The following is a 72089-nucleotide window of genomic DNA, read 5'->3' on the forward strand; positions in this document are numbered from 1 at the left end:
AGGTAGAAATCGGTCGTCCCTTCTTTAAAGCTAAATCTAGATTTCGGCTAGTTCCGAGACACGATACTGGATAGGCCACAGCCGAAATCTAGATTAGCTCTAATAAAGCCTGAAAGAAAGGGAGACTGACTGCAGTGCTCTGTCATTTTTAAAGTCCTATCACTGTCGTTGAACACACTTCACATTCCTAAAATAAGGAAACTTGACAGATTATTTTCGTCAGCTGTTAACACTTTAAAACAGCGCAGAAAAGTAAACAACACTAATAGGTAAAACGGGAGTTGCATTTCCGGCCATCAGTGATTTAACTATACCAGGATTCAAAATTATTATTTGGAAAAGAGCTAAAACATTGTTTTTAATTTTTTATACTTCGATTTACGATAGGACATGATCACAAAACATATTACAGACAGTACTTCCGGATTATCGTCATACGTTGCAAAATACAATTACATAGTATTCACGTGTAAAGGGTCACCATATTCTATTCAATTCAATTTATTAGCGTCCTTGTAGTACGCCATCAAAATGACATAGGACTTGTCAATAAACATAACAATTTAAAATACATGTACATGAAAATTTATAATTGGATTTACTTGTCACTTAGACTTTAAAATTTTAATAGAACTATAAGAACATTGACATAAAAATGTACAAGTAGGATAACAAAATACAAAAAAAACCTAGTTATTCTCACATCAAAGATTATTTCCATTCTTACATTAACACTGTTTCACACTTTCATAGAAATAGCATGTATGTAAATGTGAGCAATTACACATATTTATTATGTCAGGGAAATATTAATTGCACTTTCACTGTCAATGATTCATAAACGCTTTAATAATGTAAAAGCTATTGCTCAATAACATGTGCAGTTTTGGTATTATTTTTAGTTCTTTGGGGAGAGCACTGTATAGGATTTTGGGTTGGTATGGTACACTTTTGTGATACATAGCTGTTTTATGAATTTCTCCGTGGAAATCATTCCTATTCCTCATTTCGTAGTTGTGAAATTCTCTGTTTAATGTAGAAAATTTGCCATGTTCTTTTAAGAAACATATGCTTTCATATTTGTATAGGGATGGCAGTGTCATGATTTTTAATTCTTTGAAAGCATGCCTACAAGAGTCTCTACATCCTATACCTTTTATTATTCTGACTGCCTTCTTCTGTAGTCTAAATGAATGTTTTGTTAGACTGTTTTCCCCCAAAACTGCACACTGTATCTTAATAAACTGTGCATGAATGAGAAATACACACATAACACTGTTTTAATATTACATGAGCTTTTAAGCATTCTAAGTATACAACATGCTTGACTTAATTTTTTGCTCAATGATATTACATGCTTTTCCCATCTTAAATGTTCATCAAACCATATTCCCAAGAATTTAGTGTATGATGCTTGTTCAGTCTTACACCTACCCAGTTCTACTGTAAGGTTAGTTTTTATTTTATTTGTAATATGTCTGAAATTGATCCACATTGTTTTTTTGGCATTCACAATGAGTCTGTTTTCATTAAACCATCTGTCTGCTTCGTCTGTTGCTAATGTGACTTTTTTCTGTAAGTCAGCTTCACCATTTGCTTTAACAAACAAACATGTATCGTCAGCAAACAGTACTGCCTCTGCTGCAGATAGTTGACTTGGTAGGTCATTGATAAATATTAACAGTAATGGCCCTAATACAGATCCCTGGGGTACACCGTACAAAACTCTCTCAAATCTTGATGAATATGTCCTATCTGCATGGCTTGTCTCCACCTTCTGATACCTGTCCAACAGATATGATTCAAACCATTTGTGGGCAACTCCACGTATCCCATAGGCATATAACTTCCTAAGCAGTAACTTATGGCCGATGACATCAAAGTCCTTTGATAAGTCTAAAAACAATCCAAAATTTAATTCCTTTCTATTTATGGAATTTAGAACAAGTTGCAAAAAATTGAAGATAGCTGTTTCAGTTGATTTACTTTTACAGAAACCATTTTGCGCATTAACCAATATTCTATTCTTAATAAGAAATTCGTATAGTCTATGATACATTATCCTTTCTATTATTTTTGAGAAACCTGACAACATTGATAAAGGCCTAAAATTACTAACATCATATTTCTCACCATTCTTGTAAAGTGGCTTTATAGTTGACATTTTAAGTTTTGATAGAAACACCCCTGTCTTAAAAGATTCATTTATAATTTCAGTGAGATGTGAGGCTATGTTTCTTGCACTTTACTTAACGACTTTGTCAGGAATCCCATCACACCCACATGACATTTTATTTTTTAACTTATTTATAGCATTTAATACCTCTGATTCAGTTACTGGATAAAGGAACATTGTCATGTCATTCATGGGGATTTTTACCTTGCTATTGGAATTGCATTTAGTTTTAATTAAATTTATAGCTATATTTGTGAAATGTTTGTTAAATATGTTGGCAATCTGAAGTGGGTCCTTAACAGTTTTACCCCCACTTTTAATGACAAAGCTGCTATCTTTTCTTTTGTGTCTACCTATATTTTTATTTATTACCTCCCACGTTAACTTCATTTTGTTGTTACCTTTCTCAATATATGAATCATTATCAGTAAGGATGTAGAAGCTTATCTCACTAGGGGTAAGATAGATACTGCCTACAGGAAAATTAAAGAGACCTTTGGAGAGAAGAGAACCACGTGTATGAATATCAAGAGCTCAGATGGAAGCCCAGTTCTAAGCAAAGAAGGGAAGGCAGAAAGGTGGAAGGAGTATATAGAAGGTTTATACAAGGGCGATGTACTTGAGGACAATATTATGGAAATGGAAGAGGATGTAGATGAAGATGAAATGGGAGATACGATACTGCGTGAAGAGTTTGACAGAGCACTGAAAGACCTGAGTCGAAACAAGGCCCCCGGAGTAGACAACATTCCATTAGAACTACTGACGGCCTTGGGACAACCAGTCCTGACAAAACTCTACCAGCTGGTGAGCAAGATGTATGAGACAGGCGAAATACCCTCAGACTTCAAGAAGAATATAATAATTCCAATCCCAAAGAAAGCAGGTGCTGACAGATGTGAAAATTACCGAACTATCAGTTTAATAAGCCACGGCTGCAAAATACTAACGCGAATTCTTTACAGACGAATGGAAAAACTGGTAGATGCAGACCTCGGGGAGGATCAGTTTGGATTCCGTCAAAATGTTGGAACACGTGAGGCAATACTGACCTTACGACTTATCTTAGAAGAAAGATTAAGAAAAGGCAAACCTACGTTTCTAGCATTTGTAGACTTAGAGAAAGCTTTTGACAATGTTGACTGGAATACTCTTTTTCAAATTCTAAAGGTGGCAGGGGTAAAATACAGGGAGCGAAAGGCTATTTATAATTTGTACAGAAACCAGATGGCAGTCATAAGAGTCGAGGGGCATGAAAGGGAAGCAGTGGTTGGGAAAGGAGTGAGACAGGGTTGTAGCCTCTCCCCGATGTTATTCAATCTGTATATTGAGCAAGCAGTAAAGGAAACAAAAGAAAAATTTGGAGTAGGTATTAAAATTCATGGAGACTAAGAAAAAACTTTGAGGTTCGCCGATGACGTAATTCTGTCAGAGACGGCAAAGGACTTGGAAGAGCAGTTGAACGGAATGGACAGTGTCTTGAAAGGAGGATATAAGATGAACATTAACAAAAGCAAAATGAGGATAATGGAATGTAGTCAAATTAAATCGGGTGATGTTGAGGGAATTAGATTAGGAAATGAGACACTTAAAGTAGTAAAGGAGTTTTGCTATTTAGGAAGTAAAATAACTGATGATGGTCGAAGTAGAGAGGATATAAAATGTAGACTGGCAATGGCAAGGAAAGCGTTTCTGAAGAAGAGAAATTTGTTAACATCGAATATAGATTTATGTATCAGGAAGTCGTTTCTGAAAGTATTTGTTTGGGGTGTAGCCATGTATGGAAGTGAAACATGGACGATAACTAGTTTGGACAAGAAGAGAATAGAAGCTTTCGAAATGTGGTGCTACAGAAGAATACTGAAGATAAGGTGGATAGAGCACGTAACTAATGAGGAGGTATTGAATAGGATTGGGGAGAAGAGAAGTTTGTGGCACAACTTGATTAGAAGAAGAGATCGGTTGGTAGGACATGTTTTGAGGTATCAAGGGATCACAAATTTAGCATTGGAGGGTAAAAATCGTAGAGGGAGACCGAGAGATGAGTACACTAAGCAGATTCAGAAGGATGTAGGTTGCAGTAGGTACTGGGAGATGAAGCAGCTTGCACAGGATAGAGTAGCATGGAGAGCTGCATCAAACCAGTCTCAGGACTGAAGACAACAACAACATCAAGCTTCACATTGGTAATTTACTTTTATACATCGTGCAGAGTTTGCTATTAATCAAGGAAGATTTAAAATTTGTGAAGTCCTACATGATACTCTTAGACTATAGTCCTCCATAACATACTTTATAATTTACAGAACTGAAGTTCTTGTATGGTAAGCTGATTTTCAATTCCTTCAGGCAAAACTTTAGTTCTGTGATTTAAAAAGGAAAGCAATTTCTAGTGTACATTACCCTCTCTGCTAAGAGAAGCACATTCATAGTTCCTGTAAATGTTACTAATTTTGGCCGGAAAAGGTGATGCGTCATTTCAAATTCTGCTGACCTGAACTGTTGTTCCATCAGCTGGCAAAAAAGGGTTTTCTCTAGTTCCTGCTAGAGTACACCTATTTTCTTCTTCTGACACTTCTGTTTGTACAATTTCTCCTTTGCTGATGAAAGCAAATTTAACGTCATTAATGAACTTAGAGCAGAATTGAAACAGATCTGTAGGCATAATAATCTACCTATTAATCGGCTGTCACTAGCTTGTTCTTTCTGTTAATTGCTAGATCAAATTAAATATCCTTGAGATGCAAACTTTTATATTTAGCTATGTAATGATGGCAAAACTGACTCCAAACTTTTGTTTCTACTTCATTATTGATTCCCTGCTTTTAGCCTTGTGTCCCATTAGTTCGAGTCCATTGCCTTGTGGTATGAAACAGCAAGCAACTGCAGAATTTACAGCTTCTGGTCCATAGTGATTCTTTAAATTCCTGATTTCCGACTGTCATGCATAGAAGCTAAAGTGGTTATCTAAAATTACTAGACATATAAGAAATGAGAACACTATGATTATTAGATTCTTTATGTTCTTTCAGAACTTCTGAATCTACATGGGGCCATTAATCAGTTTTTGGCCCCAATTTGTAAACTACTGGAAATTTGTAAGAGAACTCAAATTTATATTCTATGACCTTGTGTTAGTAAGTTATTACAACCACAGTTTCTGATTTATCCCACAATTACTTCAAGAGATACAAAAAGCTCAATTTCACATTCTTTTTCATGTAGCTATTTCTTTGCCCACATTCACTTCAAGTTATCTAAATTCATATTATTCATGATAACTTTTTGTATTATTCCTTGTAAGAGAGTGCAAAAAAAGTTGTACAAAATGGAACAGCTCTGTTTCTTTCAAAAAATATTGCAGAGTCCAACAAATAACTATTATCTCTGTTAAGTATTTCATTGGCGAAAGTAAAAATTTGGCAATATTCACTGGGAACATGTGCGAGTGCTCACACAAAATTTCATCAATATCTGTGATAGTCACTTAAGAACTTTTTACAAAATTAGACCACTTGGCATGGAATGACCATTTTATGGGATAAAATTATTCCAGAAAAGGCAAAATTAGTGAGGTTTAATAGCTACTTCATAACAATACTGACTTATGGTATCAAAGCATGTACCTTTGCAAATAAAGTCATCAAGACTCCAGGCATCAGAAATAAAATTCCTTAGATTCACCATCTTGAAATTCAGAAATGAGGAAGGAAGCCGGAATCAAGACAAGACATCCCTTTTACAGTGATGTAGCTATGAACTAAGGTTGAAGCCAACAAGAGCAGCCCAACTAAATTTGGGAAGATAGATGACTGGAAAACATCCTGCAAGAAGACACCAAACCCATGGAATGGATACCATCAAGACGATCTTACTGCCATATGAAGGACAATGGATTACGTTTTTGGTGACGGGTTATATATGGACAGAAGCAAGTGGAAGAGGCTCAATGACAGTGCCCAGGAAACTAGACTTACACAATGATAATGATGGCACTGACTGGTTTGCTATCAAGGGCTCTGCTTGAATGTGATCAGCATGCAGAGTGATCATGTTGATTTCGTGCTCCAAGGTTCAGTACACCTCGGACCTCTGGCGGAACTACTGAGAGCATAGCTCTGCGAGGTTTTGCAATAATTACATGCTCTACCAAAGTGTCCAGACACATTACATATACAGACTGTGTGAAAATGGTTCGTTACTTATGTGGCTGGGTACATCATCTGTATTAAATTAAGCTTTAAAGATTTATTTTTTCTTGTAACAGTATTTACTCTTTAAAGTTACTTTTCAGAAGGAGAATTATATCCTCAAAACATGCTGGTTTAATAGTGAAATAAGTTTTAGAGGCAGCTGTCTACATTTACATCAGCAATAATTTCATTCTACTACATAGTTAACAAGTGCCAATATTGAGACTTCCTGCCAAACTAAAACTGTGCTCATATATGGTCAAAATTTGACCAAATTTCATATAATCAAAATGTCCTATATACAAATACCAAACAGCAATGTTGTGCATCACTGTTAGGCGCAGAAACAAAATTTAAAAGCAAGACTAAACAACTGAGCAGAAATAACTCAGGGCAGGTGTAATTTTCCCTTGGAGAATCAGTGTACAAAATGAGAAAGCAGTTTACAAAATAGTAATATCCATGGGAATGTCATACATTTAGTTATCAACCAAAAGATCACTTTCTGAAGTAGAAAACACACACCCGCGCACAAGCACAACTTGCACACACGACTGCTATCCCATACGCCCTTCCACTGCCATCAAACTTGGTCATAGGCACCCTGTACCCCATCAATGACAGGGCTATCTGTGAAAGCAGTCATGTAATTTACAAACTAAACTCCAACCACTGTACTGCTTTCTACAAGGGCATGATGGTTAGCAAGCTGTCTGTCCACACGAATGGTCACAGGCAAATTGTGGTCAAGAGAGAGCTGGACCACTCAGTTACAGAACATACTGCCCAACAGAATGTACTTCACTTCAATCACTGGTTCACAGTGTGTCATCTAGATTCTTCCTACGAACACCAGATTTTCTTAAATGCACAGGTGGGAACTCTCCCTGCTATACATCCTACATTCCTGTAATCCCTCTTGTCTCAATCTTTGCTAGTCCCTGTCTTTCATCCATCTATCCCCTTCCCTGCTGTCACCCAAACAAAACACAGCTTTATATTCAACCAACACGTCCATTAGTCCTTTTCTCCTGCTCCACTCCCCTCGCCCCTCCCCATCCTCCTGCTCCTGACTGCACTCTGAAGCACCACCCTAACCCACCACATGCTCCCCAGAAGTGGCATTACACCTTCCCCCAGCCCCGGTTACCCCCACCCCCTCCCTGGCCCATGCTTACTTCACACTCTCACCACTGGGCTGCTGCTGCAATCACACGCAGCTGCAACTCAGTCTGGTCACAGACAGTGGTCATGTGTGAGAGTTGTGCTAGTATAAGAGTGTGTGTGTTTTACTCAATGCCTCCTATATATGGTGAGTACCAATCTATCATCACTGACCAACACCTCCAACCAGTTGTTCGTAATCTAGCCTCCCACGCCAAAGATACCAACCACTTTCTTTGCCGACTCTCTACAACCTCCACCCCTTTATCTCCTGGATCCCCACTCCTCACAGCTGACGCCACCAGTCTATACATCAACATACCTCTTGCTCACGGTCTTACCGCTATGGAATACCTTTCCCAACGTCCTCTAGAATCCAAATCCACTACCCCATTCCTCATACACATTACCAACTTCTCCTAACCCACAACTACTTCTCCTTTGAAGCAAAGGAATACAAACAAATCTGCAGCACAGCCGTGGGCACCTGAATGGCGCCTTCCTATGCCAAATACTTCATGGGCCATGTAGAGAAGACTTCCCTAGCCTCCCGAAACACGACACCCCTAGTTCGGTTCGCCCCCTCCCCACCCCACAGCCTCCCTGTGCTGCATATGTTGGCAGTCTAGTCCTGCACACTCCACAAGACAGAGCTCATTTCAAACATACACTGCCGTTCCTTTTCTTCCCCTTCCCTGCCCCCTCCAGATTGCTGCTTCTATTCCACGACAGTTGCATTCTGGTCCAATCTGCCGGAGATGGTATATGTCTGTGTGTGTGTGTGTGTGTGTGTGAATGAATGCATGTACATCTGTTTCCCTGACAAAGGGTGTGGACATAAGATAATGTGTGTCTTAATCATGCCTGTCTGTGACTTAATGAGTCACATTTACAGTAAGTAGCAAGCTATATTTTCCTTACTTTGTCAATCTATCCTTTTCATAATATTAGTGTTCTAGCTTGTGTACACAGTGTCACAATGAGCCCATGGTCGGATAAAAAAATAAATGGATTCTTACAGCATGTAAAAATATGTCTTTTAAGCTAGTTTAACAGCAGATGGTTGCTCTTTCTACTTTCTGTGGGAATTCACATGCATTTCATGTAGTTACCTTTTCTTACAACATATTTGTCTTGGTTTCATTAATGCTACATTGGTGCCATGTTCTCCAGTTTTCCACTAGGAATTGTGTACTAAAAGATGGTTGGAAATTTATTTAAAAATACATTGCATTTAGGACTGAAGTCTAACCCATCAAAACTGGGCAATTCAGATTTTTAGAACTTTTACGAAGCTCAGAGTCCATAATGTGAATGTGGACCAGTGTATCTAGAGTTTCTTCTTCATTACATCAAACAGAAAGAGCTACATCCATCACTTGTATTATGAAAAACCCATATTAGGTATCTACTAATGTTACAGTATAATGGTGCACCATCATATTTAAATCCACGTTTTTGTGGATTAAACATTTCAGTGGAAATGATTAGATGATTAGTCTGGCATCAATTAACTGTTCTAAGACTTTCCTCCATTATGTTTTTTTCGTAGGACAACAAAGTAGTTAACAATACTCTAACACACCTGTCACATCAAATTTATAAATAAAAGAGCCGACAAGAGAATATTGTTAATTAAGATACAAGAAAAGGAAGAAAAAAAGTGTGGGAAAACTTGTCAGGGAGCAAGAGGTTTACATAGTAAATAACCAAAAACAGAATGAGGCTTCCAGCATTTTATTCCAGAAACTATTAAAATAATGAATGAGCACATTAAAGTTGGACAGGCACAAAATGAGTCTTCGCAGAAGACAATCACGTGTCTATCGTGTCTGAGTCAGAGTCGTCCTCCATCGCAGCTTTGGCTGCCTTCTCTGCTTCTGCGAACACAGGTGCGGGCACACGCTCGTGCAGACCTTTGGTTACATTTCCTACCCAGCTCAATTCAAGTTCAAACTGCTTGTCCTTCAGCTCATCATGGACAAGGTAGATTCTGTAAGAAAATAAAGGTACTGTAGCACTGTGGTTAAACTCCAACATTAATCCAGATTTGGATAGTGTATTACACTTTCATATACCCAATATGGCATATTAATCTCAAAAAGATAATGTTAATTTTACAATTGCAATAATTCCAAGCCTTTTGTAATTTCACTTTAATGACTTCCAGTATTTATCCATTTGATAATTACTGAATATAAATTAAGTGTGTGTTGACCGAGTTGTAGGTAACTGTCCTTAGGTAGGGTGGTCAAAGTGGTCTGTGCCTTTCACTAATTCTTAACTCATCAGAAAAGATTCCCTATCAATTATTTTTTTGGTTGGTGAAGTGGTAAATGCATAAGTGTCACAGATATACAAAATAAGTTAGAGAGAATGTATGGGCCTACATTTGCAAATAATTTGAGCAGAAAAACACAGGTCCGAAACTGACAGCTGGCCATAGTTAAGTGCTTATACCTGAAATGTCTTATGAATATAGCTCTGAATTTGTAACAATGGTGTGTTTGGCAAACAGTGTCTGTAGGAGTGTGCTAAATGCCAACATAACATGCTTTTAATATGTAAAACATTTTCTTTATGGAAGTGGGTCTGGACTGGAGTGCAAAATTTAGGACCATATACATGAGTTCAAGTTATGATGGTACACTATTTGTCATTAGAATAATTATGTGGATGTTTCTAAATCACAAAATCTGACATGTATGCAAAACATTCTGTAGTATGCCATCCATTGTTATTGAGTGTGACAGTTCCACTGTCTACGTGCCACACTGACTTGTGAACTGTTTTTTTGCAATAAAACTTACATGTCATGTATTTTAATTTTCATATAGCCTACACAAATTAATTTTTCTTATTACATGAGGCCACTTATTTCTGCTGTATCACGGCTTTACATCAGTTTCAACTCCACCAGGAATTATGAAAAGGGCTGGAAAGTTGTAGTCCTGAATTCTGAAATCACTCTCAGTTCATTACAACTGTACAGGCAATGGCTCTCAGTTCAATGGAACTGTTCAGGCAATGGCTAAAAAGACAGTGCCCAGTACGCAACCTAGCTAAAATGATCTCATGGCCAGAGGGCCAGATGGCGGTCGTCCAAGCTGTTGGAAGAGGCTTAATAATGCAGAGCTTGTTCCCTTGAAGGGAGGACAAGGGATGATGCCAAAGTGACAACACCTGCTGACAGACAGCAACACAGATATCATCAAAGAGAACGTAAGAACCAGTGAGCTGAGGTACGAGGACTGCAGTATTGGCAACAGCGTCAGAGACCTCGTTTCCTGTCAGACTGACATGACCAGGAGCCCACATAAACATCACGTGGCTCCATCAGCAATGAGCAAGTTACAGTTTTCCTGGACCTGTTGCACTAAGGGATGGACGATGTGTAGCACACAGAGGCTTTGAAGGGCACAGAGTCAGAACAGATGACACAATTGAGAAGCCTCTGTTGCCAGATGTACTGTTTCGTCTGATAAGAGGGTGAAGAGCTCTGCTGTAAATACTGAGCAGTGTTCCGGAAGCCGATACTGAAAAACGCTGGTGTCAATGACAAAGGCACACCCAACACCACGGTCAGCCAAGAGCCATCAGTGTACACAAAGGTACTATCGCGAAGTTCTGTGGGAAGGTCGTGAAACAAAGTGATACAGTGATGGTGGAGTAGTGTTCTTAGAAAGCGAATGAAGGCCAAGGTGAACATGGGTTGCCGCAAGAAGCCAAGGTGGTAAAGGCTTCACACCCACTGGGAAAGTAGCACTTAGTGTGAAGTTAAGCTGCTGGAGAAGGAGCTGAAAGTGAACTCCAGAAGGAACACAGCCCATACTGGTAATCAAAGGAGTCATTGAAGAAGGAAGCATAGGATGGGTGGCCACGCATGGCAGACAAACGGCATACATATCTGCTGAGGAGAAAGTCACGGCAGTATGACAGCGGTAGTTTGGCATCTCATGGATACAGACTCTCACCCGGGCTAGTGTAAAAGGCGCCTGTGGTCAAATGGATGTCACGATGGTGGGTAGTAATGAGACAACATAAGTGAGACAGACGTGCAGATGCATCTACAAAACACTCATAGTCTAGTTTCGAATAGACAAGGGACCGGTACAAATGGAGGAGGGGATTCCACCTGCTCCCCAGGAAGTACCACTGAGGACACATACAATAGGCTGCCAGGTAAGACACATGGGAAGACTAAGAAAGTTTCCTATCAAGCACGAACCCCAGGAATTTTGTAGTTTCAATGAACGGAAGAGCAACAGGCCCAAGTTGTAAAGATGGTGGAAGAAACCAATTGTGCCACCAGAAATTCATACAAACAGTTTTATCAGTGGACAAATGAAAGCCACTGTTGATGCTCCACAAGTGAAGACGGATGAGACATCGCTGGAGACGCCGCCGCTCAGTGAGACAAGTCTGTGGAGAACTGCAACAGATGGCAAAATCGTCAACAGAACGGTAGCCCGAGATGCCCGGCAGGAGAAAGGCCATTATAGGGTTAATGGCGATAGCAAAGAAAACTTAGTCTTTTACAAATTCCTGAAGGAAACTAGGCATGTGGCCGTGGAAGCTCCCACATGTAGCAAGTGCGGAGGATATCAGTATTCCATCAGGTGTCTTAGTCTTCCTCCATATCGAAAAACACGGCCGTAGTCTGGGATTTCCGCAGAAAACCATTCATGACATGGGTGAACAAAGTGACAAGATTGTCAACTGCAGAAAGGCGTGCTCGAAATCCACACCGTGCAGTGGTTAGAAAAGTGCGAGACTCGAGTTACCATACCATCCATGCATGAATCATATGTTCCATCAACTTGCAAACACAGCTGGTGAGAGAAATGGGTTGGTAACTAGAAGGAAGATGTTTGTCCTTACCAGGCTTAGGTATGGGTGTAACAGTGGCTTCACACCAGAGACTGGGAAACATGCACTCCCCCCATATGCGGTTGTATGTATGAAGCAGGAAGTGCTCATCCACAAGAGAAAGATGCTGCAACATTTGAATGTTAACACTGTCTGGCCCAGGGGCAGAGGATAGGGATGAAGTGAGAGCACGATCTAGCTCCCTCATAGTAAAGCAGGCATTGTAGCACTCTTGATTCTCAGACAAGAAGGTTATCACTCAAAACTCCTCTGCTTGTTTGCAATGGAGAAAGACAGGGTGATAGTGAGGCGAGCTCCAAATCTCCGCAAAATGGGGGCCCAAAGTGTTGGAGATAGCAATAGGGTCCAGATGACACTATCTGCCACTGCCAGGGTGGAAATTTGGAAACAGGTCTTGGTCCCAGAGGGCAGTCGGAGGTTGGCCCACGTAATGGAAGGAGCAGTGCTGTTAAAGTAACTAGTGAATGAAATCCAGCTAGCTTTTTGCTATCCTGAAGAACACAACGACACTGTGCATGCAACTGTTTATAATGAATGCAGTTTGCCGTAGCAGGATGACAGCCAAAAGTGCAGAGAGCACAACTCCGCGTGCGAATTACGTTGCAGCACACCTAAGTCCACCAAGGGATTGAGACACAGCGTGGAAAAGAGGAAGTGCAATGAATGGATCATTCTGTAGTGGTAAGGATAACATTTGTAAGGTATTGTACTTAGTAATCACAACTTGGGAAATGTTGTCTGTCAAAGGTCACAAGGGAAGAGCAGAGCCTCCAGTCGGCCTTAGTAAGCTGCCATTTGGGAGTGCACGAACTCAGGGTAGGAGTCAGCAAACAGATAGTATGCGGGAAATGGTCGCTCGAGTACGTGTCAGAGAGAATGGACCACTCGAGATGACGGGCAAGTGGGACAGCGCAAAAGAGTAGATGCAAATGGGAATAGATGCGAGGCGTCTGAACGGGACATAGGTGCCCCTGTGTTAAGGCTGAGGTGGTTAAGTTGATTGAGGTCAGCCAAGAGGACACTTTTCGGACAGGTTCTGGGAGAACCGCAAAGGGGATGATGCACATTAAAGTCACCAAGCAACAAGAAAGGAGTGATGTAGCTGTCCAATAAGCTGGAGGATGTCTGTCCTGGTGGCAGTGAATGATGGAGGGATATAAACAGTACAAATGGAAAAGGTCATGTGAGGAAGGAAAAGGCAAGCAGCAACAGCCTGAAGGTGGGTAGCTGGAGAGATGTGTTGAATATGAACGTCATCCGGTATGAGCAGCATGACTCCAACAGATGGAATGCCATCCTCAAAAGGGAAGGTCAAAATGGGCCAGGAAGAAATGCAAGAGCTCAAAGCAGTTGTGAGTGTGCAATTTTGTTTGCTGGAGGCACAGAACAAGTGGACGCTATGATTCTAACTTCAATCCTAAATCATCTTCATTTGACCAAAGGTCACGAATGTTCCATTGAAAGAGTGTCATAATGAGGAAAGGGGAGGAGGGAAAAAATGAAAGGATGTCATCTCGGTGGCCATTGAGTACAAGCCTTCAAAGACACTCTTCTACAGGTACAGAGGCCGAAGGATCCTGCTGCATGAGATCTACAGAGGCGTTGGCAACCTCTCTCTCTCTCTCTCTCTCTCTCTCTCTCTCTCTCTCTCTCTGCAGAGTGCAGGGCACAAAACCAGTTGGCAGTGTGCACCAGAGACACAGAGGTCGGCCAGGTGAGGGTATCACGTGGCGACACCGTCAAAGAGGATCCCCGAAACGGCAAAGGAGAAGACCGTTTGCCTTTGTTTGACTTCTTTGAGCCTTTCCTGTTGGCAGAGGAAGATTCAGATGTTTGTTGGCTGGAGGGAGGTAGGAAGTCTTCATGGGAATATTCCTGCTACCCTTTTTGGCCTGCCGGTTGTGTAGCAGGTGACTTTACCCCAGGAGGCAAATGTCTGGCGGCCTGTTGTACACTGGACGAGGAGACAGCGATGCTATCATGACATTGGGTGATTTCACAACCACAGTCTTGAATCTGGGGCCACATGTCCCCGTGGCCATGTTCCTTCACGGAGCGAGATGCTGCGAGAACAGTACTATAAATTCCCGATGCTAGAACGCAGCGTTTGGGGGCTAGCAAATAACTTGCGAGTGACAGGGTAAGGCGCTTTTTCCTTTACCTGGATCTCCTGAACAGCCCACTCATTGGGATACATGTTACAATTTCAAGAAGCGGCGGCACAGTCACCGTTGCAGTCAATACAGTGGGGAGGAGGTGGCAGACAATCGCCCTCATACGCATCCCTATCAAAGGTTACACATTTGGCTGGGTGTCGACAAGACATTCGAGAGTGGTCGAAATGATGACAACAGTAGCAGCGCATTGGTCAGACTGTGGGAACTCCACAGCCTGCTTTGATCTTGGACAAAAGCACCACTCTACCAAAAGTGAGAAAAAGGAGTGTGTGTGTGTGTGTGGAGCACTAACGACACATCTACCTTTTTCATCACCCAATGGATGGCAGTGACACATTGATCAGAGAAGTATGTTTAGATTTCTGCCTCAGTCAGACCATTGAGAAGCCTCGTGTAAACAGCACCATGGAAAAATTCAGAGTTCTATGGGCCTCAACATGAGTAGGATAGTCGTGAAGAAGTGAAGTGGTAAGTAGTTGCTGTGCTTGAGAATCAGAAGTAGTCTCCAAAAGCCACTGCATAGTTGAGAGCAGGATTGGCCCAGGCCCGGCAATTGCATCAACTCCTTTCTGAATAAGAACTGTATTTACTGTTGCAAAGAACAGACTGGCTTCAGTACGTGAAACGACAAGGAACTGTGGTGCAGCTGGGAGGGTCTTTGAATTGGGAGCTTCATTCCATTTACACGTCAGACATGGACTGCGAAGATGATGACTGGTTCATTGCAAGAAAATCACCCACGATTGCCAGTGTCTCCGATGGTGCAATCCTTCCAACTGCCCCCCCCCCCCCTCCTCAGAGTGGGGGGGGGGGGGCTCACCTGCCTTAGGTGATTGTTCACACCTAAGGTCACACCTCCCAAATACCTGACAGAGAGACCAATCAGCAATTTGGGAACATAGGAGCTCTGGCAATCACCCCTCCCTGGGCCAGCCTGTATCAGGAAGTACGTGTGAACTCTACCTGTCTACCTGTGTCTAGGAAGTATGCGATAACCAGTCACTGGTTATGCGTTGGATGTGTGGGCTGGCCTTCAGAAGTGCACAGGGAGGAAGAACAAAAAAGAGGAACCTCAAACGCTGAAGTGGAGGAAGTATAAGAGAAGGTGAGCGAAGAAAGAAAAAAGGAATGGTAAAAAATGGTGAGACTGTTCTGGTGTCAGCCTCTGAAAATCCCACATGTTCTGCAAGAGAGGGAAAAAGAATAGCAAGAAGACAGACATGCAGCACGGAAGGGAAAAGATGCTGCAAAGGTTGGGGCCTCAAGGTAGCCAAGCACGAACCCACCAAAGAGCGGCGAGCTCCCTGGTGGTACATGCAAATGGTAAAACCAATGTTTTCGTACAAACTTTAAAGCATCCAAGAGAACAAATGCATTGCCATACTGAACAACAGGCAACTCCAAAAATAACAGCAAGTGTAAACTCTAACATGGGAAAGTTGCAATTAGTTCCATACAACAGAGGGAAAATTCTATTAGAAAGTCATCTATATTTAAAAATGTGAAAGAGCTCCAGGGCAGACTCACTTATTCGGTTCATGTATTGTCACAAGTGAGTAGAGAACTCCACCACTTACATTTTTGCAGCATCCTTCACCAGATCCTTGATACTGATGGAACTCAGCTTCAGCTTCTCAATCTCTGTTTTTGCAGCCTGTTTTGCTTTACCAACAGCACAGCCATAGTAGCCCTGAAATACGTTACATTGTTTTAATACGGAGTAAATAGACACCTTTCAAACTGGAGCAAGTTGGAGAAAAGAGCAGTTAAAAACAGCAGCTGCTATACAAAATACTTCAGTCTCTAAAAAATTACTTCCAAGCCTCAAACATACCATATTTACCCAAGTTTAACAATAAACAATAAGACAAGCCTGAATATAAGATGTGCCTTTTATTAAGACCCTACTTTGGAAAATTTTATTTTTAACATATTCATATTAATCAAAACTGCAAGCTATTCTAATGATACAAAGTATCTGCATTAAAAAATTGGCATTATAACTATTCTAAACTTGTGTCATTTACTGATTGTCTACATTCTGATAATACAAGGAGAAACATAATAAACAAAAATAAATGGTTTACATTATTTGTTAGCTTCATGTCTTTATTTGCTTATTACCTAAATCAATCGTGTGGTATCGCTATTTTTTAACCACACCACCAGCAATACCAAAATCTGGGACGATAGCTTTGCCTAACAAATGAGAGGTGCATAAAGGGGCAATTTGTTTCTACATACAAGCAGCCATGAAACTTTTCATTTCGGTTGATACAAATATTTGGTTGCTTCTTTAAAAAATGTCACGATTTCTGAGGTGGAAGTTAAGGTAGGACCTGAGAACTCAGCTGTTCTTTTTTTTTCGCAAATATATAGCAGATTTTCCATCTATACTGACGTGAGAACGTGACACCATTCCTTTGTCTCTTGCTTTCAAACATGTCTGGCCACTGCATAGAAACAGCACCTGACACTCCTTTTCATTTCCATCATACACCACAGCAAGCATTGACAACTGCATAAAACACATAAGTATTCCACTGGCTTCTGTCTAGACTTTTAGCATCTCCTACAGAAATGTATACTACATTTGAGTATTTGTCCAATTTTAAAATCAATTCATTTCCAACTACACATGGTTTCTGGTAAACTGCAATTTAAAAGTGGTAAATGTTCTTAAAAGGAGCAGGTATCCAGCATATTTTCCCACAGTTGCAACCACAATGAAACTAACAGCTCACCACTCTCTTCCCCACATTGTCCTAGTTCTCAGCAAATTTGGAGTCACTGCTCCTCCTCCAGCCCTTGAGTATTCTTCAGAATAAATCTGCAAGTGACCTCAACTGCCAAAGTTTCATCTGAAAATTTAAGACAACCACTATACTAGTCTATTACACAACACAAAAAACACTGACCTCCGCGGTACTGGATTAATCTGGGAATGAGAGACAACTTTGTATTTTTTGAATGAAGAATTTCAGGAGAAACATCTTATAGTTGGGTAAATACAGTATTCCTATCTAAGGTCTAAATAAGCACTTTGTTAGAGTAGTTTCATATTAAATACATATTGCAGATAATAATTTTAATGTTTACTTAGAGTAGGTTCAATGTATTTTATTACACTAATTGTGTACAGCAACTGTTCCGCTAAATTTAAACCTCAAGCAGGCACGCAGTGTACTTTGTATACATGTAAAGTAGCTCTCTGTTACCCAGGTAAAAACATGTCTGAGCAAAATCATAGTACAATCTTAGTTTATGTGACCTAAATCACTGTTTAATTAAGCAATAATAAAATAAACTTTCATTGCATCACTCTGCTGCTGCATATGAGTGTTACCCCACAGTAATCACCCTGTTGGAGCATTAACCAGCGCAGTTGCATCAGATCCCTGCCAAATGCTTATTTGATTCCTAATTATCTTGTAGACAACTGCCTCATTGTGGGATTGTCCTGCCAGCTTTGAATCAGGTCATTTTCTTGCAGGTACTGTAGAGTTTCTCACTTATCTCGCTGCTTCCTTTATATTACTGCTGCCCAGGCTGACATATAACACAACTTATTACTGTGTTAGCTGAAGCAATGATGAAGGAACAGGTATAGGCTCACAATTGTAAAACAATGGAATGGTGCAAGACAATGTTATCTGCAGTTGGTGCACTTTATACATAGGTGGATCAGATAGCGCTTAATGAATAAAAATGTGCAAGATTTATTAGATTATCACTGATGCTGTTACACTAACCTCACCTCTGGTTATGACATCCAGATGTAGAGAAGATCACAACACTACGAGTGGTTGGAAGAAATGAGGAAAGTATGTATTTCATGTGATATATTCCACAGATCCTAGTTTTAGAACTTCAAATTTATATTTACATTTACAGTTTATGTTTAAAAATGTCTGTTAACACCCTATATGCAAACTATTTATCATGTAGAATATTTTTGTAAAGAGAAATAGTAAGTATAAAAATTATGCCAGTAACTTCTGGCCAGAGAAGTTGATGTGTAGTACTTGTTAACGGAACAAAGCTGTGTATGATGAAGTGAAGAATATTTTCCGTATGCTCATTTTCTATAATTGATATTGTCACCTTAATTTTCTTCCTGCTTTACAACTGTCTGTGACCTTTATGAACACAGTTAAGTTGAAATTACCGTTGTATTGTCTCTATGAACTAATTACGAACCTCAAGCTCTCCGACCCATGTTTTACAGCTGCTATTTGCATCTATTATCACTTGCTACAGTTTATTGTTCTTACAGCACTGACAACATGAGCAAAGTCAATGACAACACCATGTTGTCCTCTCAGCTACTTACAGTTCAACCAGCAGAAATCGTGCCACTTTGGATTCGCACTGTAGCCAACCTTGAAAATCAACAGTTCTGTAGAGCAGTAACAACGTTAATGATGATGTTGAAGCTCAAGTTGCATTTGTTGTGCAGTGTTTCAAGTGCTCTCTAGTGTTAAGTCTCCTGAAGAAACGTATGATATTGTTGAGTATTTATCCAATTTTGAAGTCATTTCAGTTCCTACTACAACTGGATTCATGTGAACTGCATCTAGGCAGAGAGCCAGGATATACAGTGAAGGGACCACAAACTCTGAACACTGTATAGAGGAAAACACTATAAAGATGAAGGCTTCCAAATAATAATTATAAGGCATTACTGAAGATTGGGATACCACTAATCAGCTTTGACAAATGGTGCCATAGGTGACATTTTAAATTTTCACAACACTGTAATATGATATTCATTGCAAATGATCAATGTATCAAATGATTATTTTTTTGTCATTAAAACACGGGGACCGGTAGGTGGATGGGTGAAAGTAAATGGTGCCAAAAACATCACAAGCAGAATGTGCGTCACATGTCACGTGACCAGGTTCTGCCACTGACATATGAAATACGCTGAGCGTGGGCTTTCCGAGCCGGTGCAAACTGTGAATCCACAGAATGAAAAACGATGCATCTACATCCAGTTATTTAAATGTTATAAAGAGGTAAATAATTGACCAGTGTTCCAAAAATATGAGCGTTATGTAGAGGAATTTGTAATATAGAGGAAACACAGTAAAGAGGAAAATTTAACATTGTGTATATGGGCTTTTAGTTGGGACCGAAACAAACAGATGTAACAAAGACGAAAACATTATATGGAGGAATGTTATAAAGAGGTTTCACTGTATGATATACATTCCCATGGTAGCAACACAACAAAATTTGCTGCCTGCTAGCCACTTCCCTCCTGACATTGGCCCAAGTGCTCCACCGAGCTAGTGCCACTATCTACACTCTTACTATTCCAGTTCCTACAAATTATACCTGTGCATGACCTGAACTGCCAAAGGATCCATATATGTAAGATGACCACTATTAAACTACTACACAATGTAAAAATGCTAACTTCAGGAACAGTAGATAACTCTGGAAATGTTAAGACAACCTTGTATTTTTCAAATGACAAATTTGAGAAAAAATCTCGTCTTATACTTATGTAAGCGTGGCCCCAGGCACGCACGCACGCACGCGCACGCGCGCACACACACACACACACACACACACACACACACACACACTCTCTCTCTCTCTCTCTCTCTCTCTCTCTCTCTCTCTCTCTCTCGGCTCTGCACAATACTGCTTACGCAAGTGGACATGAGCATGTGTGAGAGGGAGAGAGTGCAAATTTCTTACTCACATAGGAAACTCCTGAAGGATCAATCATGAACATAGCAGGCCCATCAACAGGTTCGTAGCTGCTAAGAACCACACTACACCCGAATGGACGCACAGCACTGTACAAAGTGTAAGCGTGCATGTAGCCCGCAACCCTGTCCACTAAGTGACGCAGTGGGATTCCATCTCCATACTGGGCGCGGTAATTGGCTGCTTCTGTCCGGGCAGTCTCCACAATCTGGCGTGCATCCGATATCAAACCAGCCACAGCCTGGAAATACCAGAAAGATCATTTAGTTTGTTTCAAAGAACCAGTATCAAAAATTGGGCAAGATTGTCTACTCTAATTTTGTACTTCTGCCATGCATTGTCCTCTTCTAGTTCAATCCAACATTTCCTTTTTGCCTCTCCTCTTCCCACTTCCACTCCATCCCATATCACCCCCTCCCCCTTCATTACACCTTATTTTCATGCACAATGTTAGTTCCACTGCAACATTAGCATGTAGCCATGCCATCAACAGGAATAAATGTCTACGCACTGCCTTAGATCAATAATTTAATATATTAGTAAAGCTACTTCTAGTCAAACTTTTCTCTTCTACCATAGCAGTGTCTAAAATTTCTATCATACTAAATTAATACACTAAACTGTGTGTCTAGCCTTAAATCTTTATATGATGAGGCACACCTTTTATAAAAGTCTTTTGAGCCCAAGAAGGTCTTTTCATCATGTGAACACTACCTTGTCATACATTACTTTACAACAAACACTATTTCTGTGAAGACTTTCAATACAGAAACAGAAAATTCAAGGCAATTAATGTTGTATGGCCATCTTATTTACATCAAAAATGACACTTAACTCCTATGACTGTGTCATTAATAACTGTTTTTCCATTACAATTTAACCAGGATCAAATTTCAAACTATATTTTCAACACTAGCATGGCTATTAGAGCCAACTATTGGACACACAAGTAAAAATGCAGCTTTCATGCATCTGAAGATACGACAGCTTTACCAAGTGAGCCCTTGCAATAGTTGCAACACCCTTATCATATAATGGCAAGTAAATTACATACTAGTTATTCTATTTTACCAATTTTGTACTCACCATTCCAACATGTTTGTCGATATTGAATATTCTTTGGTTCGCACCTGGCTCATACAATTTTGAAGTGACAAGTTTTTCGACAGCAAATACAACGCCATCTTTTCCCCTCAGGCCTATTACAGTACTGTGAAAATATTCAAAAACATTAATTGACTTTTAACACTGGTACGACGAAACAATGTGCGTGCAACAATTTCTTACCCACTGTTATCCACTGCTTTCTGTGCATATTCCACCTGAAAGACACGGCCATCTGGAGAGAACTGCGATGCGGAGAGATCATACTGAAACAAAGTAGTGAAAGACGATGTGTACGGTTGTAACAAAATACATACCAATTGTAAACACAGTGGTTTGCTGACATTTTCCACACGATGTTGCATAACGCCTTCTGTAAATTGGAGTTTCTAGAGAAATGGTTACCAACTATTTTTGTAATAATGTTAAATAATTAACGCTGAACTAACACTCCATTTTAACGTAAGTGCAGAGTGAATATCTATTCCCACTAAAAATTTTGAACTAGTTGAGATCAAACCAATTGTCAGTATTTCAGCGTACAGTACCTGCAAAAAGCTTTCACAAGAAAATCATTCCGTACTTTGAAGGTAGCTACTTACACCCGTTCCTATAGAGCTCATGTTGATTATGTTCTCTTTCCTCAAAGGATAACAAAACTACAATTCGTCGCCCACAACACACGGTGATACGGCAAATTGTTTTTCGTGAAACAACAGACTGTCTGTGGATTCAAAGTTTTGAATGTCGAAGATATTGTACAAACGAAAGTAATGCCTTCCCTTCTAAATTCTCTGCCGCTGTCAGCTGACTTCGGAGATAGTTGGTTTGTGTCGAGAAGCAAAAATGTCTGGAAAAGATAGAATTCCAATATTTCCTTCGCGAGGGTATGTATGCAGACAAAATTTTTGTTAATAGATTTTGTAATTACACTGTAAAGAAGTTTGGACTATTCATTCAAATATTAGTTTCCACATGGGGGGAGTGTCCCTTTATAGAATTGGGTTACCATTAGAGTGTTCTAAAACAGTTTCAAATCTTCTAAATGGGTAGCAAATAGACGGCCTGTATAATAATTCGAATTTTACAGAGCGCAGATGTTAATGAAAGCTAGACTCAAAGGAGCACAGAAAGGCCACAGTTTACTGAAGAAAAAGGCAGATGCTTTGCAGATGCGATTTCGGCAGATTCTGGGGAAAATTATTGAGGTAATGTGTTCTGCTTATACCACAAATAATTATGAAAGTTGTAATTTTTATATGTGCTGCTCGGATATTTTATGTGGATTTTTTTTTTTTTTTTTTTTTTTTTTTTTTAGACTAAGACGCTGATGGGAGAAGTGATGAAAGAAGCTGCCTTTTCATTAGCTGAAGCAAAATTTACTACCGGAGATTTCAACCAAGTTGTTCTGCAGAACGTAAATAGGGCCCAAGTAAAGATTCGCACAAAGAAGGACAATGTTGCAGGTAAGACAGTTTTTTGTTGCAGCTATAGTTCGGACCATTTTCAGTATGTTCGAAGAGACAAGGAATACTATCAGTGTAAATAACATGACAAATAAGTGAAAGAAAATGTGGGTTCCAAGAGTTGTGGAATTGAGGTAATGTATAAATTACACACGTAGCAGATTATGGGTTACCCTGTGACGCCATAATATGTCAAAGGTTGATTATGTGTTTCAAAATCTGATAATGGCGAATTTTAATCCTATTTCTTTTAAGATATTAATGGAAACTGATCTTGTATTTGAATACAGTTTGAACGATGTGGCAATATGTCTTTGGATACAGGGTGTAACAAAAAAGTGTGGTCAGACAGATAGAAAATATTTCACACACTTAGAGGAAGAAATTATTATATGGACATGTGCCCGGCAATGCTATATTTCCATGTTATGTTTCATTTTCTACTTTTCTTCGTCATCACAATAATCGTAGAAAACGCACACAGAGAGAATGTACCACATTACATGAAAAGTTTTCTTACATGGCGTGTTCAAAGTGCTCTCTTGGTTACTTTTAATTAGAATGTATGGTAAGTTATTCTTAGATTCACTGTCAGTGTTTGTTGTTACAGTTGAATGAAGGTAATGTTGACATGGAACTCAATTTATTTTAGTTGACATGTGACAAAATTCATTGCTGTACCAGCATCAAGCATGTAGCATCAAGTGTTTAGTGGTCACCACAGACTGTACAGACATGCTGTAAACTGTTTTAGAGTTCATGATTGATTTAGTTTCCAGTACAATGTAATGTAAGTGTACTCAAACACTGAGATGGCAGATGCTCATTTGTTGAACAGTTTAGCAGATGTTAAGTCATGCCACTCAACATTTTGATTGGGATAGATTCCCAGAGTGATGGTGCCCCAGCAGGAGAACTTTTGAAGCAATTGATCATGGCTGCATGGAATGTTTAACCCAACTACTCACCACTGGGGAAGGCCCAGAAGAACAAGGACAGAGCAGAATTTGTCCATGATTAATGTGTTGAAGAATTGTATAAACTGAGCTGCTTCTGGACCAATGGCCATATAAAATGTTTTCTTCCTTGGCATGTGAAGAATGTACCTGAAGGTTTGGCCATGCCTTTTTGTTACTCTCTGTAGAAAATAATGAATTCATCAGTGGTAGAAAATTGTTTAGGATAAGCTTCATAGTAGATAAGTCTTTTACATAGTTATACCATACTTAATTTTGTTGCAGGTGTTATGTTACCTGTATTTGAAAGTTATCAAGATGGTACAGACACTTACGAACTGGCAGGTCTGGCAAGGGGTGGACAGCAACTTGCCAAACTCAAAAAGAACTACCAGAGTGCAGTGAAGCTGTTAGTTGAATTAGCTTCACTGCAGACATCTTTTGTTACTCTTGATGAGGTCATCAAAATAACCAATAGAAGAGTTAATGCTATTGAGCATGGTAAGTGACATAATCAATATATATTAGTGAGGGGACTATTGTATGGGCTAAATGGAATGGTATGAACACTTAAGTTGTCTACAGATTTGTTCTCAATGACTGAGAGGGTACAGGGGAGAGTGTGAAAGATAATTAACAGTGAAGAATAGTTTGTCAGAGAGAAAAAGAGAAGCACAAGCTGGATTTCCTATGATGTTTCTGGAATCTATGCTGTTGGTCTGGAGGAAGTAATTCTGTTTGAGGTACCTCATTGTGTTTGAACTCAGAATACATTCTAAAGTTCTGCAACAGAAGAATGTCAATGATACTGCAGAATAGTTTTGGTGATCATTTCTGCTGTCCTTGTAGGCTGTTGTAACCTGTGCTGTATTCAGTTTTTTGGCAATGAGATTTACGAGGGGCGTTTGAAAAGTCCGTGCAAAGTCCGCAAGATGGCACCACTGGCACGTATTGAGGTCATGTTTAGTTAGTAGCATCTTTGGAAAGAACGCACACCAAGCATCAGCAATATTGGTCTACTTCTTTTTATTTGGCATTCTTGTGAATCGAGGAAGTCGAGTGATTGTCCAAAAATGGACGAAAAAGAATTTCGTGTGATGCTTAAACATTATTTTATGAAATGGCTGGCAGGGCTAAGATTTTATTCAAATGAGGAGGTGATTGCATTAGCTAATAGCTATTTTGCAAATCTGGACAATTCCTATTATCCGGAAGGGATCAACAAATTAGAACAGCATTGGACAAATAGTATAAGTCTAAAACGAGACTATTTTGAAAAATAAAAAAGGTTTACCCCAAACTCGTAAGTAGTTATTTTTGCACGGACTTTTCAAACACCCCTCATATAGTTTATTTTATTTTATTTACACATCTAGTTTTGTAGAACCAAATTGAGGAGTGAATCTCCCAGGTCATGGTATGTGTCAGTACACGAAATTACAACATAAAAATGATTACAGATAAAATAAAATGTATTAACCCAAAAAAGTCAAGCCCTAAGTTTAAGTAAACGCAATCAACAATATAACGTAAGAATCAGCTTAATTTTTCAAGGATTTCCTCAGCAGACTAGAAGGATTGACCCATGAGGAAACTCTTCAGTTAAGATTTGGAAGCACGTGGATTACTTGTAAGATTTTTGAATTCGTGCGGTAGCTTATTGAAATGGATGTGGCAGTATCTGCACAGTAGTTAATGAAGTACGATCCTGATGCAGATTGGATTTCTTCCGAGTATTAACTGAGTGAAAGCTGCTGCTGCTTGGGAATAAGCTGATACTGTCAACAAGAAACAACAGTAAAGCATATATGTATTGAAAGGCCGATGTCAGAATACCCAGACTAATGTCAAGAGGTTCGTGAACTTGCACTACTTATTGCCCATTTCTGAGCCAAAAATATCCTTTTTAGAATGGGAAGAGTTACCCCAAAATATAATACCATATCACATAAGCAAATCAAAATAACCAAAGTTGACTAATTTTCATATTGAACAGTCACTTACTTCAGATAACGTTTGAATAGTAAAAATGGCAGCATTAAGTTTTCGAACAAGATCTTGAATGTGGGCTTTCTACTACGGTTTGCTCTCTGTGAACACCTAAAATTTTGAACTGTTCAGTTTCACTAATCATATGACTATTCTGTGAAATTAAAACACCAGATTTTGTTGAACTGTGTGTTAAAAACTGTAAAAACTGAGTCTTTTTGTGATTTAGCATTAGTTTATTTTCTACAAGCCATGAACTTATATCATGAACTGAACTATTTGAAACAGAGCCAGTGTTGTGCACAACATCCTTTACTACCAAGCTAGTGTCATCAGCAAAGAGAAATATGTCATTTATATAAATAAGGAACAGGAGTGGCCTCAACACTGATCCCTGTGCTCCTCCCCCACCACCCCCTCTTGACTGTACCTCACTCAGACCCCACATCACAGCCATTTGCAACCCTGTGAATAATGACCTTTTGCTATCAGTTGTTAAAGTAAGAGGTGAACCAGTTGTTAGTTACTCCCCGAATTCCGCAGTGGTCCAACTTCTGGAGCAATATTTTGTGATCAACACACACACACACACCTTAGTTAAATTAAAAAATATTCCTAGTGTTCGAAACCTTTTGTTTAACCCATCTAGTACTTCACAGAGAAAAGATAATATAGCATTTTTAGGTGTTAAACGGCTTCTAAAGCCAAACTGTACATTTGATAGCAAATTGTAATATAAAATGATCAATTATCCTTGCATACACAACGTTTTCCATAACTTTAGCAAACACTTATGGCAGAGAAATAGGTCTAAAATTATCCCTTTCTCCTCTTTTCTTGAGCAACTTTACTACTGAGTACTTTAATGGTCCACGAAACTGATTATTCTTAAAGGAAAAATTACAAATATGGCTAAATACAGGGCTAACATGTGCAGCACAGTACTTTAATATTCTGCTACACACTCCATTATAACCATGAGAGTCCTTAGTCTTCCGTGATTTGATTATTGACTCAATCTCCACTTTGTCTGTGTTCCAGAGGAGTATTTCAGACATCAATCTCAGGAACGCATTTGACAAGAGAGTTATGATTCCCTGTAGAAACTACATTTTTATTTAATTCTTTAGCAATGCTCAGAAAATGATTGTTAAATACTGTACATATACCTGATTGATCAGTAACAAAAATTTTAAGTATGAACTGACTTTATATCATCGACCTTGTGCTGCTGACCAGACACTTCCTTCCAACTTACCACATGGTTTTAACTTTATCCTGTGAAATACCTATTCTATTTGCGTACCACACACTCTTTGCCATCCTAACAACATTTTTGAGCACCTTACAATACTGTTTGTAATGGGCTGATGTAGCTTCATTGTGGCTACTTCTAACATTGTGATATAATTCCCGCTTTGTTTTACATTATATCCTCATTCCACTAGTCAGCCACCCAGGCTGCCTTTTACTGCCAGTACCCCATGTAGAATGTTCTAATGGAAAGCAACTCTCAAAGAGCATGAGACGTTATCGCCACTATAAACATCCTGTCACTCTTGTTCCTTAATGAGGTTAAAATAAACTCTCTATTGCCATTAGATTAGCTTCCCTACATAGTTTGTAATTATATAAATGGTGTTAAAGTTTTGTGCAGTCGTCTCTAATTTTTTTTATTTTTTGCAGCAGGAGAATGAATTTTTTTGTGAACATACTTGAAACGTCTAGTTATACATTGAGCCTACTCACTGTAGCCTCCATCATCTGTGACACATCTGACCCAAGGTTCTTTCCATGATGTAAATGCACTTTGGTAAAATTCTGGGGATTGACTTTTACACCATCGCTTGAACAGGAAATAAGGTCTTTCTCGCTCTCAAATGTTTTACCATGCAGGTGGGCCATCAGACAACCAAAGAGATAAAAAAAAGGATGGAGCCAAATCCAGACTGTAGGGAGGATGAGGAACAATTTTCTAACCCATTTTGCTGATTTTCTCCTGCATCATAAGGGCTGTATGGGGTTTGGCATTGTCATTGTGTAGTCTGATGAGCTCATCCTGAAGCTGTGGTTTGTGGGTCTCGATAATATGTCGCAGCTTGTCCGATGACAAGCAATAATGGTCCTAGTTAACTGTGGAGCCAGGTTCCAAAAAGTCAATGAAAATGACACCACAATGATCCCAGAAGGAGGAGGCCTTCACCTTTCAGCCTGCTGTTCGTGAAAGTCTTGGTTTCTTGTTCCGAGGGGAACCCGGATGACGCCACTCCACGGATTGGGTTTTGCTCTCAGGTTCGGACACAGCAACCGTGTTTCATCCTGGACATTTACACAGTCAAAATACTGTTTCCATTCTTCAGTAGATGCTCACATACATTCTTCCTCATCGTTTTTTCTTGTCAATAATCTGGGCACCCAACTTGCACAGATTTTTCTGTACCCTAGTGACTGTACCAGTGATACCACACTACCAAATGACAAAAGAGTCATTTCAGCAAGCTGCTGTGTTGTTACACATCTGTTATTTTGGATGATTTGATCAGTGGTCTCCTCATTCACATCACTCACAGCCGTCAATGGTCTACCGCATCGTGGATTGTCCAGTAGAGAGAAATCGCCTTCTTTAAACCTCTGCAAGCACCTCTGGATATTGCTGTGATCCACTGTGTCCTCCCCATAAACAGGGAGCAACGTCCTGTGAATCAATGTGGCAGAGTCATCAGAGAGGATCTCCATCACCGACCATTGTCACAACTTGGCATCTACTTCACGGTCCATTATGACTCACCTGTAAATAAAAGAAAATACTTTTATATACCAACTTATAGCTAAATGTTCCAAGTATGTTCACGAATTTCATTCTCCTCCTGCAAAAAAATTTAAAAAAATAGAGACGACTGTGCAAAACTTTTTGAACGCCCTTTGTATGTGACATTTGTTTGAGTACAAAAGCCTTTTAGTGTTACAATTTGTGCATCATGGTCTACAAAGCCATTCACTTTTTTTTCTAACAGAATGCTCATCTAGTAATGAAGAATGAGTAAAAAAACTGTCTGTGGCTGTGCTTCTGTTCACCTGCACCCTAGTTGGAAAAAACACAGTCTGCATCAGATCATATGAGTTACTAATTTTTGGTATTTCCTATAAAATGAACCATTAACCTTCTCTAGCTTGAGCAGAAATGATCTGAAATTAAAGTCAGGGTACCTATAAATGACAACAATTAGAAGTTTAGTTTCACTAAATTCAACTGCCCCTGCACAGCATTCACATATCTGTTCAGTGCAGTGCCATGATACATCTGTGGATTCAAATGGAACACTGTTTTTTACGTACATGGCCACTCCCCCACTCCGTAAGGAACTTCTTGAAAAACAGCCAGCTAATCTGTACCCTGGTAAAGGAAGCCTCTGAATTGTCAAATTATTTAAGTGGTGCTCTGATACACCAATAACGTCAGAGTCAACATGTATAAGCAGTTCACTAACTTTGTCTTTAATACCTCTTCTATTTTGATGAAATATACTAATTCCTTCCTTACTTGGATACCTGACCACCTCTCAACATGATTCCTTAGCTAGTGGGACTTCCTTTAAACAGGTACACCTATCAGCTGACTTTCTCACATAGTTGCAGCTCTGACACCAACTACTAAGGGGTTTTTTCCATGAGTGGTCCCACCACCACCCACTACACTGTGGGCCAGCCTCCCTTTCCCAAACCTATTGAAGTGCAGGCCATGCCTCGTGAAACTCGATCTACTGATAGAATGAACTGACACCACTGCTATGTGACCCATGCCCTCTGCCACCAGTGCCTTCTCCAGCCCAGTGTTAATATGCCTAACAGCTGCAGTAGGATGAAGCCGATCATGATGCTGAAACAGTTGCATGAAATGCACAGTAGTACCATCAGTTTGAGTAGCTATCTTTACCAAGTCACCACCTACATCATATTCCCTGTCCATGTCAGTACCATTCCGTGCCCCACCAACAATCACTGCCTGATCCTCTTTCGTAAAATTCCTTCATAACTCCCCTATGCTGTCAGTCACCTAAGCTAACCCTGCATTAGGCTTCACAATGCTGGTGACCAGATACTTCCTGCAACTGCTGGCCCACACCTCCACTGTGTGAACGACCTAGCAACAAAACCTTCTTCTCTCTGATAAACTTTGCAACTGATTCAGGCCTCCTAACTGCTGAGAGCTGCTGCATGTTTCCTACAACTACATCTACAAGACAACTAATACAGTTAAAATTCATTTGCAAATTCTGCACATAATCTGGCTGGTCAAGAGGAATATTTGATAGCAGACATCAGCTTTCACCAGTGACATAATGTTAATGCCTACTGTGACATCATCTTTTGGTGTGTATTTTCATAGTTTTGTCGTTAGTTGGCTAAGTCAACAAATGTGAAAGCAAAAATCTGGTTGTGGTGACAGACTGATCTTTAGCTTAATCAGTTTGAAAACATCGCCACTGAAATGGCGTTATATTCGCCATGTTGTTTATGACATTTGTGACATGTTTCCTGTCATTGGTCAAAACCTATGACTAGTATGGAAAATTCCTCTTTTATCTAGTCTGATGTGGATCCCATTGATCCATCAGTCCCTTTTCAATTTTAGCAATTTGAGCTGTTTCTCAGTGCCATTGACACTGATATCTGTTTGACTCATTATTGTAGTGTTGCGAGAACTGAACAAAGGTAGTATATTTGTGGATTTTCCCATGTAAAGAAATAATTGAAAACTGAATTCAGCATTTCTGTTTTCGATTTGCTACACTGTTTCATTTCCTGTGTCATCCCTGCGTGTCCAGACACTAAATGTGTTTCCACTGACTGAAAATTGTGACTTGGCAAACTCGTGAAGTTGGCAAAAATTAATCCTGTGAAAGCCTGCTTACAAAATTGCAACAGCAAGCATTAAATGAAGAATCCAAATATATTCTTCATGCTGGTATGTATTACTCCTGTAGGGATCACAAAGAAAAGATTAGGTTAATTACAAAGTGCCAAGCAACCTAATTGTGTATGGTGAAGGGTACTTGGGGTACCAGTATCTGATCCCCACTTCCCTATTCCATTAACAGATGTTGCACAGGAAGAATGATTGTTCGTAGACTTCCATATTAGCTCTAATTTGTTGAATTTTTCGTTGTGGTCATTTTGTGAGATATATGTTGGAGGAAGTAATACACTATGTGATCAAAAGTATCCAGACACCTGGCTGAAAATGACTTACAGGTTCGTGGCGCTCTCCATTGGTAATGCTGGAATTCAATACGGTGTTGGCCCACCCTTGGCCTTGATGACAGCTTCCACTCTCGCAGGCATACGTTCAGTGAGGTGCTGGAAGGTTTCTTGGGGAATGGCAGCCCGTTCTTCATGAAGTGCTGCACTGAGGAGAGGTATTGATATCGGTCGGTGAGGCCTGGCAAAAATTCAGTGTTCCAAAACATCCCAAAGGTGTTCTGTGGGATTCAGGTCAGGACTCTGTGCAGGCTAGTCCATTACAGGGATGTTATTGTCATGTAACCACTTCACCACAGGTCGTGCATTATGCACAGGTGTTCGATCGTGTTGAAAGATGCGATCACCAACCCCGATTTGCTCTTCAACAGTGGGAAGCAAGAAGGTGCTTAAAACATCAATGCAGGCGTGTGCTGTGATAGTGCCACAGAAAACAACAAAGTGCCATCGGATTTCCACATTGTGTGCCATGATTCGTCACTCCCACACAATGTTTTTTCAACTGTTCAATCATTCAAAGTTTACACTACTTACACCAAGCGAGGTGTCGTTTGGCATTTACCGGCATGATGTATGGCTTATGAATAGCTGCTCAATTATGAAATCCATGTTTTCTCACCTCCTACCCACCTATCGTAGTACTTGCAGTGGATCCTGATGCAGTTTAGAAATTCTTTGTGCTGGTCTGGATAGATGTCTGCCTACTACATATTACGATACTCTTCAACTGTTGGCAGTCTGTCAGTCAACAGACATGGTCAGCCTGTATGCTTTTGTGCCGTGTATGTGTCCCTTCATGTTTCCACTTCACTGTCACATTGGGAATAGTGGACCTAGGGATGTTTGGGAGTGTGGAAATCTTGCGTACAGACGTATGACACATGCGACAGCCAATCACCAGACCATGTTCGAAGTCCATGAAATCCGCGGAGCGCCCCAGTCTGCTCTCTCACGATGTCTAATGACTACTGAGGCCACTGATATGGAGTACCTGGCAGTAGGTGGCAGCATAATGCACCTAATATGAAAAACCTATGTTTTTGGGAGTGTCCAGATACTTTTGATCACATAGTGTGTGTTGTCTGATTCTTCCTAGATAGTAATCTCAGACTTTCAATAGTAAACCTCTCCATGATGCATAATGCTTCTCTTGTAATGTCATCCACTGGATTTTGTTAAACATCTCTGTAACACACTTCTGCCAATTAAATGATCTCATGATGAAACATGCTACTCTTCATTGGATCTTGTCTTAAGTATTGTATCTGCCCTGCATGGTAAGAATTCCACATTGAAGAACACTACTCAAGAATCAGATGAACAAGTGCCTTGTATGCCACTTCTTTCATGGATGTGTTACATCTTCGTAAGAGTCTTCCTATGAATCTGTCTGGCATCTGCTTTTCCTAAAATATGTTTTATGTGGTCATTCCACTTAAGTTTGATCTGGATAGTCACTGCTAGATATTCTGTGGTATATACTGTTTCCAGCAATTTGTCATAAATAGTGTAGTTGTATACTAATGGATTTCTTCTCATATGTATGCACAGTATGTTACATTTATTTACGTTCAGAGTCAACCGTCGGAGCCTACGCCATTCATCAACTCTCTGCTGCTTATTTTGCAAATATGTATTGTCTCCTGGTATTGCTGCTTTCTGATAGACAATGATATTGTAGGTGAATTGTCTTAGAGCTTCTGATGGATTCCACTAGATCATTTGCATACAATGTAAACACTAACCTCCTTGGGGTACTTCAAAAATTACCTTTACATTTTTCAAATTTTATTCGGTTAAGAATGATGAGTTGAGTTCTGTCTGAAAGGAAAGCTTGAATCTAGTCGAAAGTGAGGCCCAATACTTGGTAAACTCCCTTTGCTTTTTGCTGATGATACAAGTATAGTAATAACATCCGAAAACCAAGAACTAAGTGATGTAATTGTAAATGATGTTTTTTACAAAATTATTAAGTGGTTCTCAGCAAACACTCTCTTTAAATTTTGATAAAACACTGTATATACAGTTCCGTACAGTAAATGGCACAACTCCAGTAATAAATATAAACTTTCAACAGAAGTCTGTAGCTAAAGTAGAATTTTCAAAATTTTTAGGTATGTCCATTGATGAGAGGTTAAACTGGAAGCAACACATTGATGGTCTGCTGAAACATCTGAGTTCAGCTACATATGCTATTAGGGTTATTGCAAATTTTGGTGATAAGAATCTCAGTAAATTAGCTTACTATGCCTACTTTCATTCACTGCTTTCGTATGGCATCATATTCTGGGGTAATTCATCGTTGAGTAGAAAAGTATTCATTGCTCAAAAACGTGTAATCAGAATAATTGCTGGAGCCCACCCACAGTCATCCTGCAGACATCTATTTAAGGGTCTAGGGATCCTCACAGTATATATATTCACTTATTAAATTTGTTGTTAATAATGCAGCCCAGTTCAAAAGTAATAGCAGTGTGCATAGCTATAACACCAGGAGAAAGGATGATCTTCACTATGCAGGGTTAAATCTGACTTTGGCACAGAAAGGGGTAAATTATGCTGCCACAAAAGTCTTTGGTCACCTTCCAAACGGCATCAAAAGCCTGACAGATAGCCAACTAACATATAAAAATAAATTAAATGAATTTCTAGATGACAACTCCTTCTACTCGTTGGCTGAATTTTTAGATATAAATTAAGGGGGAAAAAAACTTAAACATTAATGTCATGCAATATTTTGTGTAATGTAATATCTTGTACAGACATCTTTTATTAACCTGACACGTTCCACATCATTACGAAGTGTCGTATTCATGATCTGTGGAACAAGTATTAATCTAATCTAATCACTGCTTAAGCGAGTGCTCATTGGGGCCAAGGCAGAGGTCAGTTGTATTTTCTGATGAAAGCTGTTTCCGCCTCGGTGCCAGTGACGGGCGTGTGTTAGTTAGGAGGTGGCCAGTTGAGAGCCTGCAACCCACCCGTCTGCCTGCTAGACAAACTGGGCTTACACCTGAAGTTACGATCTGGGGTCCAATTTCATATACAGCTCCAGTGCCGTCACAACCACTGTAATCATCCCTCTATTGACTGACCGAGTGGAATACACCTGGAACTCCTACCCATAAACTGACATCTGGCACTTGTACAACACATGTACACGCTGTTTGCATTCAACATTCTGGTGGCTACACTGGTTATTAATGTACCAAAATTTCACATTTGCAGTGACATATCTTGCAGTGTTACTCACTTACATATGTTAGCTAGACAAATGGCTTCCCAAAATTTCATTGCTCTGCGTTTACGATTTCTCGGTGTTGCGATTTTTTCCCCAGTGGTGTGTAACACCGTACAGGGTAACAGAGTGAATGTAAGCAATACAAACCAACCTTTGAATTTCAGTGTCAGAGACAATGGAGATCATTCTTACAGTGACATAGCAACATTCAGTTTCTCCCTAAGATTGCGAATGTCATTTTTTCAGGAAAGAGTCTCATCCACCTTCAGCCCCCAGAATTTAAAACAGTCAACTTCACTGACTGACGATCTTTAGACAATAAAACTAGGGTTCTACAACAGTTCAGTATCATAAACTGTATTCATCATGTTCTGTTATGATGGAGCGTTAACCTGGTCTCTGAAAGTCACGTGCCGCTATTACTAATTATCCTATTGGGTACATCATTTAAATTACAAATCTCATCTTTAACAATAACACTTCGATCATTTGCAAAAAGAAAAAAAAAGAAAAAATTTGAATCACCTGTCATGTTTAGTTGACAGATCATTGATGTATATCAAGAAAACCAATAGGCCCAGATCAGTGCCCTCACCCCCACCTCTTGCCATTTCATCCCACAGATTCACATGACCCCAGTAGTTTCAGATCATCTCTTCCCTGTTAGTGGACACAAGAATAGAACCTTCAGATGTGAAATGAACTGTTGTTAAGCTAGTTCCTTAATCCCATAATGTTCCACCTTATTCAAAAGTTTTTGATGGTCCACACAATCAGATATATCTGTTAAATAAAAGAAAATGTCAAATGTCCTTAGCATATTGTTTATGCCTGTTAATGGCCCCAACACAAAAGAATAGTACCATTTTCTGTGGATACTCCTTTCGTGCACACTCACTGTGAGCCTCGCTACAAAATGTGTGTACAGAGATGTTCCAGTACTTCCTTATACATTGCTTTCTCAAAAGCTTTTGAAATCACTGATAGCAAAGAAACTGTCCAGTAACTATCTAAATTTGGTACCTCTTTCTCCCATTTGTAAACCAGTTTCAGTAAAAGGTATTTGAATCCATCAGCAAGTTGACTGCACCTGGGGGACATTGTAAGGGGCTGAGTACATTAATTTCATTATCCTACATAAAAGTTAATCATATCAATGGGAGTCTTTACTCTTTAGTGATTTAATAATTGATTTTTTCATCTTCGCTTATTTGCTGTAGCTGAATGTGATATAATTGTCCAGGAACACCAAATTTTTAGAATGCTGCATAATTATCTGTACGAATAAAATTTTGCTTTAACTGAACAGTTTCATTCTCGCAGGAGAGGTGTAGTATGTTGAGCATCCACACTCTGCCCACATACCTCTTTCACAATTGTCCATATAGTTTTAATGTTGTTCCGAGGGCTATCTATTCTCTTGGAGTAATGATTTATTTTAGCCTGTCTGATGACATTCTTCAGCACACAGTTTACAGTGAAATAAAATTCTGTAGCTGGGCTGTGACTGTCCTGTCTATTATGATGTTGCTCCCATTTCCTCCTGTGCAGCATTTTACTGTCATTAGTTATCAAAAATGGTTGCTTAATACAGTTGCTTCTCCGCCTGCAATTTTTAGTGGAAAAAGGTTCTCAGAGAAAGTGATAAAGGTTTAGCAGAAATATGTTCTGTTTGTAATTTAATTTCTCTTTATTGTAGACTTCTTGCCTTTACCCTCCAACATTGGCTGTAAATTTCTACAATGGTCTCTAAATAATTTGTTTATTGGTTTGGAGTGTGATGCTCTATCTATTGAGTTCCTGTCTATAGTTGTGCTACTGTTTACCTGGACTGTAGTTGGCAACCATACTACGTGTACCATTTTGTAAGATTCAAATAAATTCGTTAATGTCCTTTCCTCTGGAGAATCAGTAACAAAGTTTATGCAGAAATTCCCACACCAATTAACTTCAAACGTCTTTCTTAAGAACTGAGGCTGGCACAACACCAACTCTGACTCTGAACTGGCAGATCTGTAGAGGCCTACATCTAAATGATTTTTCCTTGAAAATTTAGACTTCCTTGCTGTACAATCTTCAAATGTTTGGTCCTCACAAAGTTTTGATACATCAACTCTTTTGAATGAAACAATACATTGCCATAAATGGCCACTCCTCCCTTCTGCTACAAACTCCTCATCTTGAAATAAGGTGTACCCCTCCAAAGAATGCATCAGTATATTTTTTCTATATAAATGATGGCTGGAGATACAAATCAAGTCAGTCAATATATATTAGCAGTTCATCTGCTTGACCTCTAATTGCCTTAATATTTTGGTGAAATAGTTTTAATGAGTCTTATGATATGCACTCCCCGTTTACTGAACTGTCTTGCAGCATTAAAGGAGCATTACTCAAGAAGGTGTAAAACATATGACTTCTGTGCATTATCAGAGGAATTTGGCCTTGAGTGAGCCCAAATCCATTCACCCCTTCTCAGGTGTAGGCTGGGTATCCTATAGCTAGACCTATTGATGCCCTCAGCTGGCATCCTTGCAAAGTGTGCCAAGTCAGCAGTCATTGGTAGCCTCTGAAGACCCATGTTAGCATGTTCTACAGCACGCAGTACCGCAACAACACTTATTACCGAAAGTACAGTCATATGGATTATCGAATGAATTTTGTGACTGGGATTAAGGATTTCTTGCTACAGTGAATGCCACATGTTATCTTGGATGGAGAATAATTTGACAGATCTGAAAGTGACTTCAGACTTGCCCTAGATAACTGTCTTGAGGCACTTGCTGTTCATGTCGTACATCTGTGGTCTGCCATAAAACATTAATAGTAACCTCAGACATCTTGCAGATGCAGTTATACATACTGAAGTATATCTGAAAATTTTCAATCAAATGTTGGTAAGATTTCAAAGTTGCACAAACATTGACAACTTATTTTAAATATCCAGAATGAACATGAGAAATGTATTATTTTATAACTACGAGGTGTGTTCAAAAAGTAAGGTGACTTTATATTTTTATGAAAAAATGTTTATTAATTCATCAGTATTCCTGCTGTCCCCTTTAAAGTAATCCCCCTGAGATACAATACACATGTGCCAATGCTTCTTCAATCCTCGAAGCACTTTTTGGTACAGCCATGAGTTCTTCCAGTGATGCAGTTTTTATTACCTTAATCGTTTTACCTGTGGTCTAGGGGTAGTGTCTTTGATTCATAATCAAAACGTCTTCGGTCCCGGGTTCGAACCCCGCCACTGCCTAAATTTTGATAAATAATCAGCATTGCCAGCCGAAGACTTCCGGCATAAGAAGTCAGCCTCATTCTGCCAACGGCCTTCTCAAAGCGGGCAGAGGGGCGGATAGAGGTTCAGGGCACTCTCTTGTCCTAGGGGTGGGAAATTGCCCCTAAAGGTGGAAGAATCAGCAATGATCGACGACATGAGGATGCAGAAGGCAATGGAAACCACTGCATTAAAGACACGTAACGTGTATCCACAGGACATGTGGCCTGTAGTTGAAGAAGTGTCATGATGATCTCTCCATTGGTAAAAGATTCCGGAATAGTCCCCCATTCGGATCTCCGGTAGGGGACTGCCAAGGGGGAGGTTACCATGAGAAAAAGATTGAATAACCAACGAAAGGATAATGTTCTAAGAGTCGGGGCATGGAATGTCAGAAGCTTGAACGTGGTAGGGAAACTAGAAAATCTGAAAAGGGAAATGCAAAGCCTCAATCTAGATATAGTAGGGGTCAGTGAAGTGAAGTGGAAGGAAGACAAGGATTTCTGGTCAGATGAGTATCGGTAATATCAACAGCAGCAGAAAATGGTATAACAGGTGTAGGATTCGTTATGAATAGGAAGGTAGGGCAGAGGGTGTGTTACTGTGAACAGTTCAGTGACCGGGTTGTTCTAATCAGAATCGACAGCAGACCAACACCAACAACGATAGTTCAGGTATACGTGCCGACGTTGCAAGCTGAAGATGAACAGATAGAGAAAGTGTATGAGGAAATTGAAAGGGTAATGCAGTATGTAAAGGGGGACGAAAATCTAATAGTCATGGGCGACTGGAATGCAGTTGTAGGGGAAGGAGTAGAAGAAAAGGTTACAGGAGAATATGGGCTTGGGACAAGGAATGAAAGAGGAGAAAGACTAATTGAGTTCTGTAACAAGTTTCAGCTAGTAATAGCGAATACCCTGTTCAAGAATCTCAAGAGGAGGAGGTATACTTGGAAAAGGCCGGGAGATACGGGAAGATTTCAATTAGATTACATCATGGTCAAACAGAGATTCCGAAATCAGATACTGGATTGTAAGGCGTACCCAGGAGCAGATATAGACTCAGATCACAATATAGTAGTGATGAAGAGTAGGCTGAAGTTCAAGATATTAGTCGGGAACAATCAATACGCTAAGAAGTGGGATACGGAAGTTCTAAGGAATGACGAGATACGTTTGAAGTTCTCTAACACTATAGATACAGCAATAAGGAAGAGCGCAGTAGGCAACACAGTTGAAGAGGAATGGACGTCTCTAAAAAGGGCCATCACAAAAGTTGGGAAGGAAAACATAGGTACAAAGAAGGTAGCTGCGAAGAAACCATGGGTAACAGAAGAAACACTGCAGTTGATTGATGAAAGGAGGAAGTACCAACATGTTCCGGGAAAATCAGGAATACAGAAATACAAGTCGCTGAGGAATGAAATAAATAGGAAGTGCAGGGAAGCTAAGACAAAATGGATGCATGAAAAATGTGAAGACATCGAAAAAGATTTGATTGTCGGAAGTACAGACTCAGCATACAGGAAAGTCAAAACAACCTTTGGTGATATTAAAAGAAACGGTGGTAACATTAAGAGTACAACGGGAATTCTACTGTTAAATGCAGAGGAGAGAGCAGAAAGGTGGAAAGAATACATTGAAAGCCTCTATGAGGGTGAAGATTTGTCTGATGTGATAGAAGAAGAAACAGGAGTCGATTTAGAAGAGATAGGGGATCCAGTATTAGAATCGGAATTTAAATGAGCTTTGGAGGACTTACGGTCAAATAAGGCAGAAGATACAGATAACATTCCATCAGAATTTCTAAAATCATTAGGGGAAGTGGCAACAAAATGACTATTCACGTTGGTGTGTAGAATATATGAGTCTGGCGACATACCATCTGACTTTCGGAAAAGCATCATCCACACAATTCCGAAGACGGCAAGAGCTGACAAGTGCAAGAATTATCGCACAATCAGCTTAACAGCTCATGCATCGAAGCTGCTTACAAGAATCATATACAGAAGAATGGAAAAGAAAATTGAGAATGCGCTAGGTGACGATCAGTTTGGCTTTAGGAAAAGTAAAGGCACGAGAGAGGCAATTCTGACGTTACGGCTAATAATGGAAGCAAGGCTAAAGAAAAATCAAGACACATTCTTAGGATTTGTCGACCTGCAAAAAGCGTTCGACAATATAAAATGGTCCAAGCTGTTCAAAATACTGAAAAAAGTAGAGGTAAGCTATAGGGAGAGATGGGTCATATACAATATGTACAACAACCAAGAGGGAATAATAAGAGTGGACGATCAAGAACGAAGTGCTCGTATTAAGAAGGGTGTAAGACAAGGCTGTAGCCTTTTGCCCCTACACTTCAATCTGTACATCGAGGAAGCAATGATGGAAATAAAAGAAAGGTTCAGGAGTGGAATTAAAATACGAGGGTCGGTCAAAAATTAATGCCTCCCATTTTTTTTCTACTTAGAAAAATTAAGTTAAGTGAAAAATTTGAATTTGGCGCCATTCCTCAAACCTTCTTCTGCAATCCACTGCAGTAGTAACTTTCTGTGTCAACAGGTGGCAGCACAGCAGAAGTTTGTAAGATGGCCGACATCGATGTTCGTTTGAGACAGCGTTGTGTGATTGAATTCTTGAATGCAGAAGGTGAAACGCCCATACGCATTCATGAAAGACTGAAGAAGGTGTATGGTGTTGTGACAGTGGATGTCAGCACTGTTAGACAATGGGTTCGTCGTTGTAAGGAAGCTGAAGGGCAAACACCGTTGACTGACGAAAAGCGGAGCGGCAGGCCGGTGAGTGCAGTGACTCCACACAACATTCAGCAAGTTGATGACATCATTCGTGGTGACCGTCGGGTGCCTGCAGATGAAGTGTGTCGCATTATTTCTCTTAGTAAAGGCAGTGTGATCACGATTATTAAACAATTGGGGTACTCAAAAGTTTGTGCACGGTGGGTTCCAAGAATGTTAACCGATCAGAATAAAGAGGCAAGGAAAACAATAGCCTCCCAACACTTGCAGCGCTTCCGTTTGGAGGGAGATGAGTTTCTGAAAAAAAATTGTGACCGGGGACGAAACATGGGTGCATTTTTTTGAACCCGAATCAAAGAGGCAGTCAATGGAGTGGCGTCACACAAGCTCGCCGAGGAAGAAAAAATTCAAAACTGTGCGATCGGCAGGGAAAGTTACGAGTATGGCAACAGTTTTCTGGGATACAGAGGGTGTGATTCTGGTTGATTTTTTGGAGCAGGGATGCACAATAAATTCTGTTCAATACGTCACAACCCTCAAAAAACTTAAAGCACGTCTTCAGCGAGTTCGCCCAACAAAATCAATGGCAGATGTTCTTCTTTTGCATGACAATGCAAGACCACACACCAGTCGTCACACCTCTGACGAGATTGTCAAAATTGGATGGGAAGTTTTGCCTCATCCCCCATACAGCCCTGACCTGGCACCATCAGACTTCCATCTGTTCGGGCCACTAAAAGAAGCTCATCGTGGGATTCATTTTGAAGATGAGGAGGCCGTCAAAACATCCGTGCGTCAATGGCTTAGGAAGCAGAGCTGTGATTTTTACCGTGCTGGGATACATGCCCTTGTTCAAAGATGGACCAAAACTGTAGAGATGGGCGGAGATTACATTGAAAAATGACAAAATGATCCTCTATGTTGTGGTTTTCAACCTATGTAATTGCATTTAAATTTCCTGACAATTAAACGTAGAAAAAAAAATAGGAGGCATTACTTTTTGACTGACCCTCGTACAAGGTGAAAGGATATCAATGATACAAGTCACTGATGACATTGCTGTCCTGAGTGAGTACACAGTATGGTTTGAGAGTAAATCGGAGAAAGACGAAGGTAATCAGAAGTAGTAGAAATGAGAACAGTGAGAAACTTAACATCAGGATTGATGGTCACGAAGTCAATGAAGTAAGGAATTCTGCTACCTAGGCAGTAAAATAACCAATGATGGACGGAGCAAGGAAGACATCAAAAGCAGACTTGCTATGGCAAAAAAAAGACATTTCTGGCCAAGAGAAGTCTACTGATATCAAATACCAGCCTTAATTTGAGGAAGAAATTTCTGAGAATGTATGTCTGCAGTACAGCATTGTATGGTAGTGAAACATGGACTGTGGGAAAACCGGAACAGAAGAGAATCGAAGCATTTGAGATGTGGTGTTATAGACGAATGTTGAAAATTAGGTGGACTGATAAGGTAAGGAATGAGGAGGTTCTACGCAGAATCGGAGAGGAAAGGAATATGTGGAAAACACTGATAAGGAGAAGGGACAGGATGATAGGACATCTGCTAAGACATGAGGGAATGACTTCCATGGTACTAGAGGGAGCTGTAGAGGGCAAAAACTGTAGAGGAAGACAGAGATTGGAATACGTCAAGCAAATAATTGAGGACGTAGGTTGCAAGTGCTACTCTGAGATGAAGAGGTTAGCACTGGAAATGAATTAGTGGCGGGTCGCATCAAACCAGTCAGTAGACTGATGACAAAAAAAAAAATCGTTGAAAATCTTTGTTCTTTCATAGGTCTCTTCAGTTTCAGGAATAGGAAAAGGTCGCAGGGGGCCAAATCTGGTGAATATGGTGGCTGTGGCATGATTGTTGTGTTGTTTTTGGCCAAAAAATCTCTAACAAGCAATGATGAATTAGCAGGTGATGTGAAAGGCATGAATTGTTTTTCCACAATTCTGTACATTTTTTTTTGTGTATTGTATCTCATAAATGGTGCATGATATCAAGATCACACTCCTTATTGACCGTACGAACTTGAGGCAAAAATTTTTGATACACTACACCACGGTAATTGGGGGGGGGGGGGGGGGGGGGGGGAGGAATAAAAAATGAAAACAACTTTCACATTTGATCAAACTTGACATGCTTTTTTTTAATCTTGGTTCTCTGGGATGTGTCCATTGCGATGACTGGGCTTTCGTTTCACCATGATAACCATAAACCTATGTTTCGTCACCACTTACGACCCTTTTGAGCAAATCAGGATTATCATTGACATCATTCAAGAGCTCCTGAGGGATGCTCATGTGATGGTTATTCTGGTCAAAATTGATGTGTTGGAACAAACTTCACGGACACACATCTCATGCCCAAAATGTCCAAAACAATTGCATGACACAAACCGACCAATATGCCAATGTCTTTAGCAACTTCTCTTATGGTAAATCGACAATTTCCCAAAACAATTTTTGTTCACAGCTTAGACATTATCATCTGTCAGTGTGCTGGGGTGTCGAGAGGGAGGTTCGTCATTGGCATCTTCTCGGCCATCTTGGAAGAGCTTGTAGCACTTGTAAACTTTTTTATTTTTATTTATTTATTTATTTTTGTATTTATTTTAGAGCAGACTCACTGTATGCCTCTGTCAAAATTTCAAGTGTTTTAGAGCACTTGAATTCATTTTTCACACACAATTTGACGCAAATTCTTTGCTCCATTTTTATAATAATCAAAAATCGCCAAGCACACTGAAACAGGTCTAACCTTACTATCTGTCAAAAGCAAACAAGGTATGCTGTACACCTGAAACTGTGGACATGTGTTTGGGACATGTGTACCAATATAACAAAAAGAAAAAAAGATTGATAATCGAATGTACATTGCCCATGCGATTTGACAAGTCACCTTACTTTTTGAACAGCCCTCGTAGAATATCACTAAGTCAAAACTGGTATCAGTTAACTCACTCACATATCTGGGTGTAACAGTTTTTAGGGATATGAAATGGAATGATGACATAGATTCAGTCCTAGGTAAATGATTTGGCAGACTTAGATTCACTGGTAGGATACTGGGAAAATGCAATCAGCTTACAAATTGGATTTAAAAAAAAAAAAAAAAAAAAAAAAAATTGATGTATCTTCAACTGTATGGGACTGTTACCAGTAAGGCTATCATGGAATATAGACTATATACAAAAGTAGACAGTGCATAAGGTTTCACATTTGTTTGATCCATGAACTTTGAACAGGCAGACACTTGAAGATAGTCTGACTTTACTGTAGAAGTCTACTTATGAAGTACCAGCGTTAAGTGTGGAATATGCAACAATACCACCACCCCCAAATTATGTATTGCTCACATACGGACTACAAAGACACAATTAGGCCAATTGTAGCATACCCAGAGTAATTTATCTAATTGTTCATCCTGTACCTCATTAGCAAATGGAACAGAAAGAAGTGCTGCTCAGTGGTACAATTGGAAGTACCCTCTGCCGTGCACTTAACAGTGCTGTGGAGAATATGTATGTAGATGTTCAAATATTTTTTTAAATATTTAAACTCTCTCAGCAGTTTCTGCTGTTTGTGTCCTCTGAATGCTTTGGTTAATAAAACAACTTATTTTGTTGTTCATCATAGACAAAAACATTGACTTAAATAGGGACTAGAATTATGTATTCATTCTATTTTTTGTGTATTCTTTGATGTATTAATCCATTAATGACTAATATTAATCTTTCAGTAATTATTCCACGCATTGAACGTACACTTGCCTATATAATATCTGAACTGGATGAATTGGAGAGAGAGGAGTTTTACCGGTAAGCAAATTATTGTATTCTGTGTATATGGTGCATTTGTCTGTAAACTGAAATTATCAAAGATTCCTGAAAAAACTTAATTTTGTGTGGGAGCAAGTGTTTACAAATAGAAATAATTATTTTCATTGTAAATGTCTGAATCTCACGTTTGATTACATTACGTTATTTCTAAGGAACAAAAAAAAATGTGTTAATTGCAGAAATAGACATCATCAAACAGGTATAATGTAACAGTACATGGATCATTGGTTGTTGCCCAGGTAAATAACAAGTTATAACAGTGGACACATGGGCAAGTTGAGTAGCTCAGATCAGTGCCTCTGATGGTGTTGACTTAAGAATAAAGTTGTTAGCTTTTTCTCATGTGTTTTATCCATTCTTTTCTCTTCTAGAATCATGTTTAGGAGGCACTACAGCTAAAGTGAAATGTAGGCAATGAGAGCATTGTATGTGATATAGTTGCCCATCTTTCAGATGTCTCTTAAAACTTATTGGGATTGTCACACTCAATTCCCAGCCGTTTCTTAATGATATATTTTATTATGAGCAGTAACAATGAATTCACAGAAAATGTCATTTACACAATTACATGCATAATAATCTCCACAAAATCTGAAGCATACCTTAATGCCATGTCTCCTACAAGTTAAGATTAGCTAGTTTCATGGTCATAGTCACTTGATAGCTACATGGCAAGTAGCAGTGTTCATTCTACATGGGTTGCCTATTGTTTCAGATGTAGTTAACTGTTGTTCTTTTATTGAGGTCAGGAGTGTCCTGTTTATACCACTCTGCAAGCTTTTTCCAGTGTATTGGAGTTGCTTCAAAGTTAAGTTAGCCAGTCTAAGCAGAAGCAGTACGTCCATTCATCGTGTTCCTTAGATAGTATAACCTTCGGAGAGTTGAATGAGTCAGAATGTTGTCTGCAATGGGAGCTTCTTTTTTGTTATTTGTGCACCTTCGCCGATTCCACTCTCTGAAGATTCTCTTTCACAGCCTGTCCTGTTTCAGAGGAAACTACTCAGCCTGCAAGATCCGGGCAGTCACAGAGGGTGGGATTATTGTTAGTTTGGAGCTCCAACATTAGGCATATTATGGGGCCCCTTAGGGACTTGGCTGACAAGAAGGGAAAGAAAACCAATGTGCACTCCGTGTGCATACCGAGTGGAGTCATTCCAGATGTGGAAAGTGTCCTCCCGGATGCTGTGAAGAGCACAGGGTGCAGCCAACTGCAGGTGGTTGCTCACGTCGCATCAATGATGTGTGTCACTTTGGATCAGAAGAGATTCTCTCTGGTTTTGAGCTGCTAACAGAAGTGGTAAAGGCTGCCAGTCTTGCTTACAAGATGAAAGCAGAGCTGACCATTTGCAGCATAGTCAACAAGACCGATTGCAGAGCTCTGGTACAGAGCCTAGTGGCCGGTCTGAATCAGAGGCTCAGACAGTTCTGCAACCTTGTAAGCCGCAGATTCCTTGACTTGCGCCAAAGGGTGGTTGGGTTTTGGGTTCCACTGAATAGGTCAGGTGTCCACTATACGCAGGAGGCAGCTACACGGGTAGCAGGGGCTGTTTGGCATGGACTGTTTGGCAGAGACTGGGCGGTTTTTTAGGTTAGAGGGTCTTGCGAAAACACAAGAAGGGCTTCAGTCACAAGGGGTGCAGGCTGAACACAGGAAGAATGTAGAGATAGGAATCATTGGTATAACAGTTGTAAATTGTCGTAGCTGTGTTGGGAAAGTACCAGAACTCCAAGTGCTAATAGGAAGCACTGGTGCTCAAGTAGTTATAGGCACCAAAGGCTGGATAAAGCCTGATATAAGCTCTGCTGATACTTTTGCAAAAAACCTAATGGTGTTCCAGAAGGATAGGCTAAACACGGTTGGCGGTGGTGTGTTTGTCGCTGTTAGAAGTAGTTAAACTTGTCGCAAAATTGAAGTAGATACTTCCTGAGAGTTAGTATGGGCAGAGGTCATTGTTGGCAACCAGTATAAAATAATAATTGGATTCTTTTACTGACCTCCAAATTCAGATGATATAGTTGCTGAAAGTTTCAAAGAATACTTGAGTTTGATTTCAAACACGTATACGACTCATATGATAATAGTTGGTGGTGACTTTAATTTACCCTCGATATTGGCGAAAATACATGTTTAATTCCGGAGGTACACATAAAATATCATCCGAAATTATGCTAAACGCATTCTCTGAAAATTATTTCGAGCAGTTAGTTCATGAGCCCACACGGACAGTAAAAGGTTGTGAAAACACACTTACCTCTTAGCAACAAATAATTGAGAGTTAATAATGACCATCAAAACTGATACAGGGAGTAGTGATCACAGGGTTGTCATAGTGAGATTGAATATTGTAACCCTCAAATCCTCCAAAAATAAGCAAAAAATATACCTATTAAAAAAAAAAAACAGATAAAAATTCACTTGACGTCTTCCTGAGAGACAATCTCCACAAATTCCAAATTAATAATATAAATGTAGACCACATGTGGCTTGAATTGAAAGAAATATTATCAGCATCAGATTTATACCAAATAAATTAACAAATGACAGAGCTGATTCTCCTTGTTACACAAAACTGGTTAGAATGCTGTTGCAGAAATGCAAAATCCCCAAGATTGGCAATCTTTTACAGAAGCTAGAAATTTTGTGCGAACTTCAATGCAAGATGCCTGTAACAGTTTCCACAATAAAACTTTGTCTTGAAACCTGGCAGAAAATCCAAAGAGATACTGGTCGTATGTGAAGTATGTTAGCGGCAAGAAACAATCAGTGCCTTCTCGGCGCGATGGCAATGGAGATACTATCTTAAGACAGTACTGCCAAAGCAGAGTTATTAAACACAGCCTTCCGAAATGCTTTCACAAAAGAAGACAAAGTAAATATTCCAGAATTCGAACTGAGAACAGCTGCCAACATGAGTAACATAAGTAAATATCCTCGGAGTAGTGAAGCAACTTAAATCACTTAATAAAAGCAAGTCTTCTGGTCCAGACTGTATACCAATTAGGTTCCATTTGGAGTACGCTGGTGCATTAGCTCATCAATACAACTGTTCGCTCGACGAAAGAACCATACCCAAAAACTGGAAAGTTAAACAGGTCACACCAATATTCAAGAAAGGTAGTAGGAGTAATCTACTAAATTACAGGCCCATATAATTAATGCCGATATGCAGCAAGGTTTTGGAACATATTTTGTGTTCAAACATTATGAATTTCCTTGAAGATAACTGTCTATTGACACACAGTCAACATGGGCTTAGAAAACGTTGTTCCTGTGAAACACAACTACCTCTTTATTCACATGAAGTGTTGAGTGCTATTGACTAGGGATTTCAGATTGATTCCGTATTTCTGGATTTCCGGAAGGCTTTTGACACTGTACCACACAAGCGGCTTGTAGTGAAAGTGCACGCTTATGGAATATCGATCCATAAAATTTCAGGTGTGCAGCCACATCTGAAGATGGCTATACGATATTGAGTCGAAATATTAGAAGAAGTAGTCAAATATATGCGGCTGCATGCCCAAAATTTTATGGATCAGTATTTGCGCTGCCAAAATATGAAGATGCATATTGTGGAATACCGTCTCAGTTATGTGACTGGATATGTGATTTCCTGTCAGAGACGTCACAGTTCATATTAATTGACAGAAAGTCATCAAGTAAAACAGAAGTATTTCTGGCATTCCCCAAGGTACTTTTATAGGCCCTTTGCTGTTCCTTATCTATATAAATGATTTGGGAGGCAATCTGAGCAGCCGTCTTAGGTTGTTTGCAGATGACACTGTCGTTTATCAACTAATAAAGTCATCAGAAGATCAAAACAAATTACAAAATGATTTAGAAAGATATCTAAATGGTGTGAGAATTGGCAGTTGACCCAAAATAACGAAAAGTGTGAGGTCATCCACATGAGTGCTAAAAGGAATTCATTAACTTCAGTTACACGATAAATCAGTCTAATTAGTAAATTCAACTAAATACCTAGGTATTACAATTACGAACAACTTAAATTGTAAGGAACACGTAGAAGACTGCATTTTATTGGCAGGACACTTAGGAAATGTAACAGACCTACTAAGGCAACTGCCTACACTACACTTGTCCGCCCTCTTTTAGAATACTGCTGCGCGGTGTGGGATCCTTACCAGATAGGACTGACAGAGTACATCGAAAAAGTTCAAAGAAAGGCAGCATATTTTGTATTATCGCGAAATATGGAGGAGTGTGTCACAGAAATGATACGGGATTTGGGTTCTACATCATTAAAAGAAAGGTGTTTTTCGTTGCGACGGAATCTTCTCTCGAAATCCAATCACCAACTATCTCCTCCAAATGCGAAAATATTTTGTTGATACTGACGTACATAGGGAGAAACGATCACCACGACAAAATAAGGGAAATCACAACTCGTATGGAAAGATGTAGGTGTTCTTTCTTTCCACGCACTATAGGAGATTGGAATAATAGAGAATTTTGAAGATGGTTCAATGAATCCTCTGCCGGGCACTTAAATGTGATTTGCAGATTATCGATGTATATGTATGGATGAATGAGAGAACTAATTACTCAAAATAAATTTTTGTACTAATTATAGTCTAAACCTGTGCACTGTCTATATTTTTAATGGGATTATGTTAAGTATTTTTCCTTGTGTTCCAATGACTGTTTAATGTTGTAGGCTGAAGAAGATTCAAGACAAGAAACGCATTGCCAGAGCCAAGGCTGAAGCTAAAGCAGAAGCACAGAAACAGGCGTTACTGAAGGCGGGCCAAGATGTCACCTACACTCCGAGTCTACTGGATGAAGGAGATGAAGATATCCTGTTCTAAGTGTTAGGTACCATGTGGTGGTTTTAGGTGCATTTCTTATCTGTGTAAATATTTGCTACTGTATCTTACATTTTAATGTAAAAGAAAAAGTTCTTTGTCAGTAGGCTTTAGGCTTTCATATGTTGACATCAGTAATATGGGTACAAAACAATGTAAAATATATTTAATGTCCCGTTAGCAGACAGCAAAATTGACTGGTTGCTTTCATTTATCCATTCCGTATGTCCACTTATATATTCAATACTGACATTCATTAAAGTGATACCTGTTCATTGAATTTACTAGGGGATCTTTGAAGGTGGAAGAGTCGGTAAAATGGTTAGAAGGAAGTTTTGTAGAACAGTATTAAAATAAACCTGTAGCTGAATTGATGAACTGTTAAAAGTGATAACATGTAAACTGAAATTTTTGTTTCAGTGGCTAAAGTATAAGTGTAAAGTTGTAATCCTTAAAGATTTAAACAGTGCTGAGAGCATTTTTCTGTTTGAAAGTTGGATGCTACTGCCATGTAATATTTTAGTCTTTTGTTGTGTGTGTGCGTATGTGCAACTTCTAGCAGTTTGGCAGATGGCTGTTACTCTGTGTTACAACGCAGGACAATTCCAGAGTCCGTATGCAGACTGTATCTTATGTAAATATTCATTTGGGTGAAAAAATTTCAACAAACATCTCATTGTGTCCATTGTAAATATGAAATGTGGTCTAATTGTAACATTCCATTAATGTGAACACTGTATATAATGAGTTTAAATAGCTTATTGCAAGATAAATTATCTTAATGTCAAATCTGCATTCTGTTTTTCCAAAATAGAAGACATTTCAGAAGCGTAAGCAGTTTCACAAAAAGCTGCAATAAAAAACCAAAGAAAAAGCATTATTTACAAGGTGGCTGCTCCACCATAGTGGATAGATGCTAAAATCAGTAGTTGTATAAATTGAAATTTCCATCCTCTGGAAAATGGGCTTTTCTTAATTAAAGCAAGAGTCAGTCAGGACAAAATCTAAAATGGAGACACCAAAGTATATAAAAAGACAGACTCAACAATCAACACAAGCATGTATTCCTAAAATTTATCTTTATTTGTCATATTTGGTATTTTTGCATGTCTCCTACTGTAAGGTAAGTAGATTTCTTTCTAAATTATGTCTTCGGTTGTTTCCAGGATAAGTTATCTATTCTGCAGGAGAGCATGTGCTGGTTTTATGAACTTTCTGGAAGATTAAAACTGTGTGGGTTCGAATCCCAGTTCAGCAACAGTTTTAATCTGCCAGGAAGTATCATGTTAGTTGAAGGGTTCACGTAATAAATAGGGGAATGAGCAAAAGCAACCACTAACAGTGCTAGGAACTGTTGAGGAATAAATTAGAAAATTCACAAGTTGTTGCACACCGTAGCCCCATCTTAAAAGTTTTCTTCTTCTTCTTCACACACACACACACACACACACACACACACACACACACACACACACACACACACACACATTAGGACAATAGAAAGAAACTTCCACATGGGAAAAATATATTAAAAACAAAGATTCCAAGACTTACCAAGCGGGAAAGCGCCGGTAGATAGGCACAATGAATAAAACACACAAACACACACACAGAATTTAAACACACACACAGAATTTGAGCTTTTGCAACCGGCGGCTGCTTCATCAGGAAAGAGGGAAGGAAAAGGAAAGATGAAAGGATGTGGGTTTTAAGGGAGAGGGTAAGGAGTCATTCCAATCCCGGGAGCGGAAAGACTTACCTTAGGGGGGAAAAAGGATAGGTATATACTCGCATGCGCGCGCACACACACACACACACACACACACACACACACACACACACACACACATATATATATGCACACGCATATCTATCCATACATACATACATACACAGACACAAGCATATATATTAAAAACAAAGATTCCAAGACTTACCAAGTGGGAAAGTGCAGGTAGACAGGCACAATAAAATAACACACAAACACACACACAAAATTTCTAGCTTTTGCAACCAACGATTGCTTGTTCAGGAAAGAGGGAAGGAGAGGGAAAGACGAAAGGATGTGGGTTTTAAGGGAGAGGGTAAGGAGTCATTCCAATCCCGGGAGCGGAAAGACTTACCTTAGGGGGAAAAAAGGATAGGTATATACTCGCGTGCGCGCGCGCACACACACACACACACACACACACACACACACACACACACACACACACACACACAAGCAGACATATTTAAAGGCCTTTAAATATGTCTGCTTGTGTCTGTATATGTATGGATGTGTGTGTGGGGGGGGGGGGGGGGGGGGGCACGCACGCGAGTATATACCTATCCTTTTTCCCCCCTAAGGTAAGTCTTTCCGCTCCCGGGATTGGAATGACTCCTTACCCTCTCCCTTAAAACCCACATCCTTTCGTCTTTCCCTCTCCTTCCCTCTTTCCTGAAGAAACAACCGTCGGTTGCGAAAGCTAGAAATTTTGTGTGTGTGTGTGTGTGTTTTATTTATTGTGCCTGTCTACCTTCGCTTTCCCGCTTGGTTAGTCTTGTAATCTTTGTGGAAACATTCCACGTAGGGAAAAATATATCTAAAAACAAAGTTGATGTGACTTACCAAACAAAAGCGCTGGCAGGTCAATAGATACACAAACAAACACAAACATACACACAAAATTCAAGCTTTTGCAACTAATGGTTGCTTCTTCAGGAAAGAGGGAAGGAGAGGGAAAGACTCCTCCCACTTAAGTACAATGCACTGAATGTTCAGACTACCGTGTTAAACTGCCAAAAAGCCTCTTTTGTGATGTTGTTGAACTTGTGCATCACATTGGCATCAATGTCAGTTGTGTCGCCAAAGTGTTGACCCTTTGTGTAAATCAGTGCACTATTTTCTTTGTGGTTTCATATTGATAATGCCAAGTTTTGTCACGTGTGATAATTTTTTTGCAGAAAAGATTTGTCCACATTTTGCATTTCAATCAAGTCAGGGCAGGCATTCACACGTCATTTCTGTTCGGGAGTCAAGGTGTTTTTCAAAACATTTGGAAGAATGTCTTGATCACTTAATTTAGAGATCTTGTTCCATAGCAGTTTGCGACACAATGGCATTGAAAGACATTGTCTGCATGTCCCACTACTTAACATTCCCTGCCCACATCTGAATGATCAAATACACATCTGTTGTTTACAGTTGTTAGTTTTAGCCCACTGTTAGATTAGATTACATTATTTTTTCGTTCCATAGTTACTACATTGTTACATCATTGTAAACATAGACAAAATTGCCATCTCATTTTGAAACTGTCATTAAGCACATTGTTATTTGTTATCAGAGTTAGCCAGACATGAAAAGATGTGGAATGATAGTGAAGCTATATGATCCATGGAATGGATTCAGTATCTGAAACTGTTTGAAAGCATACAGCTATTACCTCACCTTGTGCAAAGCATGTTCATAAATGCATGCCATGTAGACTTTGACTGTACAGGAAGTAGTAACAAAACTGTTTGAGTCCTTAAAACACAAGAGTGACCTTTGTTGGTGAATGATATTAAGGTTGAACTCATCTGATGAAACACAATGTATGTGGTCTTCTAAATTAAAAAGAAAACAGACATGAATGAAGGATATTATTGAAGGCCTTCCTGTAGATTGCATTTTTCCCAACAAGCATCTCCCTCCCTCCCTCCCTCCCTCCCTCCCTCCGTGTGTGTCCCTCCTTTCTCTCTCTCTCTCTCTCTCTCTCTCTCTCTCTCTCTCTCTCTCTCTGTGTGTGTGTGTGTGTGTGTGTGTGTGTGTGTGTGTGTGTGTGTGTGTGTAGAGGTGGAGGTGTATTTTTGGTTTGTTGACTGTGCTTGGTGTTCACCTGTAACTGAACTTTGGTGTATTGTGATTCTTTCACTAGTTAGTTACATGTTCCATAGATCATTTGAATGTTTTTTTTTTTTTAAATTGAAATGATGTGGAACGAGTCAGTTTACAGGATACGTATACGTGATTCGCGTTAACATTAATGAACACATTATTATTTTTACTCCTACTCATGCGACTGTACTTAATTTTTTTTCTGGAAACCAGTGTTTAAGTAAAAATAGAAGTCATCTGGGAAAAATGATTTTAAATTATATTTAAAATCTGCTTTGCTACCTGTCAGATATGTTGTGTTTTTCCACTTTCCGTGTGTTCTGTATTGTTTGGATGGTGCCTATTGAAGCACAAAACACTACAGCTGCCTTGGTTACAGAAGCAGCCACCATACACACACCAGCCATTTGTCCACATTCAGAGTCACATATCTCTGACATAATGCACTCACAAACACACGGAACACTGTTCTAATCGTGACGGACACTCGCAATGTATTGAGAGAGCATGCACAAGTGCCGCTTGTGGTCAAATACAACAGCGCAACCTACAGACTTAGCCAGCTTTTGCATTTGTGTTCGAGCCTGCATTTCTTGTTGTTTTCCATATTTTTTTGTCAAACCCCTGTATATTTTTTTTACTTGGTTTGGATTTCGATGTTCACTTTAAATCCACATACTCTATAAAAGAAATGGTTTTTCTAAAAGAGTAGGTTAATATAATCATTTTTCTAAAATTTCCTTTGTTTCCCCTTAATGTTGTACTTACGTACACTACCACTCATTAATTTCAATACACCCAATAAATGACATCTAGTCATCTGCAGAGAAGGTCTAATACCATGGGTACGATTGAGGAAGCAAAGGAATAGTACAACAGTTGTACGCTTGCCATGATTCTTGTTTGTGGTCTTCAAGATGCAATAGTATCCAGCACACAGTGTTGTGTACATAACCTTTATGTACCTATCTCATATGTTTGTTTACCTATTTGCCAATGGACATCACATTTGGTACATCTGTGTTATTCCCTGTAGTGATGTGTTGTGCACATCACTAGTGTGGCTCCACAAGTAGAGATATCAATAGAAAAACTTGCTGCAATTGTAGCACTTAGCCAAGCTGGTTTATCTATTTGCCAAATTGCGAAACAGTGTAGTATATCTATACGGTGAGTGCAATACACTCCTCACTGCCAGAAGATAAGGACATACCGCTGCCAGGGTCACCTTGTGAAACAACTAAAAGTGATGATAAATATATCAGAATTACCAGCAATAGAAATAGATTTGAAACAGTGCCCCAAATTTTTGCACAGTTGGTAGAAATCAACACGAAAGCAATATCTGTAGCTACAGTACAAAGGAGACTGACTGAAGCCGGCTAGGAAGGATGTGCCACAGCGAGAAAACCCCCTCCTAAGGCCCATAAATAAACAGAAGAGACTTGAATGGGCTAGAAAACATAGTAAGAGTGGATGAACGTGTTATTCACCGATGAATCAAAGTTTGTAATTTTTGGAATCAGGAGGAGAATATTTGTAGGGGAAAGGGTAGCCCAGCAGTGTGTTCTTCCTACAGTTAAACACAGTGGAGGTTCTATTATGGTTTGGGGATGTTTTGCCGGAGGTAGAGTTGGCAGCGTTGTGAAAATAGGAGGATGTATGGATCAGAAGCAATACCACAGCATATTTCAGTATCATGCAATACCAAGTGGATTGTGCTTAATAGGGAAAGGGTTCACCTTATAACAGATTAACAACCCAAAACATTGGTTGGCATACAGTACGAACTACATTGCATCAAAGGAAAAACGGAAAGTATTGGAAAATATGGTATGGATGTCTCAAAGGTGTGAAAAAGTCGAAAAAGTGTTGGTTTGAGATGAGCTATGTTGATCTTGTGCTGACCTTAGGTTGGTGAACAACAATGGGTGCAACGGTTAGGTAGTTGTGTTGTCTCCAAAACACGTTAAAGGGTGGGGAAATTCAGGAAAATTTCGAAAATAGTTTACGAAAAAAGTCTCAAAAAAAATTCGAAAAAAGTTTCGAAAAAAATGCATGTAAATGTATTCAAAGGCCTGGTTATGTACTGGCAGGTTATGAAAATGGGGCTAACAATTGTTTGATGAAGAAATAATAACGTTTAAACCTGTCAAAGACACCAACAACTTTCTCGAACGCCTGGAATCCTTACCCAGTCTGTTACCCCCGGGAACCATTCTTGTAACCATTGACGCCACTTCACTATACACAAATATCCCGCACGTCCAGGGCCACGCTGCAATGGAGCACTTCCTTTCACGCTGATCACCTGCCACCCTACCTAAAACCTCTTTCCTCGTCACCTTAGCCAGCTTCATCCTGACCCACTTCTTCACTTTTGAAGGCCAGACATACCAACAATTAAAGGGAACAGCCATGGGTACCGGGATGGCCCCCTCGTATGCCAACCTATTTATGGGTCGCTTAGAAGAAGCCTTCTTGGTTACCCAAGCCTGCCAACCCAAAGTTTGGTACAGATTTATTGACGACATCTTCATGATCTGGAGTCACAGTGAACAACAACTCCTGAATTTCCTCTCCAACCTCAACTCCTTTGGTTCCATCAGATTCACCTGGTCCTACTCCAAATCCCATGCCACTTTCCTTGACGTTGAGCTCCATCTGTCCGATGGCCAGCTTCACACATGCGTCCACATCAAACCCACCAACAAGCAAGAGTACCTCCATTATGACAGCTGCCACCCATTCCATATCAAACAGTCCCTTCCCTACAGCCTAGGCCTTCGTGGCAAACGAATCTGTTCCAGTCCTGAATCCCTCAACCATTACACCAACAACCTGAAAACAGCTTTCGCATCCCGCAACTACCCTCCCGACCTGGTACAAAAGCAAATAACCAGAGCCACTTCCTCATCCCCAGAACCTCTCACAGAAGAACCCTAAAAGTGCCCCACTTGTGACAGGATACTTCCCGGGACTGGATCAGACTCTGAATGTGGCTCTCCAGCAGGGATATGACTTCCTAAAATCCTGCCCCGAAATGAGATCCATCCTTCATGAAATCCTTCCCACTCCACCAAGAGTGTCTTTCCGCCGTCCACCTAACCTTCGTAACCTCTTGGTTCATCCCTATGAAATCCCCAAACCACCTTCCCTACCCTCTGGCTCCTACCCTTGTAACCGCCCCCGGTGTAAAACCTGTCCTATGCACCCTCCCACCACCACCTACTCCAGTCCTGTAACCCGGAAGGTGTACACGATCAAAGGCGGAGCCACGTGTGAAAGCACCCATGTGATTTACCAACTGACCTGCCTACACTGTGACGCTTTCTATGTGGGAATGACCAGCAACAAACTGTCCATTCGCATGAATGGACACAGGCAGACAGTGTTTGTTGGTAATGAGGATCACCCTGTGGCTAAACATGCCTTGGTGCATGGCCAGCACATCTTGTCACAATGTTAGACCGTCCGGGTTATCTGGATACTTCCCACCAACACCAACCTATCCGAACTCCGGAGATGGGAACTCGCCCTTTAGTATATCCTCTCTTCTCGATATCCACCCGGCCTCAACCTCCGCTAATTTAAAGGTGCCGCCACTCATACCTCACCTGTCATTCAACAACTTCTTTGCCTCTGTACTTCCGCCTCGACTGACATCTCTGCCCGAACTCTTTGCCTTTACAAATGCCTGTGTATGTGCGGATGGATATGTGTATGTGTGTGCGAGTGTACACCTGTCCTTTTTCCCCCTAAGGGAAGTCTTTCCGCTCCTGGGATTGGAATGACTCCTTACCCTCTCCCTTAAAACCCACATCCTTTCTTCTTTCCCTCTCCTTCCCTCTTTCCTGAAGAAACAACCGTCGGTTGCGAAAGCTAGAAATTCTGTGTGTGTGTTCGTGTGTTTTATTTATTGTGCCTATCTACCAGCGCTTTCCCGCCTGGTAATTCTTGGAATTTTTAATATATATGGAATTTAATACAATTATATTTTCTGAGAAATAAATTTGATTTGTGTTTGAAATCTGAAATAGCAGGGTGTATTGAAATTAATGAGCTGTAGTGTAGATCACAGTCTACAATAGACCATAATATGATGCTAAGACCTGTTTCACTGTACCACTATGAAAATAATTTTTTTCATTACCAGATTTACAAATATTAATATATATTATAAGATTTTTTTAGCATTTGCAGGTAAGTAAGCATAATTGTGGTTCCTGAAGAGGAGCGGAGGAGCAGCGGCATTTTCAGTAGTTGAAGGAGCGACAGTCTGATTGACTGACTGATCTGGCCTTGTAACATTATCCATCAGATTTCTTCATCAGGAGGGAAAGAAAAAGGTGTTATGCAGATTGGAGTGTGTAATGTTAGAGTCCTTAGCCATGCAGTAAAGTTAGAAATTTTAAAAAGGAAAATAAATAGGTTCAAGTTAGATATAGTGGGGGGACTAGTGAAGTAGAGCGAGAGAAGTAACTTAACTTCTGGCCAGATGAGTAAAGGGTTATGAATACATCATCACCAGGGATAATGAAAGAGTAGGTCCAATAATGAATAAGTTAATAGGCATGCCGCAAAGCTACTATGAGCAGCATAGTAAACACATTATTGTAACCAAGATAGAGGCGTTAAGCCCACACCCTCCATGTCAGTACAAATTTCTATGCCAACTAGCTTCGAAAATGTTGAAGAGATCAAAGAAATGTACATTGGGATAAAAGAAGTTGTTCAGCTGGGTAAGGGAAACAAATTTTAACTGTGATGGGGAACTGGAATTCACTATTGGCAAAATAAAGACAAGGAAAAGTATTAGGCGAATATGGACTGAGGAAAATGAATGACAGAGGAAGTCACTTGGTAGAATTTTGCATAGAGCATAATTTAATTATAGCTAACATTTGGTTTAAAAACCACGGAAGATTGTATGCGAAGAAGAGACCTGAAGGCACCAGAAGGTTTCAGACTGATTATGTGATAGAAAGACAGAGATTTCGGAATCAGATTTTAAATTGTAAGACATTTCCAGGGGCAGATTTGCACTCTGACCACGATTAATTGGTTATGAAGTGTCAATTAAAATGGAATAAATTGTGGAAAGGTAGGAAATGAAGGAGGTGGGGCCTGGAAAAGTTGAAAGAACCAGAGGTAGGTGAGTGTTTCAAAGGGAGCCTTAGGCACAGTTGACTGAAACTGGGGAAAGGAATACAATAGAAGATAAATGGGTAGCTGTGAAAGAGAAAATAGTGAAGGCAACTGAGGATCACGACAAGGTCTAGCAAAAATCCATGGATATTGAACAATGGAAAATCCAGGATGGAATGTAAAATTACCTTAACCAATACAATAACATTCTCTGCCAGGGTTTCGATTACCTCTCACCGTGCCCTGAAATGAGAAATGTCCTGCCCACTATCCTTCCCACCCCTCCTACCACGGTATTCTGCCATTCACTGAATCTACACAATATACTCATCCATCCTTACACAACCCCTGTTCCCAATCCCTTACCTCATTGCTCATATCCCTGTAATAGACCTAGATGCAAGACTTGTCCCATACATCCTCCTACCACCAACTACTCCAGTCCGGTCACAAACATCACCTATTCCATCAAAGGCTGGGCTACCTGTGAAACCAGTTACGTGATTTACAAGCTAAACTGCAACCACTGTGCTGCATTCTATGTAGGCATGATAACCAACAAGCTGTCTGTCCATATGAATGGCCACTGACAAATTGTGGCAAAAAAAAGAAAAAGAAAAAAAAGTGGACCACCCTGTTGCTGAACACGTTGCCAATATTGATATCCCTCATCTCAATGACTGCTTCACAGCCTGTGCCATATGGATCCTTCCCACCAACACCAGATTTTCTGAATTGCGCAGGTGGGAGCTTTCTCTGCAATACATCCTATGTTCCCGTAACCCTCCTGGCCTCAACATTCATTAGTCACTGTCCTCACCCATCCAGCCCCTCCCTGTTCCCATTCCAGCACTACACAGCCATCATTTCATCACCACACCCAGTCTTTTTATTTCTCTCATTTCAGCTACTTACCCCTCCCCCCTCCGCTCCTTCTCTCCTGCCCTCCGTCTAAACTGCAACACTTCACTGCCCGCCACTCCCACCATACTATCCCTCCCCCTCCCCGCCCCAGCCTTCTCCTTACCCCCACCAAGTTGCCACTCCCATCATGCACTGGTGCTGCCGCTTGCAGTGTGGTTTCAGTTCTCCGAGACTGCAGACGTGTGTGCAAGTTGTGTTTGCGTGAGTGTATGTGTGTCTGCTGCTGACAAAGGCTTTTATGGCTGAAAGCTATAATTGTGTGAATCTTTTTGTTGTGCCTGTCGCAACTCAGCATCTCCGCTATATGGTGAGTAGCAGCTTTCATCGCTGGTATAGTTACATTCCATCCATGGATAATGAACTTAATCGGTGGTACTGAATGTAATTGAAAAACAGAGGAAATATAAAAATGAAGCAGGCAAAAGGAAATTCAAATGTCTAAAAAAATGACATTGATAGGAAGTGCAGAATGGATAAGCTGGAATCACTAGAGAATGAATGTAAAGATTTAGAAGCATATATCACTAGGGGAAAGATAGGTACAACCTACAGGAAAATTAAAGTGGCCTTTGAAGAAAAAAAAGCAAGAGAATGAATATCAAAAGTTCAGATGGGAAACCAGTATTAAGGAAAAAAGGGAAAGCTAAAAAACAGGAGTAGTGTTGAACTTGAAGGCAGTATTATAGAATGGTAGGAGGACATAGATGAAGATGAGATGATGGCTCTAAGCACTATGGGACTTAACATCTATGGTCATCAGTCCCCTAGAACTTAGAACTAGTTAAACCTAACTAACCTAAGGACAACACCCAGCCATCACGAGGCAGAGAAAATCCCTGACCCGCAGGGAATCGAACCCGGGATGATGAGATGAGAGGTACAATACTGCGAGAAGAATTTGACAGAGCACTGAAAGACCTATATCAAACCAAGGCCCCAGGAGTAGACAACATTCCATCAGAAGTGGTGATATCTGTGGGAGGGGCACTAATGACCAAACTTTTCCATATGGTGTGCAAGATGTATGAAACAAGTGAAATATCCTCAGACTTCAGGAAGAATGTAATAATTCCAGTTCCAAAGAAAGCAGTTGCTGAAGGTGTGAAAATTACCAAACTGTCAGTTTAAAAATTCATTGGCGAAATATTAACACAAATTCTTTAAAAAAAGAATGGAAGAACTGGTAGAAGCTGACTCTGAGTAAGATCAGTTTGGATTCCTGAAAAATGTAGGAACTTGCAAGACAATACTGACTCTACAGCTTATTTAAGAAGAATAGTTAAGGAAAGTTATAGTGCCTGTAGATGTAGAGAATGCTTTTGACAATATTGACTGGAATACTCCCTTTGAAATTCTGAAGGTAGCATGGGTAAAATTTAAGGAGCATAAGGCTATTTACTACTTGTACAGTAACCTGACAGCAGCAATGGTTGGGAAGAGAGAGAGACAGGGTTGTGGCCTATCCCAAGTGTTATTCAATCTATACATTGAGCAAGCAACAAAGGAAACAAAAGAAAAAATTGTTCAGAAAGAACTAAAGTTCAGGTAGAAAACATAAAAACCTTGCAGTTTGCCAATGACACTGTATTCTGTCAGAGACAGCAAAGGACTTCGAAGAGTAGTAGAATGGAGTGGCAGATGTCTTTGAAGGAGAATATAAACTGAACATCAGCAACAGCAAAACAAGAATAGTCAAATGTAGTTGAATTAAATCAATTGATGCTGAGGGAATTAGATTAAGAAACAAATAACTAATAATGGCCAAAGTAGAAAGGACATGAAATGAAGAGAGGCACTTCAGTCCAGAACCGTGTGACTGCTACGGTCGCAGGTTCGAATCCTGCTTCGGGCATGGATGTGTGTGATGTTCTTAGGTTAGTTAGGTTTAAGTAGTTCTAAGTTCTAGGGGACTGATGACCTCAGATGTTGAGTCCCATAGTGCTCAGAGCCATTTAAACCATTTTTGAAGGGAGGCAATGGCAAGAAAAGTGTTTCAGAGGAAGAAGAATTTAACATCAAATGTAAATTTAAGTGTTAGAAAATCTTTTTTGAAGGTATTTACTGTTGTGTAGCCATGTATGGAAGTGAATCATTGACAAAAACAGTTTAGACTAGAAGAAAATAGTTTTCCAAATGTTCTGCAGAAGAATGCTGAAAATTAGGTGGGTATATAGCATAACTAATGAAGAGGTATTGAATACAACTGAGGAGAAAAGTAATCTGTGCCACAGTTTGACTAAGAGAAGGTATCGGTTGATAGAACATATTCTGAGACGTCAACAGATTACTAACTTGGTACTGGAGAGACGTATGGGGGACAAAAATCGTTGAAGGAGACCAAGAGATGGATGTAGGTTGCAGTAGTCATTCAGAGGAAGAGGCTTGCATGGGTTAGAGTAGCATGGAGAGCTGCATCAAACCAGTCTTCGGACTGAAGACCATGACAGAAACCACCACCAGATGGGGCAGAAACCTGGGACCCTTGCCTTTTGTGGGCAAGTGCTCTACCGACTGAGCAAGCCTAGCACAATTTATGACTTTTGGCAACAGTTCATGTTTGCTAGTACTTCATCTCTTGCCTTCCAAAGGAGTTTTGCAACCTCGCATGACTAGCACTCCTGGAAGAAGGGATTTTACAGAGATGTGATTTAACCACAGACAACTCTGCAGCAGAGTGTGGGTTGATTTGAAACTTCTTGGCAGGTTAAAACTGTGTCTCTGTTCAGAAGCACTTTCAGTAGTTTGAAGGTAACAGAAGAGGTACTGGCAGAAAAAAAGCTGAGATACAGGTCATGCTTGGATGGCTCAGACAGGAGAGCTCCAGACCACGAAGTACAGAGGTCCCACTTTCACGTCCCAGTGTGGCACACAGTTTTAACCCATTACTTGCCAAATTTTGTTAGTTTACTTTTTGAAGTCTTGTTATAGTAATATATCTTGTGTGACAAATGAAAGAAATAGTGGTTTAAAATATTCCAATTTATTAGAAAAAAATTGCAGACTGTTCCTTTTTGTGACATTGAAAAAAATGAGCTATCAAAATGCTCAGCAATATTGTCAATGCATAAAACTGTAAGAAATGAGAAAAAAATAAAAGCACTGTAATGATATTGATTGTCTACTCAGTATGAAATAAAACAAAATACGCGTCATGCACACCAACTTTGCACCTATCACACATTTTTGTCAGGTTTTATTTTTTTATTTTATTTTATTTTATTATTTTTTTTCCCCTATTGTGGTACACAAATCTCTTCTGTGTTTTACTTGGCCCAGTGAAGTGGTTTCCTGGCTATAGTTCTCTTTGTCAAACATGTAGTCATATAATCCTCATTCATTTTCTTTTGCTGTGTTTCTTGTGTCAACAAAGGGACATGCATTAGCTCACATCTCTCTTATCGTTCCAGTAGCTTTCATTTTCCTCTTTCCCAGAGTGATGACAGACTTAACATTTGTGAAAAAATTGTCAAAGAAAAGCTTTTGATCTGGATACCCTAATTCTGGAATCATGCTGATTAGTTCCTTTATTACCCTTGCACCCAAAGGCTTCTGTTTATTGTAAGTCTTGCCATTGTATGGTGAAAAATCATAAAGAAAGCCGCTGAATCTTGTAAGACACCATATTTTATATCCAAATCTGACAGGCTTTTTCCCAGAAATATCTTAGCTGAATGTTTTACATAATAATGTACCACTATTTCATCAAGAGGGAGCTTTGAACTAAGTAGACTAAATTTACCAAATTCCTTTTTCAGTATTTCAAAGTACAACCTCAGATTGTACATCTTGTCACATCTGTCTATTTTGGAGTTGTCATTCAGATGGATAGATCATCTTATTTCCAAAAACCTAATTTGTGATATGCAGTTGAAGACTAAAGGAACACCAACATGTGGAGTTTGTTCCCACTACATACTCTCATAGGGAAGCTTTTGATACACACTCAGAAGTACTATGCCAATAAAGGATTTTAGTTCTTCTTTGGTTAGAAGAAAATTTATGTTATGTTTGAAAGCATAGGGTTTGCTTTTTTCAGTAATAATAATAATAACACTAACACTAATCAACAATTCCCCAAGAAAAAAATTCCTCTAACACATGGGGTGCTGTATTGTTTAACAGACATTCTGCAACGTCATTTTCATTTCCCTTATCTTGTTCGTTAGTGTTTGTATACATTGGTTTGCATTTATACCACTTACATTTATACATTTTGTGGGTATTTCACAACTTTACACTCCATTTCCTAATGTTTTTATTCTCTTGGCTCCTGGAGTTGAATCGGTAACATTACATTCATCCTTGTTTGTTGTAAGTTCTAAAGTACCTGCTACATGTTGTACAACACAATCATTGTTCAGTGCATTTTTATCAAATGTCCTCTTTATTTGTTATTCATCTGTATCGTGTGGAACAATCACCAATTCTGAGTCACCAGCTTTATCTTCTCTAACTTCATCGTTCTCCAGTTCCGCTAAAATTTCTTAAACTGTTAAGTCCATGCATCATGTTATTATCCTGTTGGAACCATAAAATGTGAATGAGGGAAGATTTAAATGGTGGGAAAATTTCACACAATATAAAGAAAGGAGATATAAAGAATGTAAATAGTAATTTTTGTATGTAAGATGTGTGTACAACAATAGGCTACATCAACAAAAGATTGATAATGTAACATGCCATTGTCTCATTATTATGCTTGTGGACATCTGAAATATAGGCTACTGAATCTTACATGGACATCTGTACATTCATAACAAATATACCCAGACAACTAAATCAGAATTCATTGGTGTACTGTACAACTACTACAGTAGTACAGTAACCACCAGCAAACATACAGTGTAGCTAAGAGTGAGGACAGCAAATAGACAAATGAATTGCTTTCCTAAAACAAACTAATTGGAGAAAAATTGTTTCAGTTTCCAGATATTATAGCAGTAAATTCATCTTTCAGTTACAATAATCAGAGCTAAAACTTCATTGCTTGCATAGAAATAAATGAAATATTTGTACCCCAAAAAGGGGACAATGGTATGTGATCGGTTAACCTGCCAAGAAGTTTCATACAGGAGACTGATGATAAATGTAGCAGCACAGCGAGCCTTACCGCAGATCGAGTATGTGGTTATCATGTAGGATTAGTTGAGAGATATCACAACTAAGTATTCAATACACACTTATTAATCCCTTGTATACAACAAATATGGCAATTGAGCATGTTACATGCTGAAAGTTAACACTGGAACAAAGATGCAAAGTCGCGAAGATAGGGCACTCTGAACCAGAGACACCACAGAGCCCTCCCCAGGAATTACACAGCATGGCGGAGGGAAGCCACATTGCAGGAATTCGTAATCTTTGTGCCAACGCGGCAGCCAGTGCAACAAACAGGGGCGTCAATGTTGGCGGTGCAGCAGTGCTGTGGTTCCAACGGCTGCACAGGCGGAGTCGAATCAGCCGAAGGCAGGTCGGCAGCATCAGGAGGTAGATTGGTGAGTGACGATGCCGGTTTCAGGTGAGTAACAGACATTGTCTGTGGCTGTCCATGGAGGTGTATGACGAACGTTTCCGTACTGCAGCGTAGCATGCGGTGAGGGCCCGAATACGGTTTCTACAGGGTTGCTCACAGTGTCATCCTGCAGCATGACAAAGTCGCACGTAGATAGGTACTTGTGGACAAACACAGGCGGGGTGGGGTGGTGTGGGGCGGGGCAAGGGGTGCAGAGGTGTGTGACGTGTGCATACTCGCTCGACCAGTGTGGGGAGAGGAAGAGGCTGAAGGTGTATCCTCGATTAACACAGCGGGGAGAAGAAGAGGCTCGCTGTATAGAGCCTCAGTAAGTGATGCGTTACGATCTTCTTTATGGGCCGAGCGAATACCTAGCAGATCCTACAGAAGGCTTCTGACCGTAGGCCTCCATGGCACATTAGGGCAGCTTTGAGTGTGCGATGCCACCGCTCGGCCAGGCTCTTTGCCTGCGGGTGGTAGGCTGTGGTACAAAATTTGGCGTCGTGCCAGAGTTCACAGAGGCGTGCAAAGGAGCAGACTCAAACTGGCCTCCCTGGTCGGTTGAGAGAGACAGAAGAGAGCCAAAGTGAGCAACCCACATCGCGATGGAGTGGGCAACAGTCTTGGCTCTGTTGTCAGTAAGTCGGACCACCTCGATCCAGTGGGTCACGTGGTCAGTGATTGATAAGATGTATCTGTAACCCTTAGGAGGGGGGAGGGGACCAATGACGTCGATACGGACGTGCCAGAAACGCCTCCTTGGGATGTCAGACTTGCCCAATGGAGGTTGAGTGTGCCTGCCGTCCTTGCTGTGCTGGCACGGGACACACGCAGAGCTCCAGGCATGACAGTTGTGCTTCACATGCGGTCAGACGAAGCACTCTGTAACCAGCCGCGTTGTGGCTTGCCTCCCATGGTGAGCTAAGCCGTGCAGGGCAGTAAAGACCCTATGACGAAGGGTGGCAGGGACCAGAGGGCGGAGTGTGCCCATAGAACCGTCACAAAGGACAGGGATCGTCGAACCAGGTAGTATATGGGGCTAAACAGAAAGCGATGAGTCGTCGTATGATATTATTCGCTGTATGCCATCGTCATCGGCTTGTAGATGGGTGAGCTCCTCCAAATTCAGTGGTGTGGTTAGCTTGCAGATGTGGGAAAGGTAGTCTGCCACAACGTTCTCTGCGCCCGGATATAGCAGGTGTTGGGAAAGTTCCCACAGATGTAGTCCATATGGTGGAAACACCTTGGTGGAAGGTTCTTAGCCGGATTATGAATAGCATCCACGACTGGCTTGTGATCTGTATAGATCGTGAAGGGTCATCCCTTGAGGCCACTACAGAAATGTTTAATAACCTCGTACACAGTGAGGAACACACAGTCGAAAGCCGACCCCTTCACTGGGAAAGGAAGCGGAGGGATTGGGTGGAGTGAGCGGTGTGCTGTTGTGAAACAGCCACACAGCTGAGTCACTGGCATCAGTTGTGATCGAGACGTGGCCCTCAGGGTCAGGATGGGCGAGTGTGACTGCTTTGGCGAGGGCAGTTTTAAGGTTACTAAAAGCATCGGTTTGGTCCACTCCAACTTCCGCTTTCCGGTGGTGTTATTGCTGGAGAGAGCATCAGTGAGGACCATTTGGACAGAGGCAGCTTGAGGAATATGGCAGCGGTAAAAGTTTGCCATACCCAGAAAACAATGGACCTGAGCACAATCTTCGGGGAAAGGAAGGCTAAATATGATTTTGACATGAGAACTGGTCAGTCTGAGGCTGTCGGCAGAGACAGAATGGCCGAGTAATGTAACGGATGTGGAACACAGTTGAGATTTAGTGTGGCTGCTCACCACGCCGTTGGCAGCGAGGGCTGAATGGACTGCATTGAGGAGAACTTTATGCTCCTCAGTGGAGGAGGAAAAGATAAGTATATCATCTAAGTAAGCATAGGCAAATGGTAGAGGAAGCAATATGGAATCAGTGAACTGCTGCCATGTCTACACAGCGTTTTTCAATCCATAAGGCATGTAACAGTATTCAAATAGGCCAAAGGCTGGAATGACGGCTGTCTTCGGAATAGCTGGTGGATGCATAGGAATCTGATGATATGCCTTTGAACAATCTAAAATGCAGAAAAAGGTAGCACTATGAAGTAAATGCGTGAAATCTTGGATATGTGGAATGGGGTAGTTATCGATAATGGTGCGAGCATTAAGGGACCTTTAGTCCCCGCACATGCATAATGTGCCATCCTTTTTGGGAACAAGGTGAATATGTGAAGACCAGTTGCTATTGGAGGGGTGAAGGATTCCCAAAAGCCAACATATCCTTAACGATCTCCTTGGCGTGCAGAAGTTTGGAAGTTTTAAGGCACCTTGACTTAATAATGAACAGGCAGACCATTGGTGGTGCGAATCCTATGACAAGTGCGATTACTGATGGCTGATACTCGAGTAGGAGGGTTGGCAAGAAGGTATCTGCAGACAACATCGGTTCACTGACCTTGGTGAACTGGGGGGCATAGGCGGGGCACTGGCTGTAGTGGGCAATGAAAGGAGCGAAGTGGTGCAAAGGATCTGGAAGGGCACATGCAGGTGAATCACGTAGATTTGCCATGGCAGTGTGAAAAAAATAGCAGGCATAGGAAAGCTCCACACAGGAGCAGATTGCTGAGAAGATGCTGTAGAGATGTGTGATGGTCCGCCTTGATGCTGGGCTGCATATAGGCGATGTATGGTATGCCGTGCACGTGACAATTTGGCAGAGACGGAGGCTACACGGGTGGGTAAGGCCTCATTCTGGGTGTGCAGTTCGTTGATTTGTGAGCAAACATGCGACAGATCAGAGAGCCGTGTTGTTATGCGCTTGACCAGGGATGCCACCGTGGAAAGTGTAGCCAAGGAGGTGCAGTGCAAAGTAATGCTGAACTCATGTTAGCACAGAACTGTAGAGCCACACGTTTGGTGGAGTGTGACAGTCTGCAGGTCTGGTGAAAGTTTGCAATGGTGTAGAAAATCTACCCCGATCACAGGTTCATCCACATCGGCAGCGTGGAAGGTCCAAGGGTAGGTGTGAACCGGTGACAGGTGAAGCGACATCTTGATGGAGCCATGGACTGCAATATCAGAATGATTGGCAGTGAGCAGTGTGAGGGTAGAAGAGGACAGTGCACTGACAGCGTGCTTGGCCAGCATTATGCTAACATCAGCACCAGTGTCGACGAGAAAATTTATTCCTGTCGGTATGTCTGTGGCATAGAAGCATCGCATAGCTGAAGCAGGTGGTGCAGTGTCAGAGGATAGGCACCGTGAAAGTACATGGTGGGACATGGCCCCTAAACGTGTCCACCAGTCTAGTTTGGGTAGGCATAAGATGCATGGCAGTTGAAGGCGGAATCCCTGTAAGTAGTGTGGAACCGGTACAGCAGGTAGGGCAGTTGGTGTGGCAGTGCGGTACGGGAGGGCGTTGCAGCTAACTGCTTCGGAGCCAGTAGCTGATCGGGTTGCTGCTCGGGCGAGGTCGGCGAGTGTCTGGAGACAGCTGGCAGTACATCATGTAGGCTGCCAGGTGGCAGCTCCTGACAGGCAGCTGAGGCGCCGAGGCGAGCGCGCTGGTATCTGCCCACGGGCCGCAGAACCGTAGGCGCAGGTGTGCCAGCTGAGGATGACGATTAAGACGTTCGTGACAGGCAGTGGCAATGACGAATCATAGCGTAAGCCTGATCTGCCACGTGTAACCGAACCTCGAGTGGGTTGGTGATGTGAGACAGTAGATGAAGTTGCAGATCCAAAGCCATTTTGACCATCCACAACATCCAGTGTGTGGCATCACGTAAAGCTTGATCGTAGATTAATGCACGTAGGTGCCGCCAAAGCTGCGAAGGGATACTCCTCGTGAATAATGTGATGAACAGCCTCCACTAGAGGGCAGGAAAGGTGTTCAATAAGCAATGCTTTCGCTATCAAATATTTGTGCGAGACGTGTGGTGAGAGAAGCAAGTCACTCATGATATCTATATGTGCGTGTAGGTGGCTCACCAGGCAGACAGAACGGACGTCATCATCCAAAATGCTGTGGATGTCCAGTAGGTCGTCCAGTAATGTGAACTAAGTTTTTAGATTGTCTTTTGGTAATGCAGGTAGCTTGGGGAACATGCCAGGTAACACATGTTGAGGCAGCACCAGCAGAAGTGGAGTGTAGGCAGAGCAGTACACCTCCAATGTCGGAAATGCAGTAATAATGAAAGGTGTGTCATCACCCGAGATCTGTGTGGAGTGGTGGCCGCATGCATCACTCGGTGTGTCCAATCTGCAAGCCCAACGAAGAACACGGTATGGGTGTAACAGCCGGTGACACCATTTATATTAGACTGTGCTACCCTGTTACCCTGTGCATAGAAATGTTTGATTCACAGATACGGAACTTTGTCGGCACGTCAAGCCATTCTGAAGGCAACGATGTATGTGAAGGGTAAACCACAATGTCTTTAACTGGAAGGTCACCCATGTTGCGATTAGGCGGTGTGCACTGTCCATGTTGTGGCTGCTGTTGTGCTGCCACACTAGGTGGTGGCCGTGTTGAGCCGGGTAAGGTTAGTCGGCCACCGGCGTGGCCAGGAGTGAATAGTTGTTCACTTTTAACCAAATTCGAAGTAGGTACACTTTTCCACTCGTGGTTGGAAGTGGCGTAGTTAATGGCGCCCATTACACTTGCACTGAAAGACACTAGTAGATGCATTGTGGCAGAAACAGTGCGGGCTGGCACACAAAGTTTGTAAATGATGAAAACATGCACAAAATAACTCCTGATGATATGATAACGGTGTCGGAGTCACCACTGTGGTTATCACGTAGGATTAGTTGAGAGATAACTAACACTAAGTATTCAATACACATTTATTAATTGCTTGTATATAACAAATACGGAATCTGAACATGTTACGTGCTGCAAGTTAACACTGGACCAAAACAGTCCAAAGATGCAAACTCACAAAGATAGGGTCCTCTGCACCAGAGATGCCACAAGTCCCACCAAACGCTCAAATACAAGTTATTTTGTATTCAGAGATTATAGTTTGAACAGTTAATTGATGCGCAGAGTTGTTATGGCTTATGCAAACTGCAGAAACATATGCATAGCACTGGCAGTTTCATAGAAGATCTCCAGTTAATAACCTGGGCACCCCCCAGTTCACTTATCTTTTTTATGGGGCTAAATAATCATTGTCACTATTAATCATTTCCTTCTCATAGTCAAGAAAATATTTTCCACTTAAATTTTGAAGTTTATCTATTGCTGGCACATAGTGAGATGCGTATTTACAAGGACTTGTCAGAAAAATGGCTGTAAACTTGCTAATAGTACTTAGGTCAAATTATTGATTTTGGAGCTGACATTTGGCCTTCTACCCCATTCCATTAGGTCACCCTCTTCATGTTGTCTTTTCTCTTGTAATCCAGCAAAGAGCCTGTTCGGTCCAGTCACCATTAATCCCCTGGGCTACATGTCCGAAGCACCTCCAGTTTATTTTCATTACAGTTGTAATCACATCTTTCACTTCTGCCTGATCCATTTGGTTCGCACTATCTCCTGCTAATGCCCTTCTTTCATCTGTGTGACTTTCTGAATTACCCTCAGTTTTTAAATGGTTTTCACATTCGAAGTCCATTCTCCTGTTGTAAGTCATATCAGGTAGTACACTCTCGTTGTAAACATTCCTTTTTGGACATGTCAAAAGCTTAGTTCTGGTACTCCTATTTGTGTTTGTTCCTTTTGCTGCCCATCCAGCTGTTGTCTTCAGCTGCATTAAACAGTGCTGTAAAGTTGATCCAGCAGTCCTGACAGAACTGCGAAAGCTGCACCCTCTCCCCTTTCCCTTAAAACTATCTGCAATTTTTTCTATGCAGTTTCAGTAAATTTTATTATTTTGTAAATATGTTTAATAGATATGAAGTATGAAGTGTTATTGAAAAATATGAGAACCACGAGTGTTGAACACTTGGGGTAGTGAGTTGCAAAGAAGCTTATAGCTTTTGTGCTTTAGTGTTAGTCAGAGTTTCATTCACAAAGTAGAGCCTGCCAGATACCAAATGCTTGAACGGTGCAGCCAATGACTAATGGCAGGCCATACATTCGCTTACACGAAGTTTCAACTCACCTTGTTAAATGAACAGGATACAGCTATCTGTAGGCACAATGATTAACAACTCCTTTAATAATGGCATAACTAATTAGCTATAGGAGACTTATTCTTGAATTATTATTATTTATTTATATAGCAGACTACACCAACTGACACTTCTGAGCAACAAAAGTACTGGCTTATGGAACAAGCAGAATGCATTTACATTTTTGTTCACTTCCTCCTTCGGTGCATCTCGTGTAAGATCTCAATTGGCAGAAATCAGAGGCTTTGGTCCAATAACATATTTGATTCAACATTCACTCACCAAACTTTGAGATCCTGCCCCAGTAATGTCTAACATGAATTAGCTGCTTAGGTGCCAGTTGTGTGAACCAAGTTCACTGTTACCACATAAATCATGTTAGCAACAGATCTGTCTCTCGGGCAGTAGTCGTTTCTTTCCATGTTAGTTGGACAAAATGACACACGGGTGTTAATAGCGCACATGTGCATACTCTCTGTCATACTAATCATTTAAATGCTTTGTTGGTCCTGTAAGTTTTGTATCGTTTTACATTTGTATCATTCTGGAAGCAGTGGCGCAGGTTTTTTGCAGTAACAACATGACAGGACAGGAGCCAAATGAGTCAAATGGTATGGCAGGAATGAGTTCAGATGTATACGTGGTCCTGAGTAGCAAGTACGGCCGACCGGCTGAGTACGGCTGTTATCTTTTATAAGGCAGTGGCCGCAGCTGGCATGGCAGTGAGGTTGAGCGCGTGGCAATGGCATGCATTTGCGGTTGTGGACTGAGGGAAAGACTTCTTCTCATAGGCATCGAATGGCAGCTGATAGGAGAACTCACATACCTCTCCCAGTTAATTCTTAAACTAACCTTTTTTTTGATCAGTTTTTGTATCCCTTCTGTGCTTGCACCCTTGACAAGCTACTTTGTCACCCCTAACACTATAGCCCTGCCACACCTCCCCCTCCCCTTCCCACCACCACCACCACAAAAAAATATATTTTATAACTTCATTCTTAATATGTACTATTTTAATGCATACACAACTATAACAACAATGGCATACTGACCATAGGTCAGATAGTTTTTACCACAAGTTACAACAACCCTGTTCACTAAAGTTATATCTTCAGTGTTTATTTTTATGATATGATCAGTAAATTTGTGCAATTACTAGTTTTGGAAAACTTGTAGCTGAATGTAATCTATTAAGTTGTAATTAGACAAAACACGCACATAACTCAGACAGACGTGGCCACAGGAATGAGTGCTAACGCCAGACTGGTCTTAGAAACAGAAGTTTTGTAAGTTCACAGCCTTTATACTGTCAAGGTAAATCATAACAACATACTGAACAGTCGAAAATCTGGGACGGATTAGCAACAATATGAAATGCAAAAATTGCTGCTGACCACATAGAGAAAGCATTGAGTGACAGGTAGGAACATAAAAA

The 72089-nt window shown here is 40.5% G+C and overlaps 2 protein-coding genes across 2 annotated transcripts; one reads left to right on the plus strand and one right to left on the minus strand.

The window, feature by feature from the left end:
- Positions 1-9254: 9254 nt before the first annotated feature.
- LOC126291609 (proteasome subunit alpha type-3) lies at positions 9255-22149 on the minus strand. The gene is made up of 6 exons (XM_049985145.1): positions 22031-22149; positions 21612-21694; positions 21411-21534; positions 20317-20565; positions 16178-16290; positions 9255-9526 (listed from the first exon to the last, which is right to left on the minus strand). Exons 1-6 carry the CDS (start codon positions 22049-22051, stop codon positions 9349-9351), a joined length of 768 nt encoding a protein of 255 aa, XP_049841102.1. The 5' UTR covers positions 22052-22149; the 3' UTR covers positions 9255-9348.
- A 31-nt stretch (positions 22150-22180) lies between these two features.
- On the plus strand, positions 22181-49841 carry LOC126291610 (V-type proton ATPase subunit D 1). Its single transcript, XM_049985146.1, has 6 exons — positions 22181-22315; positions 22519-22636; positions 22747-22894; positions 24136-24351; positions 44126-44204; positions 48905-49841. The coding sequence occupies exons 1-6, from the start codon at positions 22275-22277 to the stop codon at positions 49053-49055; spliced, it is 753 nt and encodes a 250-aa protein (XP_049841103.1). The 5' UTR covers positions 22181-22274; the 3' UTR covers positions 49056-49841.
- Positions 49842-72089: the final 22248 nt, after the last annotated feature.

This window comes from Schistocerca gregaria, chromosome 9 (genome assembly GCF_023897955.1).
Source record: "Schistocerca gregaria isolate iqSchGreg1 chromosome 9, iqSchGreg1.2, whole genome shotgun sequence".
NCBI lineage: Eukaryota > Metazoa > Arthropoda > Insecta > Orthoptera > Acrididae > Schistocerca > Schistocerca gregaria.

Coding starts and splice junctions, on each gene's coding strand:
- LOC126291610 (XM_049985146.1), top strand. CDS start 22,275: ATGTCTGGAAAAGATAGAATTCCAATATTTCCTTCGCGAGG. Junction 22,316..22,518: donor CCAATATTTCCTTCGCGAGG/GTATGTATGCAG, acceptor CGAATTTTACAG/AGCGCAGATGTTAATGAAAG. Junction 22,637..22,746: donor TTCTGGGGAAAATTATTGAG/GTAATGTGTTCT, acceptor TTTTTTTTTTAG/ACTAAGACGCTGATGGGAGA.
- LOC126291609 (XM_049985145.1), bottom strand. CDS start 22,051: ATGAGCTCTATAGGAACGGGT. Junction 21,535..21,611: donor AAAGCAGTGGATAACAGTGG/GTAAGAAATTGT, acceptor ATATTTTCACAG/TACTGTAATAGGCCTGAGGG. Junction 16,291..20,316: donor ATCCTTCAGGAGTTTCCTAT/GTGAGTAAGAAA, acceptor AACGTATTTCAG/GGCTACTATGGCTGTGCTGT.